The sequence below is a fragment of the Grampus griseus genome (genome assembly GCF_964374135.1).
Source record: "Grampus griseus genome assembly, chromosome: 3".
Lineage (NCBI taxonomy): Eukaryota > Metazoa > Chordata > Mammalia > Artiodactyla > Delphinidae > Grampus > Grampus griseus.
The window spans coordinates 162441155-162513073 of record NC_139019.1 but is presented as its reverse complement, the minus strand read 5'-3'; the positions used below and the strand labels follow the sequence as shown (position 1 = coordinate 162513073).

The 71919-nt window shown below is 43.7% G+C and overlaps 2 protein-coding genes across 2 annotated transcripts; one reads left to right on the top strand and one right to left on the bottom strand.

Annotated features, from left to right (window-relative positions):
* Positions 1–31277: 31277 nt before the first annotated feature.
* On the top strand, positions 31278–31879 carry MBD3L1 (methyl-CpG binding domain protein 3 like 1; the record flags this gene model as incomplete). The annotated part of the gene is given in 4 exon segments (XM_082650011.1): positions 31278–31331; positions 31333–31364; positions 31366–31737; positions 31739–31879. Coding segments are annotated over 4 exon segments (543 nt in total). The 3' UTR covers positions 31824–31879.
* Positions 31880–33507: 1628 nt separating this feature from the next.
* Positions 33508–68785, bottom strand: LOC309821290 (mucin-16-like). The gene is made up of 18 exons (XM_082652482.1): positions 68758–68785; positions 60626–60727; positions 57990–58688; positions 56761–56885; positions 56600–56667; positions 52937–53109; positions 50775–50810; positions 48031–48066; positions 47026–47091; positions 45659–45789; positions 45236–45303; positions 44262–44410; positions 42566–42726; positions 41587–41654; positions 37119–37285; positions 35332–35373; positions 35010–35128; positions 33508–33683 (listed from the first exon to the last, which is right to left on the bottom strand). Exons 2-18 carry the CDS (start codon positions 60684–60686, stop codon positions 33579–33581), a joined length of 2274 nt encoding a protein of 757 aa, XP_082508608.1. The 5' UTR covers positions 60687–60727; positions 68758–68785; the 3' UTR covers positions 33508–33578.
* Between the last annotated feature and the right edge of the window lie 3134 nt (positions 68786–71919).

The window sequence follows — 71919 nt, the reverse complement described above, 5'->3', positions numbered from 1 at the left end:
TTCATTTATTTCTGCTCTGATCTTTATGGTTTCTTTCCTTCTACTAACTTTGGATTTTCTTTGTTCTTCTTTTTCTAGTTGCTTTAGGTGAAAGGTTACATTGTTTATTTGAGATTTTTCTTGTTTCTTGAGGTGAGCTTGAATTGCTATAAACTCCCCTCGTAGAAATGCTTTTGCTGCGTCCCGTAGGATTTGGATTGTCATGTTTTCGTTATTTGTTTCTCGGTATTTTTTTCATTTCTTCTTTGATTTCTTCAGTGATCTCTTGGTTATTTAGCAGCACACTGTTTAGCCTCCATGTGTTTGTGTTTTTTACAGTTTTTTTCCTGTAATTGATTTCTAATCTCATAGCTTTGTTGTGAGAAAAGATACTTGATACGATTTCAATTTCTTTAAATTTTTCAAGGTTTGATTTGTGACCCAAGATGTGACCTATCCTGGAGAACGTTCTGTGTGCGCTTGAGAAGAAAGTGTATTCTTCTGCTGTCAGATGGAATATCTTATAAATATTAATTAAGTCTATCTGGTCTATTGTGTCTTTTAAAACTTGTGTTTCCTTATTTATTTTCTGTCTGGATGATCTGTCTATTGGTGTAAGTAAGGTGTTCAAGACTCCCACTATTATTGTGTTACTGTCGATTTACCCTTTTATGGCTGTTAGCATTTGCCTTATGTATTGAGGAGCTCCTATGTTGGGTGCATAAATATTTATAATTGTTATGTTTTCTTCTTGGATTGATCCCTTGATTGTTATGTAATGTCCTTCCCTATCTCTTGTAACAGTCTTTATTTTAAACTCTATTTTATCGGATATGAGTATTGCTACTCCAGCTTTCTTGTGATTTCCATTTTCATGGAATATCTTTTTCCATCCCCTCACTTTCAGTTTGTATGTGTCCCTAGGTCTGAACTGGGTCTCTTGTAGACAGCGTATTTTCAGGTCTTGGTTCTGTATCCATTCAGTCCATCTGTGTCTTTGGTTGGAGCATTTAATTCATTTACATTCAACGTGATGATTGATATGTTATGTTCCTATTACCATTTTCTTGTGGATTTGGGTTTGTTTCTGTGGGTCTTTTCCTTCTCTTGTGTTTCCTGCCTAGAGAAGTTCCTTTAGCATTTGTTGTAAAGCTGGTTTGGTGGTGCTGTATTCTCTTAGTTTTACTTGTCTGTAAAGCCCTTGATTTCTCCGTCAAATCTGAATGAGATCCTTTCTGGGTAGAGTAATCTTGGTTGTAGGTTTTTCCCTTTCATCACTTTAAATATATCCTGCCACTCCATTCTGGCCTGCAGAGTTTCTGCTGAAAATCAGCAGGTAAATTTATGGGGATTCCCTTGTATGTTATTTGTTGCTTTTCCCTTGCTGCTTTTAATATTTTTTCTTTGAATTTAATTTTTGTTACTTTGGTTAATATGTGTCTTGGTATGTTTCTCTTAGGGTTTATCCTGTATGGGACTCTGTGCTTTCTGGACTTGGGTGGCTATTTCCTTTCCCATATTAGGGAAGTTTTCGACTATAATATCTTCAAATATTTTCTCAGACCTTTTCTCTTTCTCTTCTTCCTCTGGGACCCCTATAATTCAAGTGTTGGTGCATTTAATGTTGTCCCAGAGGTCTCTGAGGCTGTCCTCAATTCTTTTCATTCTTTTTTCTTTATTCTCTCCTTGGAAGTTGTTTCCACCATTCTATGTTCCAGCTCAGTTATTCACTCTTCTGCCTCAGTTGTTCTGCTGAGTTGTTCTGCCTCAGTTGTTCTCCTTCTAGTGTATTTTTCATTTTAGTTATTGTGTTGTTCATCACTGTTTTGTTTGTTCTTTAGTTCTTCTAGGTCTTTGTTAAACATTTCTCGTATTTTCTTGACCCATGCCTCCATTCTCTTTCCGAGATTTTGGATCGTCTTTACTATCATTACTCTGAATTCTTTTTTTAGGTAGGTTGCTTATTTCCTTTTCATTTATTTGGTCTTGTAGGTTTTTACCTTGCTCCTTTGTCTGTAACATATTTTTTTGTCATCTCATTTTTTTGTGATGGGAGGGGCTGTATTCCTTTCTTCCTGGTTGTTTGGCCTGAGGTGTCCAGCACTGGAGTTTGCAGGCAGTTGGGTAGAGCGGGTCTTGGTGCCGAGATGAGGACCTCTGAGAGACCTCACTCTGATTAATATTCCTTGAGGTCTGAGGTTCTCTGTTAGTCCAGTGGTTTGGAGTTGGAACTCCCACCAAAGGAGCTCAGGCCCAACTCCCGGCCTGGGAACCAAGATCCTGGAAGCTGCATGTCGTGGCAAAGAAAAGAGAGAAAAAAAGGAGCAGTACAATAGCAAAGAATAAAAAATAAAATTAAATTTAAAAAATAAATAGTATATTAGGAAGAATAAAAATATAAGTGGAACAACTACAGCAAGGTAAAACAGAACCACAACAGAAGGAAGAAAAAAAAAGGAACAAGCCAAAAGGAGCAGAACAATAACAGAATATAAAGAATAAAATAAAGTTAGAAAAATAAAAAATTTATTAGAAAATATATATATAAATGAATCAACAACAACAAGGTAAAACAGAATCACAACCTTAAAAAAAAAAAAAGCTGGAAAAGACTTGGCTGTGGGGGGCGGAGCTTAGGCGGGGTGGGGCCTAGGCAGGCATGACATTTAAGCGTGGGCTGTGGCTTAGGCTCAGGACCTTTGCAGCTGGAAAAGGCCTTGTGGGTGGGGCCTAGGCTTAGGGCCTGTGCAGTGGGGAAAGGAAGGAGGCCTCAAGGGGCTTCCGAATGCCTTGAAGCTGGAGTTTGGAGGTAAGGCCCTGGGTGAGGGGGTGGGGGTGGGGCTTAGGCTCAGTGGCAGGAGGGAGCCTCTGAGTGTGGAGGGTTAGGCCCAGGATCTCAGCAGGCTCCCCAGGGCCCAAGTGGTCAGGGGAAACGGTGGCCGCACTCCCTTCCTTTCCTCTGCTTCCTGAGGGTCTCCCCTGTCCCTGTTGATCCCCTAACCGTGGGTGGGCCCAACTGGGTGTGGGAACCCCTTCCCTCTCCTAGCCACCCCTGGGGGGCGCTGATCCCATCACTCTGGGCTTTACTTTTCCTCCCCCCCTCCCTCCCACTCCCTCAGGACCCAGGTGGTTGGAGGGGGGCTCAGTAGACAGAGGATCAGGTCTAGCACCTCAACAGGCTCCCCAGGGCCCAAGTGGGCAGGGGAAACACTGGCCATGTTCCCTTCTGATCCTCCGCACTCCCAGCATTCTCCCCGTTCCCCGTCTGGGTGTAGGAACCCCTCCCCTCCCCCAACTGCCCCTCAGGGGTGCTGGTACCATCCCGCCTCCACTGCTTCTCCTCCCTCACATCCTACCCAGTTGCTTGGGGGTTCCTTCCGTCCCCTTAGGTGTCCATGGACCCCCTCCAGTGCTGGTAGGTGCCCTAGTTGTGTGGAAACGCCAACTCTGTGTCCTTCTAGTCTGCCATCTTGACTCTGTTAGAAACTAAATTTTATAGAATCCATACGTTTTATGGTTCCACATTAAAATTCACCAATAGCCTCACTTGCCTAGGATTTGGAAAGGAGAAGTAAACAAGGCATTAGTCAGAGTTTGGAGGCACCATACAGGAAGTGAGACCAATACATAGGAACTTCAAGGACATCATCTTCCAGCCCAGTTTTTGGATTCTTTGACCTTCCAATCAAGAGTACCTCAAAACCACCACCAATGTTTGATTTCCATTTTCCTGGAGTTGTAGGTTTCCACTTTTGTCTTCCCAAGATGCACCTCAAAGATCCATCAGAGTTTGGATTTTTCTTTAAGGCCTCTTGTATGCACCAGGAAGCTACTTTGGACTTCACTATTTGGGAGTATTGTCTGAGACCCCTCTTTTCTAGATTATATCCATTTAAAGTCTAAAATGTGTAACAAACACCTTATGCTGCTAATGGTGCTAGTGAGTATGTTCCTGATTCACCATGACGCCTGCAATGGTGCAGTGAAAATACAACAGGGGAGTTTGTTTCTCTACTGCATTGTACATGGGCTGCCTTCACCTGATCCTTCCATGTGAAAATAAACTCTTTCCTTGTGTTGGTGTGTCTTGTTCTTACAGTTGAATGTAATCTCTCAATATGTTTTAAATTATGTTCATATGTAAGTAGAAGTATGTCTATATTTTTGTCACAGGAATGCTTCTGTAGTTGTTTCATAGAAACATTTTATTAACTGTTCTCTAAGCCATCAAGTGCTAACAAATGTTGGGTTTTTTATTTCCTGAGAGGATATATGAAAATATGCCATTATAATTATCAATTTTAAGGTAAACTTTATAATTTTCTTCATTTATTCATTATACATTATGAGTGAAGATTATGTGCATATGAGTTCAGGTATTTTTTCCTCCAGGAAATTTTCTTTTTTCTTTCTTTTTTCTTTTTATTTTTTTGTATTTTTGTTTTAGTTGCAATTTTTGTCATGTAGCTAATTTCTTAATCATTCTTAATACCCAAAAGTTAGATCATGTTTTTTCAGTATCCTCTTTCCAGTGCCTCACAGGATTGCACCAGTAGTCAAAGAGAAGGTTGTAATGAATTCAAATAAGAATGACCACAAACTGTAAAGGACTGTGGAGTATAACTGTAATACGATGTTCAAAAGGAATTCTTATAGCATTTTAGCTTGTGTTGGAAGATTTGACTACCACTCAAGGAAACAAGATTTTTTTCTGTATTGAATGTTGTGAGGAGGGAAACTATCCGTGGTAATCATAATCATTTTCTAGAAGGCAAAAAACAAAGGTGATAAAGCTAAACTTAAGAAGCCTCAGTAAGAAGACAGGAATACTGGTCTTTTTAATGCTTTTGAACTTTATCTTTTACCATTTTTAGAGCTATGGTTACATAGCTTATAATCCCCTTATAAATGTCTTGATCCATCATGGTCACCAATTATCTTATTTGCTGAAGTTGTGTGGCATTTTTCTCTTCAACAGGAAAAGACTTACCCTTGCAATGAATGCAGGCCAGGTCCTGGTCCTCTGGAAGAGCTTTTGCCTTTCCTACTTGTTTTCTAAACACTGATGCATTTCTCTCAGTGTATTAGACACTGTTTTTGTAAAGTTAAAATATGTAAAGTTAAATATGTAAAGTTACTTCTTATTATACTATGTAATATTTTTAATATCCGTTTTATGACTCAACTGGGGCCTGTAAGTTTAGATAAATTGTGAGAGAATGCAAACCTACCAAGGGAGAAAGACAGGACCATTATTTCTTTTTATTTGGCTGTGCTGTGCAGCTTGTGAGATCTTGGTTGCCTGATCAGGGATTGAACCCAGGCCCATGGCAGTGAGAGCACTAAGTCCTAACCACTGGACTGCCAGGGAATTCCCATGGACCACTATTTTAGTCAAGCATTTCTTTCTCAGATACTATAGTCTTGTTGCTGATTTTTCAGTATTCCTCATTGCCATGCACTTTACCAAACTCAGCACACATAATTAAGGCGTTGTAGGATTTGGATAAAGTAACATTAGGAAAACAGGTTCAAGCAGTGCAGGTGCTTACATTTTTGTGAGAAAAGAAAGACAATTAACAAATGGTAAAACTTTTGGTGTATAAGATAGATGAATATTAAAAAATACCATGAGGGAATTCCCTGGAGGTCCAGTGGTTAGGGCTCTGCTTCTACTGCAGGGGCATGGGTTCGTTTCCTGGTTGGGGAAATCCCACATGCTGCGAGTCGAGGTCCCCCACCCCCCCAAAAAAAACATTAGATCATAGAGATGCTGCGGTGTTAATAAATCTTTTCTGTGAGGGTAAGAGCCTCAGTGAATGATGATGTCAGTGATCACTTGAATTTGTGCCAGGTGGTACATCTTGAACACTGGTTGAGGAAAAACTTGGATGTGGAAGTAAATAGAGTGCAACAATAAATTCCTGCATTCTGGATTCACAGTCAAGATTACCCAAAAGTATAGACATGGTTCATCTTCATTTTTGCAATTGTTATACATTTTGTATGTAGAATATATAGTCATGATCTTGGATATTGTTCTCTAGGGCTTGGGACTGCCTATTGATTTGGGCCATAGATGTTTGTGGTACCTATTTGTGTTTAATGTCATTTGAGAGGATTTTCATTTCCCTTTAAAATTTTTAAATGTTACAGTATTTGGCTTTTTCATTTTGCTGCATTAAACATGGAGTTTCTCCCATTTAGGGAAATGGTTACATTCATCTACACAGTTCCAGCTCATTCTGAGTTTATTCTGTGAATAGAGTGTTACCTATGCAAACCTACTGTGATTTCTCAGTGGAAACACCAAAAAGAGTTGATGCTTAGAGGCTATCATCTGAGGAATAATTGAAATGAGCTGTAGAGAGAGGCTATTACAGCTGACCGTTGAACGACATGAGTTTGAATTGTGCGGGTCCACTTATTACGAGGATTTTTTCATTAAATATGTACGTCAATACTATACAATTGGTTGAATCCAAAGATGCAGAACCGCAGATGTGCTTTTGTATGATAAGAGAGTGTTAAGCTCCTGAACCTTGAATTTTATGTGTTCAGCTCTGTTTCACCACTGTGGGATCCTTAGGAAGAATTGCAGGACTGGGGAAGAAGAACATGGGCCACAACGGGCCTTTCTTGGAGCCCAACCTGCACTGAGAAAACACCCTCTAGGGCTGCACCTGTCTACATCTCATCACATAAACTAAGAATGGAGTGAGAGTGCTTTTAGAATCTGAATTTAAACCAGGATCTTTGGACAGATCTTTGGAAATTCTGCAGTTCTGAAACATAAAGGTGTATCCCAAGTGGAATCTGCCTAGGGGTATCCTCATTCACGAGCATCAGCGTAATTTCTTTCCATTGGCATCTTTAGAGTATTTTTGGCAATTTGTTTTTAACTGAAGCCTACTTGTCTCTGCTTATCTTGAACATCTTTAAAAATCTATGTATGCCCCATTCTGGAAAGTTTCTCTGAGACAACACCATGGGACTATGAGCCGAGAGGGAAACAGAAGCAGTCATAACATATTCATGGGCACAAAGCCATGTGCTCTAACAGGGCCCTGTTTTTACTATGTTCCCCACACTGTACATTTCATACTCATTTATTTTGACACTGAAAGTTTGTACCTCCTAATCTCCCACACCTATTTCGTTCCTCCCTTCCCTCTCCTCCCCTCTGGCAACCACCTGTTTGTTTTCTGTATCTATAATTCTTTCTATTTTGTTATGTTTCTTCATTTGTGTTTTTAGATTCCACCTATAAGTGAAATCATACAGTATTTCTCGTTGACTGATTTCACGTAGCATAATACTCTCTAGGTTGATCCATGTTGTTGCAAATGGTAAGTTTTTTTATGGCTTAATAATATCCCGTTACACACACACACACACACACACATCACAATTTCTTTATCCATCATCCATCAAGGGACACTTAGGTTGTTTCCATATCTTGGCTATTGTAAATAATGGTGCAATGAGCATGGGCGTGCATATATCTTTTGAAGTTAGTTTTTTCATTTTCTTTGGATAAATTCTCAGAAGTCAAATGGCTGGGTCATGTGGTATTTCTACTTTTTAATTTTTGAGAAACCTCCATACAGATCTCCATAGTGCCTGCACCAATTTACAGTCCCGCCAACAGTGCACAGGGTTTCCCATTTTTCCTACATCCTTGCCAACATTTTTACTTTTGGTCTTTTTGATAATAGCCATTCTAACAGGTATGAAAAAGGTAATATCTCATCGTGGTATTGATTTGCTGTTCCCTGGTGATGAATGATGTAGAGCATCTTTTCATGTACCATTGGCCATATATATGTCTTCTTTGGGAAAATGTATCTTCTTCCCACTTTTTAATCGCTTTTTTTTGCTATTGAGTTGTGTGAGTTTTTATATATTTTGGATATTAGCCCCTTATCAGATATGTGATTTTCAAATATTTTCTCTCACTCAGTACATTGCTTTTCATGTTGTTTGATGGTTTCGTTTGCTGAGCAGGTTTTAATTTGATGTATCCCCACTTGTTTATTTTTCCTTTTTCTTTTGGTGTCAGATTAAAAAATTCAATGCCAAGACCTGTGTCAAGAAGTTTGCCATCTGTGTTTTCTTCTGGGAGTGTTCATGTCTTATGTTCAAGTCTTTGAACCATTTTGTTGATTTTTGTGTATGGTGTTAGTGTGGTCCAGTTTCATTCTTTTGCATATGGCTGTCCAAGTTTCCCAACACCATTAATTAGAGAGACTGTCCTTTCTCCATTGTATGTTTTTGTATCCTTTGTCATAAATTAATTGACCAGGTTTATGTGTGGGTTTATTTCTGGGCTCTCTGTTCTGTTCCATTGATCTATGTGTCTGTTTTTACCTGGATACCATATTGTAATTTTAATTAGTATAGCTTTAAAATTGGAATGAGATGCCACCTGCCGAGTTCTTCTTTCTCAGGATGGCTTTGGCTATTCTGGGTCTTTTATGGTTCCATGCAAGTTTCAGGATTGTTTGTTCTATTTTTGTGAAAAATGCCATTGGAATCTTGATAGGGATTGCACTGAATTTGTAGATTGCTTGGGTAGTGTAGACGTTTTAACAATGTTGATTCTTCCAGTCCATGAACACAGAATATCTTTCCATTTATTTGTGTCTTCAGTTTCTTTAATTAATTTCTTGTATTTTTGTCTTGTCTTTCATTTCTTGGTTAAATCTATTCCGAAGTATTTTATTATCTTTGATGCAATTGTAAATGGGATTGTTTTCTTAATTTCTCTGATAGTTCATTATTAGCATATAGAAACACAACAGATTTTGTGTTATTGATTTTGTATCCTGTAACTTTACTGAATTCATTTATTAGTTCTAACAATTTTTTTTTTGACCCCCACACTTCTCCTGTTCCTGTTTTTTTTTTTTTTTAACATCTTTATTGGAGTATAATTGCTTTACAATGGTATGTTAGTTTCAGCTTCACAACAAAATGATTCAGTTATATATATACATATATTCCCATATCTCTTCCCGCTTGCGTCTCCCTCCCTCCCACCCTCCCTATCCCACCCCTCCAGGCGGTCACAAAGCACCGAGCTGATCTCCCTGTGCTATGCGGCTGCTTCCCACTAGCTAACTACCTTACTTTTGGTAGTGTATATATGTCCATGCCTCTTTATCGCTTTGTCACCGTTTACCCTTCCCCCTCCCCATAGCCTCAAGTCCATTCTCTAGTACGTCTGTGTCTTTATTCCTGTTTCACCCCTAGGTTTTTCATGACATTTTTTTTTTAATTCCATATATATGTGTTAGCATACGGTATTTGTCTCTCTCTTTCTGACTTACTTCACTCTGTATGACAGACTCTAGGTCTATCCACCTCATTACAAATAGCTCAATTTCGTCTCTTTTTATGGCTGAGTAATATTCCATTGTATATATGTGCCACATCTTCTTTATCCATTCATCCGATGATGGACACTTAGGTTGTTTCCATCTCTGGGCTATTGTAAATAGAGCTGCAATGAACATTTTGGTACATGACTCTTTTTGAATTATGGTTTTCTCAGGGTATATGCCCAGTAGTGGGATTGCTGGGTCATATGGTAGTTCTATTTGTAGCTTTTTAAGGAACCTCCATACTGTTCTCCACAGTGGCTGTATCAATTTACATTCCCACCAACAGTGTAAGAGGGTTCCCTTTTCTCCACACCCTCTCCAGCATTTATTGTTTCTAGATTTTTTGATGATTGCCATTCTGACTGGTGTGAGATGATATCTCATTGTAGTTTTGAGTTGCATTTCTCTAATGATTAGTGATGTTGAGCATTCTTTCATGTGTTTGTTGGCACTCTGTATATCTTCCTTGGAGAAATGTCTATTTAGGTCTTCTGCCCATTTTTGGATTGGGTTGTTTGTTTTTTTGTTATTAAGCTGCATGAGCTGCTTATAAATTTTGGAGATTAATCCTTTGTCCGTTGTTTCATTTGCAAATATTTTCTCCCATTCTGAGGGTTGTCTTTTGGTCTTCTTTATGGTTTCCTTTGCTGCGCAAAAGCTTTTAAGTTTCATTAGGTCCCATTTGTTTATTTTTGTTTTTATTTCCATTTCTCTAGGAGGTGGGTCAAAAAGGATCTTGCTGTGATTTATGTCATAGAGTGTTCTGCCTATGTTTTCCTCTAAGAGTTTTATAGTGTCTGACCTCACATTTAGGTCTTTAATCCGTTTTGAGTTTATTTTTGTGTATGGTGTTAGGGAGTGTTCTAATTTCATTCTTTTACGTGTAGCTGGGAGATCAGCTCTTTTGTGACCACCTAGAGGTGTGGGATAGGGAGGGTGGGAGGGAGATGCAAGAGGGAGGGGATATGGGCATATATGTATACATATAGCTGATTCACTTTGTTATACAGCAGAAACTAACACACCATTGTAAAGCAATTATACTCCAAAAAAGATGTTAAAAAAAAAAAAAAACCAACCTCCTGTTTGCTCTCCAAATGGAAGTAACAAGAGAAACAGGGTAAATAGGCAGGCTTTGTCTCCTGTGGACGCCTTAAGATAACAGTCATGGCAGGAACAGAGAGGGGCTGAACCTTGTTTGAGGAAAAGGTCAAGAGGTCATACATTTCCCATCCTTGGGGCAAGGGAAACATTGCACATGTGCAGAAAGGCTCCTTGGGGGTCAAAAAGGAGGAGGCACCACCCATAATACGTGATGCTAAGGCTGTCCCATAGGCCTCTGGGCTGAAATCCATCGTGAAAAAAAGGTGCGCACACATGTTAGGGAGGGTCCTAGGGCTGGTCAGGTGTGGAAAAAGAAACCAGATAATCGGCCAAAGGTAAAGACCCGGAAGAACTGCCCTATATGAATGACTTAACCACCTCTTTACTGCACCCCTCCTCCTCCTTAGAGAGAACCCCACACCCTTTCTCTCTGGGTGTGCATCTGCCTTGCTTCTATCTTAACTAAACAAACTGTTTCTCTGTGTGCTCTCCCACTTGTTGTGCTGTGTCTCTAATAATAAACTTTGCACCTGTTTTTACAGTTTTTGCCTCTGTGAGAAATGCATTTTTCACTGGGTGCAAGAGCCAGGGGGTATGGTGGCTAGGATTCCTGGTTTTCATCCAGGCTACCCAGGTTCCATTCCTGGACAGGGAATTAAGATCTTGCTTCACGCCACCACTCACTGCTGCCTCTCTGAGATCAGACCGAGAAGATGGCAGACTAGTGTCTCAAAATAACCATCCTATTGGGGTCTGGATGTCAGTTTCTTTTATAGAATCAGAGAGGGAAGTAAAGTGAAAAGGCAGAATAGAGAGGGAGAGGTAGAGAGGAAGTAAAGTAAAAAGGGCAAATATCTGGGATGGCCAGACTTGGGGAGGGGGATGTGTTAATTTCTTCTTTCTTGAAGCCATTCACAGGTGGGTAGGGTTCCCTGAGGCAGGCCATCATGTGTGATTATAATAACAAAAGCAACGAAAAGCAAAGACTAAAGTCAAAGAAACAGATCCAACACATAGTCAAAATTGGCTGTTACGGTTTCAGTATCAGGGTAACACTGGCCTTGTAAAATGAGTTTTACAATGTTCCCTCCTCTTCTATTTTTTGGAAGAGTTGGAGAAGAATTGGCATTCATTCTTCTTTAAATGTTTGGTAGAATTCACCAGTGAAGCCGTCTGGTCCTGGACTTTTGTTCGTTGGGAGGTTTTGGTTACAGATTCAATCTTTTTACTAGTAATCAGTCTATTCAGATTTTCTGTTTCTTCATGATTCAGTCATATTAGGTTGTCTGTTTCTAGGAATTTATCCATTTCTTCTGGATTGTCCAATTAGTTTGTGTATAACTGTTTATAGTATGCTCTTTTTTTTTTTTTTTGCGGTACGCGGGCCTCTCACTGTTGTGGCCTCTCCCGCTGCGGAGCACAGGCTCCTGATGCGCAGGCTCAGCGGCCATGGCTCACGGGCCCAGCCGCTCCGCGGCATGTGGGATCCTCCCGGACCGGGGCACGAACCCGTGTCCCCTGCATCGGCAGGCGGACTCTCAACCACTGCGCCACCAGGGAAGCCCAGGATGTGTTTTTTGACTTGGAAGGATATTCACTCCCCGTCACGGGCAGGGTCTGAGGGAGTGGATGAGTCCAGCTCAGACTCAACCTCCTGTAGCGTTGCTGTCAGGCAGCTCTGAGCTTCATCTGCCCAGGGAACTGGGAGGGCGGCTTATTCGGAGGCTCCTTTCACTCATAACTAGGACGGGCCTAAGTCCCTGCTCCCAAGGGCGCTGTTAGGCTCCCATGAGAGGAGGTTTGCCACGTGCTGAGAGCTAAGGGCTCAGGGTAGGGCTGTCTCCTTCCCAGCCTCGCGATCCTGCCCAGCCCCCCACTCCAGGCTCACTTTCTCATGACCGTCCATTATGTAGTCCAGCAGCAGCAGGTGACTGAGGAAGGTGTTGAGGAAAGGGACGACACTCTGCCATCGGGATAGGAATGGTGATGAGCCCCCCCTCTCAGGGGCCATCTGAAGGTCCCCTGAAACCCCTCACTCTCAGCTTCCTATCCCACCCCCAGACCCCACACGGAGTAACCCAGGACTCTTAGCAGCCTCCTCCGAACCCCCTCCCTTCCCCTTCAGGAGCACCAAACTTCCTCCAGTCACCTCCTGGGGCTGGCATTTGGCAAATCCCAGGTTCTGTGGTCCCTGGCCCATCCCTCCCCAAATCCCTCCTCCTGGTCACTTCCACTGCAGTCAATTCAGGTCCTGTGGTACCGGGGGCAGGTCTGCAGATGGAAAGCGCCCCTCTCCCGGTGGATGCCTCCAGCTGGGAGGGAGGAGCACCCTCTGCTCGGACCCCTGGGCCCCTCCTCCGCAGGCAATCTCACCTGCTGCTGCTGTGTCTCCTGAGCTCCCTGGAGGTCCACCTCCACAGTGGCCAACAAGGAGGTTGCCTCCTGCAGGGTCGAGGACAGTGTCATTGTGGCCATACTACCCTCCCACATTTCCCCCCAGGGCTCCTGATCTCAACCCCTGGACATGTGGCCTGAGTGACCTGGTACCTCTGCTGCCCCAACCTCCAGTGAGCTCTGATTCTAGAACAATCCCAGCTCTAACACTCACTTGTGTGTGACCTTGGCTGTGTGACCTGGCCACCCTGAGCCTCTATCCTCATCTGGACCGTGTGAGAACTCTGCCGGCGTCCCTGGGTCTCCTGAGCGCTCAGTGTCCTGTGACTGTCATCACTGCCCTCACCCGTCCAGGTGGAGCCATCACAAAGCTCCACACATTCTCTTCCTCCCTTGATCCTACTCACTGAACCTCCTTGTGCAGCCTAAGTACAGAATCATCTCTCTCCAGATCTCCCCGGTTTAAGGGACTGAGGCCCTCAGAGGTGAGTGACTTACAGAGGGGTCCACAGAGGAGAGGCCACTACCCCTCCCAGCCATAGGCCCTGTCCTGGATGCCTTCACCCCACCCCCGGCTCCACCACTGACCACAGTCCTAACCTCTGGACTAATGAGTGTCCAGGCTCCCAGCAAGGAGCTGAGCCATGGAGGAAAATTAACAGGGTATATTGGGGGGCCTGGTTGAGAGGCTCCTGACTGTCCTAGCCTCCTGTCCTCTGACCCTAGGCTGACCCGAGGCCATGCTAAAGCCTCACTTCCCTAAGAACCCCTCATGACATTCCCTTGCACAGAAATCCTTTTTCAGGTACTCAGAAAGGGGACCCTTGAGGTGCTCTGACTGACAGGGCAGTGGGCGATCAGAGCACTAACTTCCACCTTTTTTTTTTTTTTTTAAACACTACACTTTCAAGATTAAGGATTCCATTTACTTACAAATAGGAACCCTGAAACACCTACGACTCCAGACCTCCCGGCCAGAAGCAGGAAAATGCTTTTTTATTTATTTATTTTTGGCTGCGTTGGGTCTTCATTGCTGCCCGCGGGCTTTCTCTAGTTGCAGCGAGCGGGGGCTGCTCTTCCTTGCAGTGTGCGGGCTTTTCATTGCGGTGGCCTCTCTTGTTGTGGAGCACGGGCTCTAGGTGCGCGGGCTTCAATAGTTGTGGCGCGTGGGCTCAGTAGTTTTGGCTTGTGGGCTCTAGAGCGCAGTCTCAGTAGTTGTGGCACACGGGCTTAGTTGCTCCGCGGCATGTGGGATCTTCCCAGACCAGGGCTCGAACCCGTGTCCCCTGTATTGGCAGGCGGATTCTTAACCACTGCACCACCAGGGAAGCCCATAACTTCCACCTTTTTTGTGGCAACTTCTGAAGTCCAGTCAGGAAGGATCCATTAGGAATCTATCAGTTCCTCAGATACTTCTCATCACCATCTGGGGCAACTATCATTGCTAAAAAGGCATCAGGCAAGAATCCCTCTGGGATCGATTAGCAGTGACTCTGTAGGACAGAGTGGGGAGTTTCAGAAAGCACACATAATCTGTCTTAGGCTGGGCAGCGCCCCCCGCCCCCGTCCCCCTGGTCCCTGGGATTCTCGCTGTGTCCATCCCTGTTGCAGCCAGGGTCCCCTTCTTCTGCGAGGTACAGTGAAGACAGAAGGAGCAGCAGCGGCCTGGCTTAGTGAGGACAGTCTGGGCTAGTTTAGGAAGAAAGGACCCCCACCTGCACCGTCCACCCAACAGCCTGTAGGAAGATGAGTGGCAGCTGATGGACCAGCAAGGAATCCAGAGAACTACTAATTCTACCAGCTTCTCACCCTCCTGAAACAGTCCAGCCAACACTGCTACATCCCATGACCAAGGCCTCCTGCCCCAGACTGCCCCCACCTGCCTGTAGAGCTCACACATCCCTCTTCCTGTCAACCTGGACAAGACAGACTGAATTTCTCGGAGAACTTTTTGTGATAAGCTACCCACACCACATCCTGCCTGGTCCCCCTTCCTTCCAGATCTACAGCCTCCACGTCACCTCAATGATCGTCCTGTTCAGCAGTTTGTTTTTCCGGCATAACTTTTCAAATTGTTGGGAGCTCTTCCTGAGGGGATGGGAAAGAAGGAAGAAAACAGGGGAATAATGTGCAGGGATTTGAGAGCAAATCCTTTATGAGTACCTGGAAAATTAACAGGCCTCATGAGGGTATCCCTTGCGTCGTCTGGGCCCAGAGGTCTCTGTGGGACTGGGGAGGAGGCTGTCTCCTGGGGCCTTTGTTCCGTTCACTCCTGAGCAGATCTGTTTTGACCGGTGTTGGTTTCAGTTGGATAGAGAGTTCTGTCGCTGTCACTTGAAAATCTCCCATTGGTTCAAATCTCCCATTTGGTTCAATGCAGGATCTGACATTTAAAGATCCTAATTTTTTAAGCAGAACCACAGGCCTCAGGTCCTAGAGAGACTCAAGAGTCCCAGCAACCAGGTGGCTTCCTGTCCCCAGGGTCCACTGTCTCCCAGGAGCTCCCAGCTGACGGAGGGGACACAGCCAGCAACATGGCGGGTAGTGTCTTGTCTACTCTGGTGCTCAGATGGAAAGCAGCCTACTCACCTGGAAACCTGTCCCCATGTCTTTCTGAGGTGCTTTAATGGAGGCCTCTGCAGAGCCAAAATGATGGCTTGTAGAGAGGAGTAATTCCTCAGGCCTCTGCACACTTGGGGAAGGAAGGGAATGGTCAGTGAGGAGAGAGCTGGAACCCCGCTCCTCTGGCTTCTGTCCCCGAGAAAGATGCCCAGTGGCCCTGGGGAGGGTGCACCTGGGACCCGAGGGTTTTAGCTCAACCCAAGGAGGAAGTGAGCAGCCCATCACTGGGAGCTGAATGTCAAGGTCAGTGTGCCCCTGGCAGGAGGGGCCTAGGGACTGTGTAGGAACTCAGACCCCAGACTTCAATCCTGAGAGCTGAGAAAGGAGAAGGGGCAGTGCCCATGGCTCCAGAGAGTGCTCCCTGGGCCCTCCTACAGCATACCTTGGCCACCTGGATCCAGAATTCCACCACCTCGGCCCTGTTCTGGGCTGTCATAATTGGGTTCCCGAGGTAGGTGGTGGTGATAAAGTTGACCACCTTTTGGAAGTGGGTGACGGTGTTGTGGACAGTGGGCACCAGGTGCTCATGGCCCCTTTTGGTCCCCTGGGACCAGATGGAGCCCAGGCAGTGATGGGGCACCACCTTCTTGAACAGCTCCTGGGGAGGATGAAGAGTGTCACTCAGCCTCCACACCACAGCTAGCATCTGCAGTTCCTCACGGTTCTACACCGGGGTCTCTGGTCAGAGCTGGAGCTCAGGAAGCTGAGGACGTGACCTGAAGCTTCTTGGAGTCCCTGGGTTTGTTTATGTCCAATGAAGATGCCCAGCACAGGATGACACAGAACACAGTACTGGGGAGGGGGGAGTGGCATTTGCATCCAGCCCAGCTTCACTTCTTCCAAGCACCAGAAACATGACTCACACCTGCCCATCTCAAGGGGCATCTTCCACTCATTCTGATCACCCCTTGGGTCTGACTCCCCATTCAGATGCACATTCTCCCATGGCTGCTACAACCAGGGTCTTTGTCTCCCATAAGACAAGTACACACCAGGTGCCTAATGAATGCTGAGGCTGTTGAGGCCTCCTGGGCAAATGGATGATTGATCCCAGGACCTGGAAGCACTTCGGTGAGCTCACCTCCCACCCTTAAAGGACCAGCCCCACCCAACGTACTATCCGTTCTTCCTCATTAATCTGCAAAGCCACCCTGTGCAGCAGGCTCTCTCAGTGTCCACCTCTACTGTCCACATTGGACAACGAAGATTTGGGGATTAAGAAAGTTGCTCAGGGGCTTCCCTAGTGGCGCAGTGGTTGAGAGTCCGCCTGCCAATGCAGGGGACATGGGTTCGTGCCCCGGTCCGGGAGGATCCCACGTGCCGTGGAGCGGCTGGGCCCGTGAGCCATGGCCGCTGGGCCTGCGCGTGCGGAGCCTGTGCTCCGCAACGGGAGAGGCCACAGCAGTGAGAGGCCCGCGTATCACAAAAAAAAAAAAAAAAAAAGAAAGTTGCTCAGGTCACGCAGTGGGAAGTGGGGGGAATAGGGCTTTGGACCAAGATCATCAGGTTCTTGATCAGGAAAGGGCAGGTGTGGGGCAGCTGATGAGAAAGCTGGGTCCACCCAGCCTTCCTTGAGAGCCAGCTGCTCACCGCACCCATCAAAGTCAACTGTTCAGCCACCAGCCGGGGAGGGAATATTCTAGAATATTAGGCCTCTAACATTGGGTACCTTGTGCTGTCTTATTAAGCCCTGAAAAGGGGATGTGAAAAGGAAGGAAATCAGAAAACATAAAAATTCTCATCTCCCACTTTGAAGGAAACAGTGAAGTGGGTGGAAAGAGACAAAATAATTATGGACAGTTGTGGGGAAGTCGGGGTGCAGGGGAAAGGACAGGACAGGTGATGCAGAGAGCCTTGGTTCATCCATCCACAGATCCCCTTGGCATCATTCATCATAATAATCAAGCAGAAAATGAATAAATAGAAAGGCACTTCCTGCTGGAAAATAACATCCCACTCTATGGGAGAAATATAAAAAAGGGGAAGAAAACACCAATAACCAGTCTCCTTCTTTGTATACACTGGGTTTATTCTCAGAAAGCTGCTGGGATCAGCCAAAGTGCAGACAAAGGAAAATGCAGGAACAGGAAGATGAAAATCAAAGGGAATATCTTAGAAGTATCTGCAAAGCCCTAAGTCTGTGAGGTGTGGATGGAGCAGAGGTGGAACCTGCAGCCTCAAGCAGGCATATATATATATACATATATCTGTACATATACATACATACACATTCATGTGCATGTAATTGTATGTGTATATATAAACACGCACACACATTTATATGTGTGTGTGTGTGTGTGTGTGTGTGTGTGTTATTCTATGGATGGGACAAGCAACTGTAATGTCTCCAGACTCCTTTCAGCAAAGTCTCTTCCTCTCCCCCCGAGTATCCGTACCTTTTTCTGCCCCCGCTACATAACCTTAGCACAAGCATCCAAATCAGAACATAGATATGTAAAACTTTGAGTTCACACCAATTTCTCCAGTCCAACCTCACAGAGTTCTTTTTAAGCTTCTCACTTTCCATATTTGTAACTCTGTCCTATGACAGAGAGAAACCTGCTCTCACCATCCTCCGTGTATTTCCTTATTTTCCCAATACCCCTGTGGATAACAGATCTCCCTGCCATGCTGGTTGTCCCCTCTTCCCCACCCCTGTGGCTGCCTGCTGCTTGGTCCAGCTGTGCCCATCCCAGTCCCCGTTAGCCTCCACGGTGCTGGCTGCTGCCTCTTCAGGCCTTGGCCCTGACCATGCCAGTTGCTGGGAAGGGAAAGTTAATTAATTTATTTTTGAACGGTGTGATGTAGAGATATAGCTTTTTTTTTTTTTTTTAATGGATAACCAATTGTCCCAACACCTATTCTCAATTACTTGAAATTCTATCCACAATTTTGTGTCAGTAGCTGATGGATCTTTTCTCTTCTGTTAATCTTTTTTTTCTGTTTTCCTTATCATCCTTTAATGACTGTGATTGTATATTTTGATACCTGGTAGTTAGAGGCCCCTCAGTATGCTTAAAAAATGTCTAGCTCTTCTTCTTTTTTTTTTTTTTTAGCTCTTCTTAAGTATGTATTCTTCCAAATGAGTTTTAGCATTAGCATATCAATTTTGTTAAAAATCCTATTGTAATTTTGATTGGAATTACATTGAATTTGTAAACTATTTGGGTAAAATGGCACCTTTACCAGATCAAGTCTTCCCATTAGGGAATGTGGTATGCCTTTTTGTTTACGCAGTTTTTAAAATTTCCTTCAGTGAATATTTATAGTTTTTTGTGTGTGTGTATTGCACATAGAGTTTGTTCTGAGGTTTAAAAAATTTTTTCTGTGGCTGTTATTAATGAGATCAAAAGATCTTCTTTCTACGTATTTTACACATTATTAAGATTATGCTGCGTATACAATTCTGTATCCTGTTTTTTTAACTTCATGTGTCATACACATTTCTTCACTAATAGTTTTTATGATTTCATAATTGCCCATCAAATTTTCATGTCATAATTTATTTAACCATTAACATACACTTGACTTCTTTGTATTTCTCAGTGTCATATAAAATCATCTTCAAAATTTCAAAAATTTATTGTGTGCCTTATAGAGCTATTTACATAAAGTTGAGTGCTGCATAATTCAGAGAATGTCTGTATAGTGAATATAATTTAATTTTCTTGATTGCTCAAGGTTAATATAGAATCAGATTTTAATATTTCTTCCACAAGGCCTATAGAGGTGTAAGACTCTTTCCCCCTAGTCTAAAGACACTAAATTGCAGTGCTTTTTGATCATTAAGTCAATTTTTATGCCTTTTTTTATCTCTGTCCTGCTTATAGACTTCCAGTCTTCTTACTGCTATCTGCATGCCCACATGGGATAGTTTCTCCTCCCACTTCTAGTTTACCGATTTTAATTTTTTATGAGTTTGGAAACCGGACTGCCAGGTCCTTTAAAATTGAATCCAAGTAAACATTAATAACCTATGAGAAAGGGCTTTGATGAATCTCTAGGAGTAATGGGCTTGATCTTTAGGGCATGGACTTTGGTGATCTCTGTTTTATTTCTGAAGAGGGCTTTTTCCATCTCTTTTATTTCCTTGGTTCTTTGCTGTACTTTAGATAGATGAGATTCTCAGATAGCCAAATTACACCTGAATGAAGTTTCATTACAATTATTAGGTTGGCAACGTAACATGAAAATGCCCCGCTCCCTTTCTTCTGCTGAATTCTGACTCTCGACTTCCTTTTTTGTTCCTTTCACACTGCGCATCAGGCTTGGTTCACTCAACCTAGAGAAACTGTGACAGGGGCTTCAGATGTGTGGGATAAAGTCCAATTGAAACCTTTATTTCCCCTCACTTTTCTTCCTCTCACCTCTTTTTTTTTTTATAATTGAAAACTCTTTATATTTCACATCAACAAAGCTATAATTCAATTATATTAAAAAAATTCATCTCTTGTCTGAAGCCATTTTGGATTCAAAGAAATTAGGGGTATTCCATTATATGAAAGAAAATAAAGACAGTTTACACAACTCTACTGTATTCTTCCCTTTACTCATTGCTACTTGATAAGGGCTATGGTACCAAACCATATGACTGTGTGGTCATTCTCTGTAAAGGCCAGTCATGCTCCCTTTGCTGCCAATGGCTCCTCCTAATATTTAACTCCCTTGTAAGTACTTAGGTGCTTTGAGTAAGGGGATCTGCAGGTTCAATAAAACCCATACAACACTGGAGAATCGACTCAAACTTCTTATTAGTGGTGGGTCAGTGGTGTCATGTTTGTATTTAGGTACAGTAAATACCCTTGATGATGACAGAATTGTAATTTCTTTAGTATACTGTCTTTGAAAAAAATGCGTCAACAATGAGTGCAAAATAGGTGCTCATCAATGTTTGTGGTTTCAACTTTAGATCAACTTAGAGTTTCTCTTACAGTGCCATTGCTTAGTCATCTTTTAATACATGGAATTGTGACATACTTGCATTGGCTGGTGAATGAACGTTTTAAGCTCTTACACAGTGGCACAGCCTACCAGTCAAGAGTTTATTTTTGGCAGCATCTTCATTTACGGGTATTTGTTTATATGATTGTTTGAACATTTCATTACATTTTTATTACCATTTATAAATATGAATAGAAAATGGAAATGCTGATACTAGTAATAAGAAACATAGTTTTCTTAAACTTAATACAACTGAGCAAAGATGGAGTCATTAACTATATACAAAGCAATGACTCTAATTAGGACAAAATCAGAAAATATAATACAAGCTGGAAGTACTTTTTCAAAGATCAGATCTTAAAGATGAGTTGCAATTAGGAATTGAATAGTGATTTTCAGCTCTCTCGGGGAAAAATGCTCTTGTAATATACTGTGCATTTAAATTTTTTCATAATCAACTTTTGTATATGTGTTCAGGAGTATATGAATAAACTAGAAGGGAATGGGTTGGAAATAAACTAGGGTTCCACCTGTAGAAAGTTCCAAATGGAACTTAATTCTCCTCCCTTTCTCAGTCGAAATGTCTTTTACAGAATTTACATTGTCAATACCAAGTACCTTCAAACTCTGTAGAGAACTGAGGAAGAGGTCTGTGCCTAAAAGTGTCTGTGCCAGACAAACAGATGTGCTTTTTGCCTGTTGCTTTTGCCCACTAAAGAGGTCTGCTGCTAAAACTGAACAATTACAGTGGTTTCTTAATTTTCAGGAAGAATGGATTTAAAGGTTTGCATTTTGTGAATTGTTCCTAAATGTTTGATACTTTCTATCTTGTGAAGCGTTGCCAACAAATTTTAAAGGAAAAAAGCAAAATCAACTATACTTCAATAAAATTTTAAAAAAAGGGAAAAGGCAGACATATTATTTCTTAAAATACATTTTTTAATATGTGGGAGATCTGCATAAACAAAATATAGCCAAATTTAGTGTTAGTAAATTTGTGTGAAGTCCATGTGGAAGAAATAAATCCATCAACATTTCATAGGGTTCCACAATGACTACCCTAATTTCTAAGTCCTGCCACCTGAGCTAGTTTGAAAACCAACACTTGACACTTCTGACTGCCTTTTGTTATTTTGGGGGAAAGGAATGTTATTAGTTCAGTGGTACAAAGTAATATTTAAAATAAATTAAAAAGACCAGAGGAGTAGAGTAAATGTGAGTGTAAGAAAGATAATGTAACAATGGCTACTGTTTCCCAAGCACTTATTATTTAGCAGGGTTAGTGCTAAGTATTTTGCAAACATAATTTGATTTGATCCTTACAACCACCCTGTGAGGTAACATCACCCATATTAGCTAGATGAAAAAAAGAAGGCTCAGAGACTTGCTCAAGTTCACATAGCTGGTAATTGGCGAGTGACACTGAGATTCAAACCCAAGTTTCCAGATTCCAATCATGATCATGTTGTAATGCCTCTTTGTGTGTATAAAATTAAAAAAAAAGTTTTAGAATTGATATGCAGTAAAGCACACAAATCTTTTTGCACATATGTTAACCTTTGTAATCATTAACCAAATCAAGATACTGACCATTTCCAGTAACCCAGAAGGCTCCCTCCTGTCCCCTCTCAAGTCAGTTCCCCCAAAGTAATCACTACTCTGCCTCCATCACCATAGACAGATCCGCTTTAGAGTAATCTAAGTTTTTGGAGTTATCATCAGAAAGTTCCATCTACCAATCCTTCACCCTGCCAGTTTAGCCATAGTATTCAAAGCTGCTCTAGTTCTAACTTTTCAAGCACTCACTGTAGAGACTAGCTTTTGGAAATGGTTTCATATTCAATCTCCTGTATTATTCTGAAATTCATACCAACTTTGGGGGGGGGGAAATAAAAGAAAGTCCTGAAGTAGATTCAAAGGACTTACCAAACCAACCTCTCCTAGAAACACCAGGGAACAGGTTGCTTGACTGAAGTAATTTGGGTTATCTATTTCCAGTCGCTTCTCATTAGGCTTCTCATTAGGGACAGGATGAACACAAAAGGTCGTCTCAGTTGATGGAAGGAAAGACAAACCAGGAAGAGTATGTGACAGTGATTGCTTTGCGTCATCTTACAGCCCATGAGGAAAACGTATGTCCAGATATCTTTCACAGTTGGCTTCCTCTTGTGTGATGCGAGGGAAAGCAGAGTCAAAGGGAAGAGGATCTATGTGGAGGCAAATGGGGGAAATAGGACCTTCAAGGAGGCTTTAATATGGGGGTTTTCTGTACCTTGCTGACTAGCTCTCAAAACCGCATTCCTGGGCTTCCCTGGTGGCGCAGTGGTTGAGAGTCCGCCTGCCGATGCAGGGGACACGGGTTCGTGCCCCAGTCCGGGAAGATCCCACATGCCGCGGAGAGGCTGGGCCCGTGAGCCATGGCCGCTGGGCCTGCGCGTCCGGAGCGAGAGGCCCGCGTACAGGAAAACAAAACAAAACAAAAAAACCCCGCATTACTTCTTGTCCGGCCTGGCAGTGACAGAAGGAGTGTCACAGCTTCACCACAGGCTCTCGGGCTGGCGTTGGTGAATTTCAGCGGTGATTCTAGACAACACAGTCGGCCTTCTCTCTCTTCCCTCCCCACCCCACCCCCCAGGGCTGCTTTTTGCACCTCATCCCCGATTCCCACCTCAGACAATTGTGGCGTTTCAAACAGTCTACAGATTACAGCTCAGCATCAAGGAAAGAATAACTGACATTTATAAGGACCAATGACTCACCTGTGCGTGTGAGGGGACTGAGGTGGGGGAGGGGGGCATCTAAAGGAACGTTCCGGCCCTCAAAGCAGGAGGACTGGCTCAGAAATGGGCGCACGTGACAACAGCATCACCCAGCGCGACCTCACCCCTGGGGGCAGAGCTGAACTATCTAGGGCCTGGAGATCTATTGAATTCCCCTTCCTCTTCCTCACAAAATACCAAGGACCCCACCAGTCAGAGGCCCCTGAGGAAAAGAGGAATGCCCAAACCTCACAGGGCGGCAGAGCCAGGGTTCACCTTCTCCGCGCAGAGAACGGTTTGGTCTCCGTTCTCTCTCGAAGCTTCTCATCACCCATAAACTGTGGAGAGGGCAGGGTTGCCCGTTCTTTGGAGGGTGCAACAGCCCCGTCGCGAAGGCGGCGCCACCGGGAGGCCGGGAACTGCGGGTTCCCGGGTGCCGCTCAATTGGGCTCTGGCAACGCGGGCCAGTGATACCCAACCCCCCCGCTGGGGAAGCTGGGAGCTCTCTGAGCGCAGGGCAGGGGTCACCCTTACGGCCTCCGGCATCGCCCTCCGCGCATGCTCCGCGAGGCCCCGCCCCCGGCCGCGTTCGCATCCCAGCTGAGCGCTCACTTCAGAGCGGAGAGCTGACGCTGAGCTGAGGCGGAGAGCCGTCGTCTGTGAGGCGGCCGCTGACAGGAGAGGGCCGCTGACAGGAGAGGGCCGCTGACAGGAGAGGGCCGCAGCGCTTTGCCGGGCGCAGTTTCACCTCAGGCAGCGAAGCACGGCGAGGTGCTCGGGGAATCGCGGGCGGCGCCAGCCTCACGGGAGACCCCGGGACCTGGGGCTTGATCCCCTCGTGCCAAGAGCAACTCGGAGCGGCAGGTAAGAGACTGGCGAGCCGGGCGGGAAAGGTGGCTTCGGGAAGGGCGGGCGTTCGTCTCCAGCGCCTGAGCTCCAGGGAGAGGGACGGGGCGAGCGGGAGACGGCGAAGTGGGCAGCCAACGGAGCCCATGGCGATTCGGCTACTGATTTGTGTCCTGAAATTTTCTTTTATGAAGGATTTGATAAGAGCTGAGAGAAAGAGTACTTGAATAACCGTAAACTTAGTCAAAAACTTTTAGGACAAAAATTCTGTTGGGCAGACTCCTAGTACGCATTTCTTTCTGTACTATTCTCCTTTAACCACCACAGAGCTGACAAAAATTAAATTTTTATCTCCTCGGTGAAATAGCAAACCACAGCTTTTCTAGAGAGAATGAGACCTTTGACAATTTTTAAAAATTCGATTATGTAAATATTTTCAAGTTTTACACACATTTCTTACTTTTGTGAGTAACTGCAACTTTCTGAGTGTGAGAACTTTATCGCTCCCCCCCCACCCGGCCCCATGCTCCATGTTGATAGCTTTTTGTAAGTTTTCATTTTAAATTGTTTCGTATGTGGTGATTGGTCAAGGTGGTTGGTTTTCCTTTGTGATTTAGTAAAAAGGACTTGTCTATTTACGGTGTAAAATATAAAATAACACACTAGGAAAAAATTTGCCCCTCTTTCTTTAGTGAAGATGACAAGCTGACTATTCAGAATGTCATTTTTTCCCCCAAGCTTCAATGATTTCTGTAATATTTTGCCTTTTTCAGCTAATCTGTGTATGTATGATGGGTACAATTATTCCTTAAATATTTTCCTTTAAATGGACTTGACTCATTTTCTCTTTGTTTTATCCTTGGTTGTCCTCATATCCATGAACTGATAATTTTGTGCTAGTTGTAAATGAAAAACTAGTTCTTCCTGAAGATGTCTTGCTTAATACACTTGGGAAAGACCACGTCTATGTAACTTTGGTTCCAGATTGATTGCTTTGTATTTTAAGGTAAATGAACTTCATAATGATTCTTCTTCTTGCTTTTGATAATTTTATTCTATTTTCGTTTTTGGATGTATTAATTGTAGCTATTTATTGGTTCTCAACAGATGTTAATTGACATCACTTTTAATAGATAACTGGTGTTTCTTCCCCCACCACCATCCTACCTTTGTTAAAAGAAAAAATTACAAAAGGAATACTCTGCTTGCAATCACTAAACAAACTAGGAGTGAATAAAGAAAAAGTTAATATATTCCTCCCCTCTCAGGTCTCTCCCTTCTCCACTGTACTCCTTGGGGTAGCCAACATTAACCAACACGTTGAGTATTTTTCGACATCTTTCTCTTTGCTCAAAAATATATAAGCATATATACACACATATATAGACTTTTTGTAACTTGGTGTATTCATTTAAGAGTATATCATGGCTATCTCTTTGGGTTAGTCAATGGACCTCTCAAAATTAAGAAAAAGCTGAGTAACATTCCATAGTATACTACACCATAATTTATTCTGTTGTTCTCCATCTGGTGGATGTTGTTTGTTTTCTTTTTTTTTGCTATTGTAAACATTAACCCACTCTAACACATGATTAGAGAAGTAAGCATTCAGAATAAAATATTAGCAAAATAAATTCAGCTGTGTATTTAAAAGACATATATCATGATCCAGTAGAGTTTATTCCATAACGGCAAGGACAGTTAAATATTAACATGATTTATTGTATTAACATATTTCAGGGTAAAAACTATATGATTATCTCTCTTTTATGGTAAGTGGGGGGTGGGGGATGGAATTTATATTGTATTTCTATAAATTGCATAGGGAGATACCTGCCCAGGCGGGCAGTAGTCCAAGTTTTGTACCATTTTTGATCCTCAAAGTTGATAGACAAAAGCTTTTTTCCTGGAGTCTTTGGGGGAACTTTTTGGGACCTTGGCCTTTGCTTTGACCTTGGCCTCACTCATGGTCTGTGATTGCCAAAGTGTAGTACTCTTGACTATATGGGAAAAGAAAAACAACATACTTCCAGAGACTGGGTTGGATGATATGGGTGAGACTGTCTAATTTAGGGCTGGCACTTTTTAACATCTTGTATTTGACTACTTTGGGCTTAATGAGCACCTTGTTGGCCTCTGTACAGATTAATTTTCATTGTCTTGGAAACATTGGCCTGAATCTTTTGAGGCCTTTCTTGTTGTGCTTGTTGACCAAATATGCATTCCCACCTCAGTCCTCCATGCATCTGGGAGTCAGGACTGAGGATTGAGGCAGACCCGTGAGCACATTCTCCCACGTCTCCTGTCCTGGGCCTGATGGTGGGTGTCAGGAGTGGTGGATGTGGAGGGGGCCAGGTAGATCAAGATGGGACTGTGGTGGGGATGGTTATTTCAGGGGATGCTCAACCCATCCTCCCCTTTGATTCTCAAGGGACCTGGGACCCCATATACAGTTCTCTTTCCTCCTGTTCTGAAGCAGAAGCTTCCAGACCTCAGCCCTCCCAGGGAAATCAAAAGATTGTGTGAGATCCAAGGTTCTGCCAGTCACTTACACACAGCCCCTATACTCTCTCCATCTGTTTTGTGGGGACAGGAGGCCCTTCTTCTGGGCCCAGACACCACTCAGGTTTTTAGTTGATCCTGTGGTTCATCATCCCAGTTAGAATATGGGAGGGTGCTTGCAGATCTAGATGAGGGCATCACATGTGATGTACAGTGGGCAGGACCTGCAAATGATGTCTAGTATGACTGTGACTCTTCTGCTATATTGAGGCCTAGGTATTGTGTTTGCTTCATTCACTGAGTTTGTTAAGTGTCTCAGAAAGTGCCTGCATGTAGTAGATGCTTAATATATACTGTGGAATGAATGAACTTCAACCAGAACCATGCCAGGTATCTGAGTAGGCCTGGGGCCTCTCATCCTGCCCACAGAGATCCCTACTCTGGCCTCACCAAGGACAAGGACCAGCAAGATGGAATCTCAAACCTTTGCATTGGAATAGCAGGTTGCTTTCCATGTGCTTTTCTAAACTCAGGAAGGCCACAGACCAGTGGGGTGTGGCAGATGGCCTTTCATGGGGGAGGGGAGGATAATAACGAGGAACAACCCCGGCATGTCAAGCAGCCCTTTCTGCACCAGACAGGCACCTGCCATAGGTGATCCAGTAGTCCCTACAAGGAGGACTCTATGAGGTTTATCCTCTACCACCCCACTTTGAGGAGCAAACTGAGGCTCAGAGAGATTTGGTCACATTCTCAAACACACAGCTAGCAGTGGGCAAGTCACCACTGTGCTGAGGAGGGGGCCACACGCACCTAGTGAACCACTGGTCCAGTACCTGTTGGGCGGTGTTGGAAGTGGGGTAGGTGGACAGCAATGTGGCCACGTAGGAGACATTTCTCCCTGGTAGGTACCATGGATTTCACAGGCTTCTACACTGTATCTTCCTGGAGGGTACCCATCCTGCAGGCCTCATTTAGTTTAAGAGTTGATTCATCTTTGCCTGCAACAACAGGGGACAGTCAGTGGCATCACCATGAACTACCAGGAGGATGGAGGTCTGTAGCTCACCCAAGAACTCCCAGCCCTCTCAGGCACATGTGCAAGAGGCGGGACAGGAGCGCCGGCAGTGAAAAACGCTTTGGCCTTTGAAAGTACATTTTGAGCCTGGTTGAGGGGGAAAGTTATACAATTGTTACCTTCTAGGCAGTTTGTTAGCTGAGGAACAACAGACCTCCCTGTATTAATAGTCTGTATTCCTTCCCCTGGGGAAGCCGGGAGCAGGATCTACGTACAACCCCAGCTCTCCTGATCTGGTGCTTGTTGCTCACAGGGCTGAGCAGGAGCTGCCAATGGTAGGCAGCAAGGCTGCTTCCTTCTCCTTCTGGAGCCCCACCTCCCCGAGAGCCGGTTGGGGGGAGCAGCAGCCCCAGCAGGAGGGAGGGGACGGTGTGAACAGGCAGTGCCCTCCTACCTTCAAGTCTTGAGGCGCGATGTAGCTGTAAGGGCAAGACGTGTGTCCCTTGCCTCTGCCCAGCCTCGCTGCCACCGCGCCAGGAGAGGAACTGCGGAGCCCACACTTGCAAACACCCCTAGAAGTCTCAGGGTGCAGCGCCCCCCTCCCCAAAATTCCCCACGGCCTCCACCTCTCGCGGGTGGTCTCAGTCCCTGTCCGGAGACCTGTGCCAATGACCCTAGTGGCGGTTCCGCTTTCTCCCTCGGCGGTGTGATCTTGCGTCTGCAGTGTGATGGGAAAGCATGCGGAGAAAATGACCCGCCTAAGTTATTAGGAAGTTCCCACAGCCGACCCGACGGGCCCCACATCGGAATCTCCTACATCTTCTCCAGTGATGATGAGGCCGTGGAGCCGCAGCCGCTGCCCGCGCCGTGGACCTCTGACCCGCAGCTGCGCGAGGTGGGGCGCTCTAAGTTCTACCGCCACGACTGCATCTACCAGAAAAGCTTTGCGCGGGCTCCGTGGCGCTGAGCACCTACACGCCCAAGAACCTGCTCAAAAATGCCGACCTGGCAACCTGGGGGAGTTCGTGTGGCAGGCGCAGTACCCGCAACTGGACTGTATACGTGGGCTATTTCCAGGTGCATTTGCATCGGCTGGAGGTGAGCAACAGCCTCCCACCCGACGCGAGCCGTGTGGTGAACCGTCTACAGCTACGAGCCGCGGAGCCCCAGCGCCACGGTGCGCAGCGCGAGCTGAGCAGATGCCACTCCGAGAGCTTCACCCGATTGATGCCGCCTAGGCCAGCGCGGGTTCAAGATCGGCGACGAGCCGCGCTTCGGCCAACAGCCCTATGGGGTGCAGATCCAGCTCTTTGCCCAGCGCAGCCACGAGCTCGAGTTCCAGAGCCTGGAGGACCTGATTATGGAGAAGCGGCACAACGACCACTTCGGACGTGCAGCGGCGCTGCGGGAGATCGCCAAGCACCTGCACCCCGCGGAGCTGGAGGAGGGCGAACGCAACGCCACGCAGACTGCGCCAGGCCGGGAGGAGGAGGACCGAAAGGCGGTGGTGCGCTGATGCGCGAGCTGAGTGCGGAGCTGTGAGGCGAAGCTGTTTGCAGCACCTGCTGCCCCCTCCCTTCCTTCACTCCCTCCTCCACCACCTTGTGGTCCCTGTCTGGGCTCCTGGGCCACTTAGAAAACGGAGAGTTGGCGAAATGCGCAGGCTTTGGCTTGAGCTTGTTATCTTGGACGGAGGAGGAAGAGGGAGCAGGTAGGAGCCCTTTGGCAGGGGGAGATTCCTGTCCGCCCGCTCAATCTTTCGTCCTTTCTGAAGTGGGGTAAACTGTTGACTTGCCTGACAATTAATCCCTGCTACACCTGGATCCAAAAATCGACGCTTCTAATGAGCGCGGGGGTGGAGAAAAGTCGGAGTACCGTCGCCTGCCATTGCCTCCTACCCGCTTCGCCTCCCACCCTGGGCTTGGAGGATGCCCTGTACTAAGGACAGAGCCGGCTTGTGGTGGCGTTAACCCCGCGGAGCTGTCTGTGGGATCCGGGAGTAGGGGGTGATTTATTTTATGGGATTCCTAGCGTGCAAATCTGGTGAAATCAGGACCAGGTCTGGGAGCAGCAGGCTAAAACCTAGCAGGCTTCTATGATGTGTAACAAATAGTTGAGTAAATTTGGGCTACAAAACAGAGATTTTGCTACCTCCCTCCTCCCCATCCCCAAGCAATTCATCTTCTGGAGCTGGCTTCTAGCTGAGTCTCCTGCTCCAGCTGTCACTTCCCAGGTTACAGGTAAATAACAGGCCAGCTAGGAGAAGGACCAATTATGGTTCTGTTTTGCTGCCTTTGTTTCTCGACTGCTATTGTAGGCGCTTACAGCTGCTTCATTTGTTATCGAAGGAGGGAATAGCCCTTTGTGTCTCTGATCTAATTAAACCTGTTTGGCTGCTCATCCACCAGGTCACACGTTGGCTGGTGTCACCCCATAAAGTATCCACTACAGAAGCAGCCAAACAGGGTCAAATATATATATTTCACTGTCATCATTGACTGTTAATGATGTACCACACTCAGCCCTGGTCTGGGACTTTGAAGAAATATCAGTCTCCTTTTGGAAATGTAGATCTAGTTCCTGTGTTTAATAATCTTGAAAGTTTAGTAATAAGCTCTGTGTTTATATTCTCCTGGTTGTGGAGAAATGGAGCAAGATAAATGTGGGTAAAGACATGTAACAGAGAGCCTGCAATACCTAACAGATTTGGATTTTCTTTTATGCTTAACACAGTAGTGAAAGTTGAAAGAAATGACCAATGTGCAGGCAGCAGTAGGGAAGAACAGAGCAGCACTGTCTAGCAGCTCTGGGGGCTGGGGAAGCCAGCTCTCTTTTTCACTCCCTCATCTCTGTCTCCCTCCCTTGCCCTCAAATGGAAAGTGAACGTCAGATCACACTGAGGCATAGCAGTGACCAGCTGTTGTTACAAACGTCTTTGTGAGAAATCTGAATTTGAGGGAAGAACGCCTGTAAAATCCATACCAAGAGTAGCATTCTCCATCTAGAGAAGAGATTTTTGATAATAGGGCTTGAAAACGAACTAGAAGAGGAAATAGATCTGCTCCAGATGCTGCTTTCCAGTGCAATGCAAACGTTTTTACAGGGTACCAGAAGTGTGAAATATGTTATGCTTCAGAATGGTGATTCCGTTGGAAGTTTTCTTAGGGTTATCATGCTTAAAGTAAAGCAACAACCCACCAGTGAAGCTTCCAAAAAAGGGAATCACATCAACTGTTGGATCTTTCCTGAAAATGGCAGTGTTGTGGATAAGAGTTTTTAATGCCCGGGCAATGGCTACATTGGCACTTAAAAATATATATATAAGGACACGGGGAGGGAGAAGGGTAAGCTGGGACGAAGTGAGAGACTAGCATTGACTTATACATACTACCAAATGTAAAATAGATAGCCAGTGGGAAGCAGCCGAATAGCACAGGGAGATCAGCTCAGTGCTTTGTGACCAACTAGAGGGGTGGGATAGGGAGGGTGGGAGGGAGACCCAAGAGGGAGGAGATGTGGGGATATATGTATATGTATAGCTGATTCACTTTGTTATAAAGTATAAACTAACACACCATTGTAAAGCAATTACACTCCAATAAAGATGTTAAAAATATATATATATATTTAATAATATTTGTTTCTCCTTAGGAATAAGACGTTAGAACTATTTTGTCCTGTACAATTTCATGATTAATTTTATAGGATAAGAAGAAAAGAAGCATGATGGTCAAGACTTCACAGAGGAAGCAACGTGATTGTAGAAACCAATCCAAAGCGTGGCTTAAGCACCTCCATCCCTCTGAGAATGTCCGTACATATTCAAGAGGCTGGTTGCTAGAATCACATCCTATCCTGGCAATGAGATCAGATGCCATCAATGGGAGGAAACTTTGGATAAGCCCCAGCAAGTGCTCTGGCCGAAGAGACTACATGGATTCCAGGTCTTCAGTGGAACCAGAGAACCCTTAAGTACTTTGGATCTTGCCAAAGCCTTGCAAAAACTTGCAACTAGTTGCACAGGTGAATCTCTGCCAGGAGTTCTCACAGGTGGTCTGAACTCCAGCCCCAGGCCCACCCCTGCCCAGTCTTCAGATTTGGCAGAGATGATTCCAGGAGCTGGTCTGGGTATCTCACAGCTCCTCTGCAAACAATTTCCGGTGACTGAGGAAGATATCAGGAAACAGCAAAGTGAAGATGGCAAGAGAGAGCCTGAGGATAGCATTGATTGCAGACAGGCTAGCTATCAAGGCAGAAAAAGTGAGGGGCTAAGAAGGATGTCCTGACAAACACTGTTGAAAAAAAAAGAGAAAATGGTGCAGATGAAATGGTACACCACAGCACTTTATTAATGACTCTCTGGAGTGTCTGTAAGTTTTTCTTGCTTTGAGCTTTTGAAACTTTAAAATAAACCAATACTTTTCTCTCATTAAATTCTTTTGCGTGGCATAGAAAATATAGACAGTGATCTATTTATATTTGTTTGTTTGTTTTTTGCTGGCCCCTCAGCTTGCGGGATCTTAGTTCCCTAACGAGGGATCAAACCCGGGCCCACGGCAGTGAAAGCGCCGAGTCCTAACCACTGGACTGCCAAGGAATTCCCTAGACAGTGATCTTTTTGAGGGGAGTGATTTGGTTTCTGGTGAGAAGAGGAGATCTTTCCTCTTCATGTTGTTATCTCATTTTCCTCTCTATGTATGTTATTTATTTGTATTTTAAAGTCAATAGAGAGTTATCAAAGTTATGGGATTATTTAGTTTTTTTGCCCTTACAATCACAGAATAAAACCTACCTTTTCACAATAGATTATCCTGTTTTGTATAATACCCAGTAGATTCCAAAATAATATTTCATTAAAGAGCTGTTATAATTATGTTCTCAAATAAGATATCTACTACTAGGTCTCTATTTTTGTGTTGTTGCATGCTAATTCAGAGTTGCATATAATGAGATACCAAACTTTTCCTTACTTTTAAAGATGTTTATGTGTTGAAAATTTGATTCATGAAAATTGACATGCCATTTGGGGTATCATGATATCAAAAGAGACTGTTTTCAGCATCATTAATCTAACAATAAGTCACTGCTTGTTGGGATTTATTTGCCTGTTTGCCTCATCAAGCATGTTGTATTATTCAAATCCTCTTTATCATGACTTACTTTTGTCTGAGGGATTTATAGTTTCTGAGAGCGAGGTGTTAAACAATAATAGAGCATCTGTAGTAAAACAATAATAGAGCATCTGTAGTATTTGTTTCATGCCTGGGATGCTTCACACTGCCTGTTAGAGAGTTTCTGCTTTAACTGTTTGGTTAGATTCAGTGCAAAAAAAAAATGAAAAAAAGACTATCTTTTTTTCTCTCAGACCTTTCCCCTGAGTTTTATAAATCTTTAAATCCAAAGCAGACCCTATCTCTCTAGAGTTTGGTATTACTCAGGGATTCAGTCTTCCCAGATACCTAGTCATTTCAGCTCCCAAGTCCCAGGGCTGATTGCAGAGTCATGTCAGACCCACTCATTCCTTCTTGGTCTGTTTCCCACCTTGTAGGACCTGTGATGAGGGAAAGGAGTCACCAAGGCAGATTTTCTGGATGTCCTGGTGAATCTGAACATCAGAGAACGAAGTAGTTCAAGGGGAACTTGAGACTGTCAGGGCTTCAGGGAAGGGGGTGCAGAATATGGAGGAATAGAGATGGGGTGATGGCTGTGCAGGAGTCAAGGAGAGACGTGTGTAGTGGGTGACTAGGTAGGCAAACCTCACACTTAAGTGGGATGTTGATTTTGTTCATTGACAACGTCTGTGCCTGTTTCACCAATCCTTGTGTCCCTGAGGGTTGATATGGTGTGAAACCATAAGACAGAAGTTGCAGTTGTCTTTAGGACATAATGAAGGGGAAGAATTTTATCTCAGTACAGTGTGAACCAGGTAGGGGCCAAGTCAAGAAAGACCCAGAGGTTGTGTCTGACCAATGTGATTTATTTCTGTTCCGGCCAAGCTCCTTTGGAACCTGACTGGGAAAAGGGGACTCAAGCAGATGTCACTGCAGCTTCCTCAGGTCCCAGGTAATAATAGCCCAGGTGTTGTTGCTGAGCCTCACAGTCTTCCTCCTCCTTCTGCCTGGAGACAGTGACCTGTGAGGGTGAGTAGAGGGCATCAGAATGGACCAGTCATTGCCAAGTATTGGGGGTTACAGGGGAGGGACATGGCCACAGCCACAGAGACCTGATGTTCCTGTGTGTCTCTCTTCCTTTTTTCTCTTTTTCTCTTAATTTTCTCTCCCAGCCCTTTTCGTCTCTTTTCTCCCTCTTTCACCTCTTTCTCTTCTTCTCTTTTCCTTTTAACTCTCTTTTTTTTCTACCATTTTCTCTCTGATATCCCCTTCATATCTTCTGTTTTCCTCCCCCCACCCCAGCTTAACTGATGTATAACTGACATACAGTAAACTGCATACATTTAAAGTGAATGATTTGATAAGTTTGGATTATAAACTTATTGAACCATCCCCACAATCGAAATAAGGAATGCTCATTATCCCCCCAATCGTCCTCATGTTCTTTTGCAATTCCTCCTCCCCTGCTATTTACAAACACATTCTTATTCCCAGACAACCACTGATCTGATTTCTGGCCTCAGAGATTAGCTAGTATTTTCAAGAGTTTGTTTATAAATGGAATCATACAGTAAGTACTCTTTTTCATCTGACTTCTTTCATTCAGCATAATTATTTTGAGATTAATCATTGCATGTGTTAATAATCCAGTACTATTGCTAAATAGTATTGAATTGTGTGGATATACCACAGTTTGTTTATCCCTTCACCTGTTGATGGACTTCTGGGTTGTTTTTAGTCTTTGGCTAGTACAGATATTATTATGAACATCTGTGTACGAGTCTTTGTGTAGACATATGTTTTCATTTCTCTTGGATAAATTCCTAGGACTGGGTGGTTGCATAGATGTATGTAACTTCTTTTAAAATTTATTTTTTAATTGAACTATAGTTGGTTTACAATGTTGTGTTAATTTCTGCTGTACCGCAAAGTGACTCAGTTATACACATATATACATTCTTTTATATTCTTTTCTATTATGGTTTAATCTCAGGATATTGGATATAGTTCCCTGTGCTATACAGTAGGACCTTGTTTAGCCATTCTATATGTAACAGTTTGCATCTACTAACCCCAATGTAACTTTTAAAGATGTGTCCATGTTATTTTTTACCAGCACTATATGTGAGTTCCAGTTGCTTCATATCTTCACCAACACTTGTTATCTTTTTAATTTTAGCCATTCTCATGTGTAGTGGTATCTCATTATGACTTTCATTTACATTTCCCTAATGACTAATGCTGTTAAGAAAAGGAAAAGGCAAACTACACTCAGACTAGGAGAAAATATTTGCAAAACATATCCCCAGCAGAAGACAGGTATTTGTAATATATAAAGGGCTCTTACAACCTGATAGTAAGAAGACAACAGCATTTTCTTGCTAACTAGGAAACAGCACATCAGGCACGTGATGAGAACCAGGAGTCCTGCCAGGCAGATGAGGATGATGGCCCAGAAGGGGAGGTCTGGGGAGACAAGTGCTTGTGTGAGCCACCTCCTATCATTCCCCTAGGGCTCCTGATCCCCCCCTACTGTGCCTCAAAGTCCTTAGCATGGGTTGGCCAACATTCATCATCATCCAATACCCTGGGTACATGGTTCCCTTTAGTGAGGCAGAGAATCAAAATATTCCCTCCCCATCCTGGGCTGGAGCGTCTTTGAGGCTTACCCGAATTCTCAGTCAAGACAGCATTTCTATTGGGAGAATACCCTGAAAGTGAATGAAATGGAGAATGCATGTGAGTGTGTTTTACTTTTTTAAATAAAACTTTTCAAATACACAGAAAAATAGAACCACATTATAAACGTCCATCACCTAGAAATAACAATATATAATTTATCCAGTTAAAACAGTATCATACCCAATGTATAAATTAGTAACACTTGCTACCCTTGCATCATCCCATAATTCCATTGAAATATTAAAGTCATGTAGCCATAATGATGATTCACTCCATTTTAGTTTGCATCACTGGAAAATGAGGATATTTTGCTACATAATAACAAAGCCATTATCACACTACAAGAGTGATATTTCAAATCATACCTCTGGGAATGGATGACTGATGATGGGCTGGACCCTCTTATGCTAGTGGAGGGGAGAATGGATCATCACAGTTGACAAGACCATGGGATCTCTTTAAATTTATAAATTGCCACTCAAAACTCTCTTCTCTGGCTATGAGTACATTCTCTCCCTTCTCCTTTACTGAGTTTTTAATGCTTATTTTCCAGGATTCACCTATACTGTAACTTCCTCCAGGAAGCCTTCTGATTACCACTCCCAAGTATGGATTGGTTCACATCAAATAATTTATAATTTTAAATTGCCTATTGTTATTTCCAACTGCAACACAAACTCTATGAGGGTAGGGACACATAGCACCCATTGGGCAATGGGAGAGGGTTTCAGGTCCCCCTGCTCGTACAACCCCAGGCAAATTCTTAAGATGTGCTGCCTGATACGAGCAGGAACAAGTGCTTTTTAATTTTTTTTTTAATTTTATTTTTTATTTTTTTTCTACATCTACTTGGAGGTTTATTCTTACTTCCATTCAGACCAGGTTTATAAAATATATGCTGTGATTAATTAATTAATTTTTTACTTTTTAAAAATTTTTTAAAAATTAAAAAAAAAATTTTAACATCTTTATTGGAGTACAATTGCTTTACAGTGTTGTGTTAGTTTCTGCTGCATAACAAAGTGAATTAGCTATATATCCCCATATCCCCTCCCTCTTGGGTCTCCCTCCCACCCTTCCTATCCCACCCCTCTAGGTGGTCACAAAGCATCGAGCTGATCTCCCTGTGCTATGCAGCTGCTTCCCACCAGCTATCTGTTTCACATTTGGTAGTGTATATATGTCAATGCTACTCTCTCACTTTGTCCCAGCTTCCCCTTCCCCTTCCCCGTGTCCTTAAGTCCATTCTCTACGTCTGCGTCTTTATTCCTGTCCTACCCCTGGGTTCATTAGAACCATTATTCTTTTAGATTCCATATATATGTGTTAGCATAGGGTATTTTTCTCTTTCTGACTTACTTCAACAAGTGCCTTTTTAAATTAAAATTAATTTTAATTAAGTGAAATTTTAAAAATCTGGTAGTCAGTACTATTAAAAATCATTAACCATAAAAGCCAGTCACAATAGCCGTGTTTAATATGCTCAAGAGCCTCATGTGGCTTATGCACTGGATAGCACAGATATAGAACATTTCCTTCACTAAGAGAGTTCTATTGCATGGTGCAGTCTAGGAGAAGGCGAGCGTCTCCTATATCCCACTGAATGTCCTTTCCTCTCCCTCAGTAGTGGGTAAAATCTGTGGGAGTATGCACCTCCTGCCAGCCTGGGGAAGTTCAGTGCTGACTCATCCCAAAGTCTCCAGATTCCCAGGAAAGTCCCCAGGTGAGGAAATTGGAAGCCCCCACTTCTGCCTCAATGATCAGGGAGCCTTACCATCCACAAGGACACTATTCCTGTCCAGGATAAAATTCTGCAGCTGGGTACCGTTCTTGGTCAGCCGCAGGAATTCCTCATAGATGGCAACTCTGTCCAGTCTCTGAGCCAATGGTGAGAAGTTACACTGAGCATCTACCCCAGTGTGGTTGCTGCGGGGCTCAGACCTGGAAGGACACAAGGGATGAACAAGGATATCTGGAATTCTACCCCGATTCCTGGTTCCCTGCTTCTGGTCCTGTCTAGGAGAACTTTCTGCAGTGATGTAAACATTTGTGTCTGTACTATCCAATACAGTCATTATTTGCCCCATGTTGTTATCGAACACTTAAAATGTGGCTAGTGTGAGTGAGAAGCTGAATGTCTCATTTTATTTAATTGAATTAATTTATAAATAACTAGCTGCAGGGAGAACATTTTGAAATGTTGGAGTAAGGACTTCTGAAAATCTGTAAAAACAATGAGAACACTGGCAAACATGGTCAAAATCAACTTTTTCAGAAGTCTAGAAATTAACCGAAGGCTTGTAACAATTCAAACAGCATTTAGTTAAGAAAAAATGTTTGAATCTTGGCAAATGGAGTAAACGTTATGGTGTTATAACTTGCACAGTTCTCATCCTGCTCTCACAAGGGGCTCAGTAACTTTGAAAACCATAATGGGTTTAGAGCTCCCCAAAAGACCCATCACCATTGAATTGTCATTATTTGACCTATCTGGCAGCTCCTTGAAAAAGCCTTATTTTCGGAGCTTGTCTTTATTTGACTCAGAGTTTTATTGGAGTATAATTGCTTTACAATGTTGTGTTAGTTTCTGCTGTATAACAGAGTGAATCAGCTATATGTATACATATATCCCCATATCCCCTCCCTCTTGCATCTCCTTCCCACCCTCCCTATCCCACCCCTCTAGGTGGTCACAGAGCACCGAGCTGATCCTCCCATGCGATGCAGCTGCTTCCCACTAGCTAACTATTTTACATTTGGTAGTGTATATATGTCAATGCAACTCTCTAACTTTGTCCCAGCTTCCCCTTCCCCCTCCCTGTGTCCTCAAGTCCATTCTCTACGTCTGTGTCTTTATTCCTGTTCTGCCCCTAGGTTCTTTAGAACCATTTTTATTTTTTTAGATTCCATATATATGTGTTAGCATACAGTATTTGGTTTTCTCTTTCTGACTTACTTCACTCTGTATGACAGACTCTAGGTCCATCCACCTCACTACAAATAACTCAGTTTCATTTCTTTTTATGGCTGAATAATATTCCATTGTATATATATGCCACATCTTCTTTATCCATTCATCTGTCAGTGGGCACTCAGGTTGCTTCCATGTTCTGGCTGTTGTAAATAGTGCTGCAATGAACATTGTGGTACATGTCTCTTTTTGAATTATGGTTTTCTCAGGGTATATGCCCAGTAGTGGAATTGCTGGGTCATATGGTAGTTCAGAGCTTGTTTAGAGAGGAAAGCCTAACCCCATGGCACTTGCCACAGTCAGTGGTAATTGTTTTACACTATATCTGCCCAAGGGAGCAATACCAGTTGAGGCAAGCAAGAGGTGAGCTAATAACTTAAAAGAAAAAATTGGGGAATGAGATGTCTACAGGGGCCTTTGAAAAGCTCCAATGTATTCCTGGGTATCCAGAAGACCACAAGAGTGCTGTGCAAGACTTGAGAAGGTCTTAAACTCTTACCTCTACCTGAAAGGTTGGCTTAATATCTAAAAAAATTGATCAATGTAACATACCATATTAATAGAATAAAGGACAAATACCACATGTTTTCTTTTTTTTCCACATGTTTTCAATAGACACAAAAAAACTGACAAAATATAATTTCATGATTAAAAAAAACAACAAACTAGGAATAGAAAGAAACTTTACAAACCTGATAAAGAGCATTCATGCAAAGACTACCCCTAACATCATACTTAATGGTGGAAGAGTGAAAACTTTTCCCTTAAGACCAAGGACAAGACAAGTATGTCTGCCCTCCTCTTATATGTTATTCACATCATACTGAAGGTTCTTATGGGGCCAATTAGGAAAGAAAAAGAAATAAAAGGCATTTAGGTTGGAAAAGAAGATGTTAAACTCTCTATTTGCAGATGACATGATACTGTATATAGAAAAATCCCAAGAAACACACACACACACACACACACACACACACACACTACTAAATCCTATTAGTTCAGCATGATTGTAGGATATAAGAGCAATATGCAAAAATCTATATTGTATTTCTATACACTAGTTATTAACATTCTGAAAATAAAGTTAAGAAAGCAGTTCCATTTACAATAGCATCAAACAATGTACAAAACACTTTGGAATAAATTTAACAAAAGAAATGTAAGATTTGTATATTCAAAACTATAAAACTTTGTTCAAAGACTTTTAAAAAGACCTAAATAAATGAAAAGGCATCCTATGTTCATGAATTGGGGATTTAGTATTATTAAGATGATAACACTCCCCAAATTGACCTAAAGATTAAATTCAATCCCTATCAAAATCCCGGCTGGCTCTTTTGCAGAAATTGATAGCTGATACTAAAATTAATATGGAATTTCAAGGGACTCGAATAACCAAACCAATATGGAAAAAGAACAACGCTGGACAGCGCCACTTCCCAATTGCAAAACTTACTACTAAACTACAGTACTCAAAACACTGCCACTGGCAAAAAGATAGACATACAGATCAATGGAATAAAATTTACTGTCTGTAAGCAAAGTCATGCAATTATGGACAACTGATTTTCAGCAAAGTTTCCAAAACAACAGGGAAAAGATAGGCTACTTAACAAATAGAGCTGGGACAACTAGATATTCACATGCAAAAGAAGGAAGTTGGACCCCTATCTCAGCATATACAAAAATTAACTGAAAATAAATTAAAGATCTAAATGTAAGAGATAAAATTATATAGCCTTTGGAAGAAAACATAAGAGTAAATCTTCATAACCTTGGATTAGTCATTGCTTACTTAGATATGGTACTAAAAGCACAAGAATCCAAAGGAAAAAGTAGATAAATTGGATTTCACCAAAATGAAAAACTGTTGTGCTTTAAAAGATACTATCATGAACATGAAAATCCAACCTTTCAAATGGGAGAAAATTTGCAAATCATGTATCTTGTAAGAGTCTAGTATCCAGACTATATTAAGAACTATTATACCCCAACATTAAAAAGACAAAATTTTAAAAATGGGTAAAGAGCTTGAATAAACAATTCTCCAAAGAAGATATAAAAATGGCCAATAAATATGTGAAAAAATGCTCAACATCACTAATCATTAGGGAAATGCAAATCAAAACTACAATGAGCTACCACTTCACACCCACTAGGATGGCTATAGTGGGGAAAAAAAGGGCAATAATAATCGTTCGTGAGGATGTGAAGAATTTGGAACCTTCATACATTGCTGAAGGGAATATAAAATGGTGGAACCTCTGTAGAAAATAATTCAGTAGTTCCTCAAAAATTAAACATAGTTACCCTATGACCCTACAATACCCATTCCTATTTATGTGCCCAAAAGCATTGAAAACATAAGTTCACGTTAAAACTTGGATATTAATGATCATAACAGCATTATTCATAATAGCCAAAAAGTGGAGACAATCCAATGTCCATCAGTGGATGTACAGATAAACAAAAGTGGTACAGCCATCCAATAGAATATTATTCAGTCCTAAAAAGGAATGAAGGACTGATATATGTTACAGCATGGATGATCCTGAGAACATTATGCTAAGGGAAAGAAATCAGTCACAAAAGACCACATAATGTATGATTCCATTTATATACATTTCATATAAATGGAATGCCTATTGTTCAGAATAGGCAAATCTACGGAGGGAGAAAGTAAATTGTTTGATAGGGGGTGGGGGTGAGGGAAAAATGAGTGACTGCTAATGGGTGGGTACAAGATTTCTTTTTGGTGTGATGAAAATGTTCCTCCCTCCATTAGGTAGTGGGATAGTTGTAGCACTATATAAATATACCACTAAATTACATACATCAAAAAGGTAAATTTTATGGTATGTGAAACACATCCCAAGAGGTGTATAAAAGTTTTTAATTGCCTCTTATGGCTAGTAGCTACAGTATTGGACAGCACAGTTAGACTGCTGGATTCCAAGTCATCTGGTTCTAACCCCTAGCTCCCATGGATTCTGCCTTCAGTGGCCGATTTCTTAAGACATGAATGCTACACTCTATATTCCATGGCCCCCAGCACCAGCCACCTTCATGCCTACCTAGGTTGACACAAGCTCTTCTGAGTTTCTAGCCAGTTGTACTCGCTGGTTCAGGAACAAGCTGATGTTTGGGTAACAGCTCTATATTCCTAGGGCTCTCCTCTATGACAGCTAGGAACTGAGAGACTATGGCAGTGGGACACTTTCAAAGGACAGAACAAACCTCCAAAATGATTGGGTCCTGAGTTGGAACTCACCTGAATGCTGAAACTTGACAGTCAGAAAAATAACACTTGATGCTGCTGTTTCGGAAGAGCTGGTTGAGCTGAAAGACAGGGCAACATTTCCTTGGTCAGAATCCATGGCACAGTGGCATCGGAGAATGCCAATTAACCAAAGAATACACTTCCCCATCTTTTTTTTTTTTTTTTTTTTGTCGGTCCAGTGGTTAAGAATCTGTGCTTCCACTGTAGGGGGCATGGGTTTGATCCCTGGTCAGGGAACTAAGATCCCACATGCTGAGTGGTACGGCCAAAAAAACCCAAATAAACACGAAAACGAAAAAGAAAACACTAGCCCAGGGCCTGTTCCAGGGTATGACTTGGGCTAGCAAGTGAACCCCTCTGTGGCTGTCTCTTAGTTTGTAAAATGGGAATAAGAACCTGTCTTCATGAAATGTTAAAAAAAAGTCACCCTCCAGGTAACCAACAAGGATCTACTGTATAGCACAGGGAACTATACTCAATATTTTGTATTAACTTTAAGGGAGAGAATCTGAAGAAGGATATATATATCTGAATTGCTGTGCTGTACACCCAAAATTAACATGATATTGTAAATCAACTATACTTCAGTTTTTAAAAATGTCCAGCATATATACACTACCAAATGTAAAATAGATAGCTAGTGGGAAGCAGCTGCATAGCACAGGGAGATCAGCTCGATGCTTTGTGACCACCTAGAGGGGTGGGATAGGGAGGGTGGGAGGGAGACGCAAGAGGGAGGAGATATGGGGATATATGTATGTGTATAGCTGATTCACTTTGTTATAAAGCAGAAACTAACACACCATTGTAAAGCAATTATACTCCAATAAAGATGTTTAAAAAAAAGGCCAGATTGCCAAACTGAAAAAAAATAAATGTGCACACCAAAAAAAAGTCACCCTCTGACTACCCAGTGTCCATAGGTCAGTCTCTACATGGGAACAGGGTGGACAAACAACCCCATTCTCACCGCATCCTTAATATTTCTCTTGTTCCGCTGGTGTTTGGGGGTGCCTGGGGCTATGTCCTGGGAATAGATTAAGTTGGTGACAGTGAAATTCAGCTGGAAGTTCTGGAAGCTGGGACTGATTGTTGGTTGGTCTGTTGGTATATGAATTGATGGCTCCACTTCTAGAATAAAAAGAAAGTATGAAGTTTTTAACAAAGAAGTCATTACAGCCAGTCTACTTATTCCTGGCAATGTGGACTGAGGTGGGATTTTAGAAGTGGGCTACACTCAAAAAGAATGAAACAATGCCATTTGCAGCAACATGGATGGACCTAGATATTATCACACTAAGCGAAGCAAGTCAGAAAGAGAAAGACAAATACTGTATGATATCACTTATATGTGGAATCTAAAATTCGATACAAATCAGCATATCTATGAAGCAAAACCAGACTCACAGACATAGAGAACAGATTTGTGGTTGCCAAGGGGGAGGGGGATGTGGGAGGGAGGGAATGGGAGTTTGGGATTAGCAAAGGCAAGCTATTATATATAGGATGGATAATCAACAAGGTCCTTCTCTATAGCACAGGGAACTATATTCAATGTCCTGTGACAAGCCATAATGGAAAAGAATATGAAAAAGAATATATATATGTATAACTGAGTCATTCTTCTATACAGAAGAGGTTAACACAACATTGTAAAGCAACTGTACTTCAATAAAATTAAAAAAAAAATTGGCCTACAGAAGACTGTTCATCTACCTGTCCACCTTGAATCCATTCATCAGTCTGCCTGTCCAACTCTCCACCAAGCATTATGAGAGTTCACTAGGATGTGGTGAAGAGGAGCTTGGGCTTCTCTGGGGCAGAGTTGGCAGGTGCAGGTGCTGACCATCTCAGTGGGCATCTGTCACACAGCTTTGTTGACCTAGGTTCCTAATGTGTCTTCTTGCCTCTGTTCTTCCTCCCCGTCCCCAATCATTGTCCTTGTAACACGGAGAGGATGCGCTTTCTGAAGTAGAATTCTGGGTGTGTTCTGTTCCTCCACAAACCATTCCAGTGCCCAGGAAAGTCCCTGCCCACATCTTCAGCTACAGCTTTCCCATGTCTCATGTCAAGGTGTATGCTCCAGCCACACCAAACTTCTTAAAGCCTCCTCCAATGACATGTTCTTTCTATATTCTAGGTTATAGACACATGTAGCACAGCTGCCCATCTCTTTCCCCCAACTAGGTCCTGTTCTCCTTCAGATCTCAGTTTCTTCATCACTTCCTCTAGAAAACTTTCCAAGAGAGAATTGTGTATCCCTTTTGGGGGTTCCCACAGAGTTTTGAAATTCCCCTGTTATAGTGGTTTTCACGGTGTATCATCAGTGCCTATTTATTTTCATGGCGTATACATTGAATGAATGAATGAATCAACCAATGCATGACTCATAACTGCAGCCTAAGAAGGAAACACAGGATCCTTTACATTCTGGGTTAGAAAAACTGACATGTAAAATAACCATTTCCTTGGTTGCAATCGCTGCATTTTCTCTTCCTGCATCCTGTTGGATGACACATTGCCATGAATCATCAACATGGGCTTCCAGAAAGCCCCCCTTTTTCCTCTGCAGCCTCTATCCATTTCACTGCTACCCAGAAGCCCTATCCTTCTTCATAAAACCATCTTTTCCAGCCATGAACCTATTCCCCCACCTTATCTCATACCTGTCACATGCACATCTGTCAACTGGTAGGTGGCACCCAGCCAGTGGGATGAGGCATTAAGGGTCTTGTCTAGAAACACTTGCTTCATCACGCTGGAGTCCAGTTTGGAGGAGAACAGTACCTTGATGCTGACCGACATGGGATCCAGCCTAGGAACAGAGGCCATGGGAACTCAGCCAGCACCCAACACCAGCAGTGTCTCCTGAGTTACTGTTTTATAGAGCCAAAGACCTAGGGACAAGCACTGTGGGTATCTGACTGCCTCTTCCCCCAGGCAAGAGAAGAGACCCTGACCAAAAAGGGAAAGACTTCTAGGGCTTGGGAATAGAAGCAATAACAGTAACAATAATGAATGTCTACTGTGCATCTCTAAGAAGTGAATTCCACATTCCCTCCCCATCGCTCTGGTGGAAGCTATTATTATAGTTTTCCCCATTTTAAAGACAAAGGAACTGAAGTTTGGTAACATTCAAAGTCAGCATTGTGTCCCATGATCCTCCCTCTCTCTAGTATAGATGTCCTAGTTCCTCTACCCATCCCTCAGAGACCTGGGTTCAAACCCAACTTTGACAGCTTTTGCGCTGTTCACTTCTCTGAGCCTCAGTTTTCCCATGTGAACACTGCGGATGAACATTGCATTCACTTCTTGGGGGATGTTATGAGAATTAAATGAGGTGATCTTGCATGAAAGTACTCAGCAGGGAGCCTGGCCACGGTGAATGTTATTATTGGACTATTATTAGCTGAAAGTTGTATTTCCCAAGAAGGAGGTGGGTGCAAGGGGTTGGTGGCTCCATGAGGTTAATCCTTTTCCTGCACCCCGAAGACGTACGGAAGGAGATGGTAAGATTAGCTGTCAGGGACATGGGGAAGAATGGGCACCATGTCAATGAACCTTCCAGTTCAAGGGTGTGCCAACAGGGGGTCAGAGCCTCAAGCCGCCAGCTCAGCCAATGCCTCCAATCTCAACTTACATCAGGTTGGTGACCAGGCAGGAGTGGAATATGTCTTGTAGCTGGCTGCCTCTGTACAGTTTTGTGACCTGGAATAAAGGGTAGGGAGAGTGAGTGCGATGGAGGTCTCTTGGGGCTGGAGGGGGCCACTGGAGCCAGTGGAAGAACAAACATAGGTCTTGAAGCAAGGGAGACCTGAGTTCCAATCCTGGCTCTGTCCTTAACTCACTGTGTGACCTTAGGCACAGTGCTCCCCTTTCTGAGCCTCAGTTTGCCCATATGAGAAGTGGGGAGGCAGCTAGGGTATGACCCCTGGAATCAGCAAGAACCCAGAACATGTAGGTAAAGTGAGGAGTTAAGCAATCACTTAACAGATGTAAGTCAGACTGAGGAATGAGAGGGGCACCCAGGGCAAGGAGAGATGGGAGGGGAGAGAGACCCTACCTTGTCCTGGATGTCCTTCAGCAGGGCAGTGTACTCTAAGGACATGGGGTCTGGGTTGCTGAGGTTCCAGTTGATGATGTGGAAATTTAGCTGGTACTCGCTCTGGATAGATGAACTCTGGGGTACATAGCCTGGAGCCACCAAGAGGAAGAAAAGACAGATGGAGACTCTCAGGTTTTAGGACAGAGGCATGGTGGCTTGGGGGCCCCTACCTACTGTCATAATCAACCAAAACCAGGTCCACATGTTGGGGACTATAGGGCTCCTAAATGGAAAGTCACCCTGTAGAGGGAGAAAACTGGAATTTTATAAGGAATCTCCTAAGCTGAGCTTTTCTGCTTGTGCTTATGCAGTTCCCGCTTCCTGGAATGCTCTTCCACCCTTTTCTTTTCCAGGAAAACTCCTATTCTTGCTTCAGGAGCCCATTGAGGTGGAGCTCCATGAGAGCAGACATTCATCTATCTTGTTCTTGTCATGTCCAGTGTCTAGTACAGTTTCAGGAGGCAATCCTTGACTTGCCCCATCTCTGCACTCCCATGGCACCCTGTTAATAATAGTGTCTCTGCCTTTTTTGTGTCCTTAAGTAATATATATATTTTTTGGCCACGCCATGCCGCATGTGGGATCTTAGTTCCCCAACGGGGGATCAAACCCATGCCCCCTGCAGTGGAAGCGCAGAGTCTTAAACACTGGACCACCAGGGAAGTCCCCGTAAGTAATATTAAAAAAATTTTTTTATTTTATTGAAGTATAGTTAATTTACAATGTGTTAATTTCTACTGTATAGCAAAGTGATTCAGTTATACATATATATATATATTCTTTTTCATATTCTTTTCCATTATGGTTTATCACAGGGTACTGAATACAGTACCCTGTGCTATACAGTAGGACCTTGTTTATCCATTCTATATTTGATAGTTTGCATCTGCTAACCCCAAATTCCCAACTCACCCCTCCCGCATGGCAACCACAAGTCTGTTCTCTGAGTCTGTTTGTTTCATAGATAGTTTCATTTGTGTCATATTTTAGATTCCACATATAAGTGATATCATATGGTGTTTGTCTTTCTCCTTCTGACTTACTTCACTTGTGTCCCTAAGTAATCTTTTTTTTTTTTCCTAAGTAATCTTTAGTTCACTTGATTATGACTTTTTCAGAGACAGAACCTGTATATTCTATCTCCATGGCCAGAACATGGCTTGGGACAGAATGGTCACAGAATTATTGGTATAATCTTTGTGATCAGCATGATTGCCCTAAAATCAGAATTGCACCCCCTGGCCTCCCAGCTCCTGTGTTACATTGGCCGGTGGATGTGTGGGGCTGGAGAGCTTCTCTTGGGAAGGAAGAGGGGCCCCCAATACCTGTGGTGGATTCTGGTTGTACAGATGATGATGAAGTAGGCAGGAATGTGGTAGCTGGTTCAGGAGCTATGGAAAGGGCAGTCATTAGGGAGGAACAGAGCCCCCCACAGAGTGGGAGAAGCCTCCAGGTTCACCTGGGCTCCAGAAGCCCCCAGGCTCACCTGGGCTCTAGAAACCATTCATAGGTTTACCATTAATGAGAGTGAGCGAAGGAGTGATTGTATGAGTAGAGGGATGAGCAAGCCTGTGAATGAAATGAACTCAAGAGAGTGTGAGTGGGTAAACAAGAGAGAGACTGAACAAAGAGGACAGACAGATGGAGGGGCAGAAATACAGGCAGACAGAGGAAGAATGGACACAAGGAGGGTCAAAGAGAAGGAAAGAAGAATAAACACAAGGAAGAAAAGTTGAGAGATGAATGGAAGTGCAGAAGGAAAGAAAGACAAACAGGTGAATAGGCAGAAGGATGGTTGGTTGGATGGATGGATGGATAGATGGATGGAAGGGAGGGAGGGAAGGAGGGAGGGAGGAAGGAAGAGGTCTGAGAGAAGGAATAACTAGGAGAATGGAAGAATGGATGGGTGAAAAGATAGGTGAAGTGATCATTGGATGAGTGAATGGACAAATTTGGCCAAAGCACTGAGTAGCCACCAGAGTTTGCAACTTGACACTGAGGCCCATTCTGCAGGCCCTATTTAAAGGTTTTGTTATCAGGAGGCATGGACTACAAGGTCATTATCTGACCTGAACCCTTATTTCTGTAGCGAACGCTCGTTCAAATTTCTTCCTCCAGCCCAGAAGGGTGTGGAAAATTCGGAAAGCCAATACCATGGCTGCAGGTCTAAAAAGAGACAAAGGACTCGGCATCCTTCCTCCCACTGATACCCTGCCCCCACTCAGGAGACCTGGCCTGAGTTTGGGGCAAGCTCCCTTTGTCAGTGAGAAGAAAAGTTTGGCTCAAGATCATTGGAGACTGAAATGGACAGTGGATGAAAAGATGCATACTTGTAAGAGGCTCATCTGGACCATGTTCATTATAACCTGGAAACAAAAAAGTCACACATTAAGGGGAGGCTGAGGAACAAGCCCAGATATACATGGGCTTTGTCCATGTGGGGCTTCTTTCGGGATGTCATTCCCTCTGTACCAGGTGAGCATCTATGCATCTTCTAGGATCAGACTCAAATGTCATCTCCACTATAAAGGCTTTCCTGACCTTTGGATTAGAAATGACCCTTCCTTACCCACCTCACCAGCAAGTCCCCAACAAGAGACTCTCATAATATTTATGTTCACACATTTTTGCCCCCAAATATCCATCCACCCTGCCATCTGCCCTTCCAGCCTCCCTCCAATCTATCCCTACATCCAGTGAATATTTATGGAAAGCTTACAATGTGTCAGGTTCCATTTACATTTGGGGAATATACTGCCGAATCAAACAGTCTTTGCCCCACTGGAACTTACATTAGGATAGGTCGTACATGTAGCCTGTCTGTCTCTGGTGTCGGGCACAAGGCCTGGCTTATAGTAGATGCTTGGTAAATGCTGAATGAGTGAACACAATGAAGCATATAAGTTGTGCAGCTTACAAGGGGTTGGGGAGAGTCTTAAACTGGCCCCTGCAGTGGCCAAGGTGAAAGGGAAAAATGTGAACTCAGAAGAACCTCAGGACCTAGACTGGTGAAAAACCTACTGTGGGTGTGGACAGTTCCCTTCCCTTCTCTGTAATTCTGTTTTCCTCTTTGCTAAAATGGGAGTCATAAAGGACCAGGATGTCTCCTGCCCGCCTGATGGGGCAACGGTGATAAGAAAGTGTGAGTTGCCAAACTCTATTCCTAGGTTGGGGACAGAGAGAGGGGAAGCGGAGTAATTCCAGTCAACCTCACCACAGCTGTGCATTGACCCTCAGAGCCCCCGTTAAGGGTCACCCTTCCAAATGCTCTTTCTTCCTGGATTCTAGGCTGATGCCCAGTGTGTCCAAAGCTTGGATCCCCTAGGCAGAGTGCCTGCCTGCTTTCCTGGCATAGGGGCCCCAACCAAGAGAGAAACCCATCCTGGTCAAAAGTGAGAAGTGGGGCTGTAGAGCACAGGAAACTCTACTCAATACTCTGTAATGGCCTATATGGGAAAAGAATCTAAAAAAGACTAGCTATATGTATACGTATAACTGATTCACTTTGCTGTACACCTGAAACTGACACAACACTGTAAATCAACTATACCCCAATAGAATTTTTTTAAATGTGCATCTCATGTATTTTATTAACAAGCTTACATTTATTAAAAATATTCTTAAATTTTTTATACAATTTTATTTATTTTATTTTTTTGGCTGCGCTGCACAGCATGTGGGATCTTATTCCCCGACCAGGGATCAAACCCGTGCCCCCTGCACTGGGAGCTCGGAGTCTTAACCACTGGATCACCAGGGAAGTCCCTTTTATACAATTTTAAAGGTTACTTTCCATTTACAATTATTACAAAATATTGGCTATTTTCCCCGTGTTGTACAGTACATCCCTGAGCCTATCTTACACCCAGTAGCTTATGCCTCCCACTCCACAACCCCTGTGTTGCCCCTCCCCCCACCCCCACTGGTAACCACTACTTTGTTCTTTACACCTGTGAGTCTACTTCTTTTTTGTTATATTCACTAGTTTGTTGTATTTTTTAGATGCCACATATAAGTGAGATCATACAGTATTTGTCTTTCTCTGTCTGACTTATTTCACTTAACATCATACCCTCCAAGTCCATCTATGTCTCTGCAAATGGCAAAATTTTGTCCTTTTTATGACTGAGTAGTATTCCATTGTACACACACACACACACACACACACACACACACACGCATCTTTTTTTATCCATTCATCTGTTGATGGACACTTAGGTTGCTTCCATATCTTGGCAATTGTAAACAATGCTGCTATGAACGCTGGGGCACAGGAATATTTTCAAATTAGTGTTTGTTTTTTTCAAGAGTGGAATTGCTGGGTCATATAGTGTTCTATTTCTAGTTTTCTGAGAAACCTCCATACTGTTTTCTGCAATGACTATACCAATTTACATTCCTACCAACAGTGTACAAGGGTTCCCTTTTATCCACATCCTTGCCCACAGAATAGCAGTAATTTCCAGGAAGGAAATGTTCATATCAATAGGAATAGAATAGAGATTAGTTATGGGGAAAAGCTGTTTTCTAGGAGATGGTCTGAGCAAGAACGTGCTGAGATGAGATTTGGAGGACAAGGAGGAACCAAGCACAGCTGAGTTCCGAAAACAGTAAGTGCATGAGAATGGAAGGATGTCTGGGCGCTGCAGGAACAGAAGTGAGGCTGGATTAGGGAGCAAGGTAGACAGTGGGACAGGCTGAGGCTGTGTGGGCATCAGGGTCCAGACCATGCAAGAATCCATCAGCCACTAGATGGGATTTGAAATTTCATGACCCAGAGATTAGACCTGTGGAGCTGGGGGTGGAGGTCAGAGATGTTGGAGGTCCTGGAGAGAATGTAGAGGTCACCGGAGCTGAAAGAATAAAATTGTTGGATCCTATCATGAAGCAACGAGAGGCTAGAGTTATTAATGGAAACTTGCATCTCTACCTTAGCTTAACCTGAGACTTTTGCTGGTCTGAGGCTATTGTGGGGCTGAGTATCTGGGGGATGGGGCATACTTTCCTCCCAGGGAGCAGGCTGAGGGAGGAAGGGTCCCAGGGTCATGGGAATATCTGAGCCCTCATTACTCACTGCTGGTGGTGGGGATCCAGTACTGATGGTTATAACCTGCAGAGAGAGGCAGAAAGAAAGAGTAAGATGATGGGAGAAGGTTAAGAAAGGAGTGAAGGGGGACTTCCCTGGCAGTCCAGTGGTTAAGACTTCACCTTCCAATGCAGGGGGTGCGGGTTCATTCCCTGTTCAGGGAGCTAAGATCCCACATGCCTCACGGCCAAAAAAACCAAAACTTAAAGCAGAAGCAATACTGTAACAAATTCAGTAAAGACTTAAAAACAAAAAAAAGGAATGAAGTGTAGAACTGGAAACACAAGCTCGCAGACCTTACTGAGTGCTTTCTTTGAGATTCATCAGTAAATAAAGATGGTTATTCTTTATGAGTTAACTGCCTCATACTCTGATGCTCCTGATAATTTCATCCTCATAACCATTAACCTTAAAGAAAATAATGATCAAATCACCCTCAATATTGTGGAGATTTACTAGGTGCCTGGAATAATATCAACCTCATCAAATAAATAATAAGGACAGCAATTTTATGTGTGTTTCCAGCCTTATTTATGTTCTCTTCATCCATGACATATAATTTTGTCCTTGCTCGATGAGTTTCTCCCAATACCCAGCTCTCCAAAGACAAAGTTTGACCTTTGACAGCATAGTTCTTGGACTTCTGTAATGTTGGACTGAGAATAGTGAGGGAGATGGAGAGAGAGACAGACTTGGGGGGTCAGCCAGAGAATATAAAGTTGGAGAATATGAGAAAATGGAGGAAAGAGGATTTGAATAAGTATGGTTCTGGATAATGGATTGGATCCTCTTTGATGCTCTGTAAGAAATGCAAGTAAAACTTTGACTTATTTTATATTTAATAGTCTCATTGGGTTTCTTGAAATGAAACTCTTCTCTGAGACTTGACCAAGTGGAGCCTGTGGTTTACTTGGGTTATTCAGGTTTCATCTCATTTGACTCACACTTAGGTGACTTTTTTTTTTTTAAATAATGAATTGGCTTATGTAATTATGGAGGCTGAAAAGTCCCAAGATCTGCCCTCTGTAAGCTGGCGACCCAGGAGAGTCAATGGTGTAGTTCCAGTCCAAGTTCGTAGGTGACTTTTTAAAAAATTCCATTCTAAAAATGGACAAAGTGTGGAGAGGTCATGACTTGCCCAGGGCCACAGAGTAAGCAATAGGCAGGACCAGGGCTAAATTAAAGCAAGACCTATAATTCACCAAAACCCATAGTGGTTAACTACTACTTTTAGGTAATTCCCAAGGACTGCTGAAATACAAAACAGATTTTAATCCAGGTAGAAAGAAATTGTCCAAGGTGATATAGTAGGGACATAATTGCTTAGTTTAAATTGTTGTATTAGGGGCCGCTTAATATACTTTTCCATCCTGAGATTTGAGGTTTGTTATAGCTGGGTTAGTCTGAGCTGTAGCCTAGTAATTAGGTGGGCTTAGATTTTCGAGTCAATTTAGGTTTGAGTCTCGATTCTACCACATGTATTAGCTGTCTGATCTTGGGAAAATGGATTCCCGTCCCTGAGCTTTGTTTGATCCTCTGTAAAATATACATAATACCCCATAGAGTGCTGGGCAGGATTACTAAGACGTAATACATATAATGCTTTAGAACATAGGAATTCCTCAATAAATATTAGCCTTTAGTACAGGTGGTATTGCGGGTGCTGCTGCTAAGAGCATTGTGGCAAAGGAATTTGTTGCCAAAAGCATTACTAACAGCTTTGTTGTGTGTTGCTTAGGTGGGGTGTAGTTCCAGCTGGCCCTTGGAGAGTGAGTAAAGGGCCACAAGCTGCCATAAGGAAGAGAAAGAAGTGCAGTCACTGCATTGGGAACCCATTGCCCCTTGGGGAAGAGTTAACCCCAATGGCCACCATGGGCTTGCTTTATTTACCCTTTTTCTTCTTTGATGTCTGCATGTTCTATTTGGGCTTCTGTGAAAGGTCATTGAAATGAAGTAAACTTTGGAGGAAACCTTTATTTCCAGACCTGGGAAGTTCCTTTTTAGGTGTTCTCAGGGGAGAGAACTGAGCCTCCATGGAAATTCTAGGTTGGTCCAGAACTATGAAGGTGCATACAGAGAAATTACACTGCAAGGAGACCCCATCTAGGGAGCAAGAGGAGACCCCAGCTACAGCCAGCAGAACTGCTCACCATTGACGTAGAGACTGTTCCTGTCCAGGGTGTAGCGGCCCAACAGAGTGATACCATGGGTCTGTTGGCTTAGTTCCCAATACAGCCGTCCTCTGTCCAGCCTGAAGCCTGTGGGATCTGGGCGGTAGGTGCAGACCGCATCCATTCTGGTGCTTGTTCCATCCTTGTCAGCCCTGGGGAAGGAGGGACATGGGAGTAGGAACATGAAAGACACTTGAGGGTTAGATACTCTTGACAACACCTTCCTTCAATTGTACTCCTTGGGTTTTATTTTTTTTAATTAAAAATTTTTTTTATTGGAGTATAGTTGATTTACAATGTTGTGTTAGTTTCAGGTGTACAGCAAAATGAATCAGTTATACGTATGCATATATCCACTCCTTTTTATATTCTTTTCTCATGTAGGCCATTATGGAGTATTGAGCAGAGTTCCCTGTGCTATGCAGTAGGTCCCTATTAGTTATCTATTTTATACATAATAGTGTGTATATGCCAATCCTAATCTCCCAATTTATCTCGCCCCCTCTCTTACTCCCTGGTTTGAGAGGTATTTGTTTTCTACATTTGCAACTCTAGTTCTGTTTTGTAGATAAGTTCATTTGTACCCTTTTTTTTCTTTAGATCGGCACTCTTCTCTAGGTTTTATCTGCTTTCTTGAACATGTCTTTTTCTGTCTCATGTGGGGATCCAGATCCCCTCACCTCCTTAAGTGGAGTACTCTCTAGGGCTACTCCTTAGCTCAGTTTCTTCTTTTTCTCCCTGTTCTTTTTACTAATTGCTTCAAGCTCATTGTTTCACTACCAGCCCCTAGTACCTTCCCTGTCCACTCACGAAGGTAAATAAAGATAGTGTCCACTCTAGTTAAAAGTTGAGTCCTGCTTGGGCCCTGGGGTTGGGGATGTAAAGCTCCCAGGGAGGAAACTCCTGAGAATCCTGGGGCCAGGTAGTATGTGGAAGGGAAAAGCAAGAGGACCAGAGACCTTGGAGAATGTGAGTGAATCACCCCCATGGCTGGTTGTGATGTTGTGTGACAACTATTGTGGAGCCTGAAAGGAGGGACTTTATTTCAAGTTGGAAAGTCCAAAGGCTGAGGTCAACTCTTTGGGAACACATGTTGGGTAGGCAACCAGGTTTGGAGAGAAACAGAGAAAATTAGTTAAGAAGTAATAAAGGGAAAGATGGTTCAAAAATATCTTTGTCCTGAATTTAAGCTGACCCTACAGTGATTCACCCAGCTTTGCAGGTAGGAAGAAAGTTCCCATCCCTCCCCTGTCTGGGAATTCTACTTGCTATTATCCATGCTATCCATAGCATTCCCATGATATGTCTATACAGCATAGTGCAGTGGTTCTCAAAGCGTGGCCCAAAGACCTCTGAAGTTCCCAAAACTCACAGGGCATCCACCAAGTGAAAAATATTTCTTAGTAGTACTAAGACATTATTTTCACTCTCACTTTTTCAGGAGTATACAGTGAGATTTTTTCCAGAGGCCACAGGTGAAATATTGTAAAATATGGAATGCAGAAGCAGATATCCTTCTGTGTCTTCTACTAAGCCAGACATTTAAAAAATTTGGAAAAATATAAGCAATAACCCTCTTCTCATTACACTTTCTTTGGGGGGGGCGGTAGGAGAAATATGGCTATTATTCATAAAAATATGTTATTTATGCTAACCTGTAATGGGATTATCATTTTTAGTGAATTAATGAATAAATCTTTATAAAATTTATCCATTTTTTGGTAAGCACATAAAGTTCTTTAATATGGTTTCAGATTCCAGATTGCAACCAACTTTTAATAATTACCATTTACTGAGTTTGATGCAGTTTGGTGTAGTATCAAATAAGAATATATACAATTTTCAGAAAAGACAAAATCTTTGCTTACAACTTACTGAGTTTTCTCTCTCTCTCTCTTTTGGTTGAAGTAAATGAAAATTTCTCCATTTAAATTTCTAATACAGTAAATATGGACAGATATAACCCTTAAGGCTCTTTGGAGTTCTGGGTACTTTTTTTTTTTTTTTTAGCTGCGTTGGGTCTTTGTTGCTGTGCGCGGGCTTTCTCTAGTTGCGGTGAGCAGGGACTACACTTCGTTGTGGTGCACTGGCTTCTCGTTGCGGTGGCTTCTCTTGTTGAGCATGGGCTCTAGGCGCGCCGGCTTCAGTAGTTGTGGCTTGCAGGCTCTAGGCGCGCCGGCTTCAGTAGTTGTGGCACACGGGCTTAGTTGCTCCGTGGCATGTGGGATCTTCCTGGACCAGGGCTCGAACCCATGTCCCCTGCATTGGCAGGCGGATTCTTAACCACTCTGCCACCGGGGAAGTCCCTGGGTACTTTTTAAGAATGTAAAATGCTATTGAGCCCAGCCCAACCTTGGGCACTGCTGGTATTGTGGTTAAAAGGAGCGACTCAAGAACCAGAACACCTGGGTTCAAACCCTGACTCCTCTCAAGCAAGTGACTTGACTACTCTGAGCCTTAGTGTCCCGTCTGCAAGGTAGAATAATAATCGTGTTCTTGTGAGGATGAAATGAATGAAAACATGCAAACCACTTGGATTATTGTGTGGTATGTAGTATGGGCAATATTATTATTATTATTAATTCTCCCATCTTATGGAGAGATGGGGGCAGAGAACCCACCTCTTCAGCAGGATGACTGAATTGGCTGAATGAAGGACCTCATGGAAAGGCCATAGCATCATGAAGTGTAAGAAATGGGTCCTGAGCACACTGACCTCAGGGGACAGAGAGGAGAAGAGAGGCCATTTCTGCAGAGTTTAGGCCCATTTGAGAGTTTTAAAATTGCAGTATATCCTACTGGTAATCTATATTTGTTTTGTGTCCCCATTTGGTTCAGTACCTCTTTTCAGGGAATAAACTGAAGAGCTGCAGTGTCTAGAGTTTGTCCCCAGCAGGATAGAGATGAGCTGGGGGCAGTGAGAGTGTCAGGGATTCTGGCAACGCAGTTGGCAAAGATGTTACACTAGCTGGCACTACGAGATCCCATTAATAGAATGCTCACAGTGGGTCAGGTATTGTGATGAACAATTAACAACCCCAAGAGTAAGGTACTGTTATTATCACCATTTTATAGATAATGTGATTGAAGAACAGGGAGGTTCTGTGACTTGCCCAAGATCACATAGCTAGCAGGTGGGAGAGGAGGGCTTTAAACCCAGGCACTTTTTTTTTTAAAAAAAAACTGCTTTTTCTTCCTAGTCAGAGAAGGAAACTTTCCACTCTCTATATTTTTTTCCTTTCCACTGTGTTTTTATTTATTTTTATTATTATTTATTTTTTGCGGTACACAGGCCTCTCACTGCTGTGGCCTCTCCCATTGTGGAGCACAGGCTCTGGACGCGCAGGCTCTGGACGCGCAGGCTCAGCGGCCATGGCTCACAGGCCCAGCCGCTCCGCGGCATGTGGGATCCTCCTGGACCGGGGCACGAACCCACGTCCCCTGCACCGGCAGGCGGACTCCCAACGACTGTGCCACCAGGGAAGCCCCTAAACCCAGGCACTTTTTTTTTTTTTTTTTTTTTTTTTAACCCAGGCACTTTTGATCCTCTATGATACACAAGTAGCTGTGGTTGACCAGGGTGTGGGGGACCAAGAAAGGAGAGAATTGGCGTTTCTGGAGGTGATCTGGAGGAAGTCTCACCTGAGCAAGGTCAGTCTACAGCTGGTATACAGGGAACCAACGCTGCTCTTTTTGAACAGAGGACTGAGCTGGAAAGAATGAGAGGGGGATTAGCAGGAGGGACCAAGATAGCAGGGTGTGGTAGTGTTGGGGCAAGATGGGCATTGGTGGGGGTCTCTTACCAGGTGCTGCAGGTCTCTCTCAGTGGCATTGAATATCTCAGAGTCCGAGTTTCCCATGTCCTCCGTGTAGTGCAGGTTGGTGATGGTGAAGTTGACAGTAAAAGGCATCAAGAAAGGAATTGCAGCTGCAGTGGTGGGGAGAGTAAAATGAGGCCAGTCCTGAGTCAAGCCTGGTCTGGGGGCAGGAGGTAAGGCTCTGAGGACATACCTTAACTCTGTTGCCCAGTTGGGGGTCTGGCCTAGGCTGTCCTACCTGAGACACCTCATGTAGCAATCCCTGTCCAGGGCCCTCTCACATAAGGTGACCAGCCATCCCAGTTTGCTGGGACTATGTGGATTCCTGGGATGCAGAATTGGTCACCCTACTCCCACTTCCCCTTGGCTCTTACCATTTCAGCACACACCAGCACCTGCATCTCTTTGTCTTAGGGGACTTAGGCCCAGGGATCATCCACCTAGCAATGACTGATGGAAGTTGGTGGATAAATACCCCAGCTGCCTCACCACCAAGATAGGATAACTCCAAAGTACATGTTCTGTGCATTCTCTCAGGGTCCCTCTCCAGCCTCCAGAACTGTGAGATGATAGATTTCTGTTGTTTAAGCCACCCAGTATGTTGTACTTTGTTAAGGCAGCCCTAACAAACTAATACACCAAATGACCTAACAATTTCTATTCTAGGTGTATACCCAAAAGGAATGGAAACAGGAACTCAGACAGGTGTACACCCATGTTCATAGCAGCATTATTCACCATAGCCAAAAGGTGGAGACAGCCTGAGTGTCCATCAAGAGATGAATGGACAGATAAAATGAGCTACATCCATACAATGGAATATTATTCCTCCTAAACAGGAGTGAAGTTCTGATATTCACTACAACACGGATGAACCTTGAAGACATTATGCTAAGCAAAATAACCCAGGCACAAAAGGAAAAATACTTTGGATGATTCTACTTATATGAATTATCTATAATAGGCAAACTCATAGAGACAGTAAGTAGATTAGAGGTCACCCGGGGCTAGAAGGAGTGGGGAAGGGGGAATTCTTGCTTAATGGGTTCACATACCCTGTTCAGGGTGATTGAGAACAGTAGAGATGGTTACACAATACTGTCAGTGTCATTAATGCTGCTGAATTGTACATTTTAAATGGTTACAATAGCAAATATTTCATATATATATATATATAAATAAATTATATTTGACCACAATAAAGTTATTCTTACTTGTTCCTGAAGTCACACTCACAGAGGCCAAGGTAGAGGTTCCAGGTGTGGTCACAGGGGCAAAAGGACTTCCAGACAGTGTATTGAAGGTGATTGTGGTCTCGGCCACAGTGGGACCTGAACCTGTGGCAGCTAAATGAGTGGTCTCAGCAGTGGTGGTTTTCAGGACAGTGGTTGTACTTAATCCTTCTCCATGACTGGTTTTAGGTGGTGTTGGGGTCTCTGATGCTATCAAGGTCACGGTGTCACCTGTCACGGTCTTGGGAAATTCTGGGAGTCCAACTGAGGTTGTAGGTGGTGAGGTTTCTGTGCTCCAGGAAGGTACAGGATAAAACCCAACATTTGTTGCAGGGGTCCTGGAAGGCCCAAGAACGCCAGGGGAAACAGTCAGAGCTAGGGTACTTGTATTGGCCTCTGTTGCAGGCCTGGTGGCCAGTAAGCCTGTGGTCTCTGGTAAACCACGGGAAAGAGCTAAAGTTGAGGTAGTTGCGCTGATGTCTGTCCCAGGATGGGTGGAGAGTGAGGCTGTTTCTGCAGGAACACCAAATGAAGCTGTTGGAGTTAGATTAACTCTGGCTGTCTTGGTTACAGTTGTGGTGAAGAGAGAGGATGTTTCTGGTGGACTGAGAGAAACAGTCTGATTTGGAAGAGCTGTACTAGTCTCTAACCCAGGTGGGATGGATGGTGCGGCTGTGATCTCTGGTAAATGAGGAAAAATAGTTTAGTTAAAGCAGGAAACTTTGTGCTTATCTCTGCACTGGAATGGGTGACCAATAAGACTGTGGTTGCTGGTTCACCAGGAGAAAGAGTCAGAGGTACAATAGCCATAGTGGTGTCTGTCTCAGAGCTAGTGACCTGTGAAGTCCTGATATCTGGTACACTGGCTGAGACAGTAGGAGTTGGAACAACTGAACTGACTTCTGCCCCAAGACTGGTGGCCACTGAGAATGTGGTGTCTGATTCACTATGGGAAACATTGGGGGCTGTCCTGGGAACAGTCAGTCTAGTCTCTACAGGATGGGTGACCAGTGAAACTGTTGTATTTGGCTTCCCAGGGTAAGCAGTCATAGTTGGAATAGCTGAACTTGTTTCTGTATGGGTGACCCATGAGACTGTTGTCTCTGGTTTGTGCATGGAATCAGTCAGAGTTGGAAAAGTTGTACTGGTCTCTGCCCCAGAACTGGTAACCAGTGAGGTCACCATCCCTGGCATACCAGGTGTGACAATCGTAGCTGGGACAGCTGAACTGGCTTTTGCCCTAGGACTGGTGGCCATTGAGAATGTGGTGTCTGATTAATGATGTGAAACATTGGGGATTGTCCTGGGAATACTTTGGCTGGTCTCTTCAGGATGGGTAACCAGTAAGACTGTTGTATCTGGCTTCCCATGGGAAACAGTCATAGTTTGAATAGCTGAACTTGTTTCTGTTCCAGAGTGGGTGATGTGAGAGGCTGTTGTCTCTGGTTTGTGTGGGGAATCAGTTGGAATTGGAAAAGTTGTACTGGTCTCTGCCCCAGAACTTGTGACCAGTGAGGTTACCAGCCCTGGCACAGTAGAGGAGACAGTTGGAGTTGGAGCAGCTGGACTGGTCTGCACCCCAGGTTGAGTGACCAGTGAGGCTGTGGTCACTGGCTCAACAGGAGGAAGTGTCAGACTTGGAATAGCCGTACTAGCATCTATCTCAAAACTAGTGGCCTGTGAGGTCACCATATCTGGTACACCAGAGAAGATACATGTAGTTGGAACAGCTGAACTGACTTCTGTCCCAAGGCTGGTGGCCATTGAGGGTGTGCTATGGGAAACATCGGGGGTTGTTCTGGGAAGAGTTGGGCTGGATTCTGCAGGTTGGGTGACCAAGGAGACTGTTGACTCTGATTCATGCAGGGACTCAGTCAGAGTTGAAAAGATTATATTGGTGTCTGTCCCAGAACTAATGATCAGTGAGGTCACCATCGCTGGTATGCTAGGTGAGCCAGTCATCACTGGAGTGGCTGAAATGGCTTCTGCCGCAGGAATGGTGGCTGCTGAAGATGTGGTGTCTAATTCACTAGGGGAAAAATTCAGAGTTGTTTTGGAAACAGGTGTGCTGGTCTCTGTGGAATGGAGCCATGAGGTTGTTGCATTTGGCTGACCAGGGGAAACAGTCAGAGTTTGATCAACTGAGCTGGTCTCTGTCCCAGAACTAGTAACCAGTGAGGTCACCACCCCCAGTACATCAGGGGAGACAGTCGGAGTTGGAACAGCTGAACTGACTTCTTCCCCAGAACTTGTAGCTGTTGGGGGTGTGCTGTCTGATTCACTATGAGAAACATTCAGGATTGCCCTGGAAACAGTTGGGCTAGTCTCTGCAGGATGGGTGACCCATGAGGTTGTGGTCTCTGGCTCACCAAAGGAAACAGTCAGAGTTGGAACAGCTGCACTGGTCTCTGCCCCAGAACTAGGGACCAGTGAGGGTGTAGTCTGTGGTCCTCTATTGAAAATAGATGGGGTTGTCATGGGAACTACTGTGCTGGTCTTGTCTCCAGGTCTGGTGACAAATGAGGCTGTCATCTTTGGAACATCTGGGGTTGTGATGATCATTCCTGTTGTGCTTATGCTGGCTGTTTTATCTGATGTCCTAAGGAGAGACAGCATACCTGAAGTGGGAGTAGAGACTCTGGTAGTCAAAGTCACTGTGGAAGTGGTCTTCAGAACCATGGCAGTTGTCTCTGCCCTCTCTTTCCCTCCTGTTGATAGTCCTGTGAATTGTAGGAGGGACACATGATTACTACTTACTGGGTTGGCAATCGCTTATTTTTTCTCCACATCAGGAAAGGGAGAGAAATGTCTGCCTGGGGTGTTCCAGTGATGCTTCTGGAATGGGAAAAGGAATTGTGATTGGCATTCCCTCACCCTACCTGACTCATCTTGGGCTGCAACTCCTCCATGAATTCTTTTTCTGTTTAAAAGTATTTATTTAGAACAGGAATAGAATTTTAAAACATCAGTTTATAGGACTTCCCTGGTGGTTCTGTGGTTAAGACTCCATACTTCCAATGCAAGGGGCACTGGTTCGATCCCTGGTTGGGGAGCTAAGATCCCACATGCTGTGCGGCGGCCAAGAAAATATATTAAAAAATCAGTTTATGAGTTTATTATAAACATTAAGAGCATGAAAATAAAAAGAGAACAGTGAAAATACTGAAAATGGAAACCGACATAAGGTTTATTATTTTTTTCTCAGGTAGAAATCAGAATAATAACAACAGAAACAAAACTCAAAAACATAATGGAGTAAAACTTTCCTTAAAAAAGATCCATGCATGGGACTACCCTGGTGCTCCAGTGGTAAAGAATCCACCTTCCAATGCAGGGGATGTGGGTTCGATCCCTGGTCAGGGAACTAAGATCCCACATGCCGTGAGGCAACTAAGCCTGCGTGCTGCAACTACTGAGCTTGCGGGCCTCAACAAGAGAGCCTGCATGCCGCAAACTACAGAGCCCATGCGTTCTGGACCCCACGCACCACAACTACAGAAACCACACTCCCTGGAGCCTGCGCACCACAACTAGAGAGAGAAAATCTGCATGCCACAGCTAGAGAGAAGCCCGTGTGCTGCAAAGAAAGATCCTGCATGCCTCAGAGAAGATCCTGCATGCCACAACTAAGACTCAACGCAGGCAAAAATAAATTAAATAAATAAATAAATCTTAAAAAAAATAAGATCCATGCACATAAAATGAAAGAGCTCTCTGAAATCCGAATAAATCTAATTGCTCTTTTTATTAACTATAAACACAGGTGGCAGCTATATTGCCCAAGTTCAAGAGAGTATAAATACCTCAGGACCATATTGGAATAATCATTAATCTAAAATGAGTGAAAGTAGGAGAAGGAAGAGAGAAAAAGATTGATCCAGAAAATTAGACCACTGCTCATTTTTTAACCAGAGCTGTGATGATATTTATTTGTTTAGCTTTGAAAAAAATATCTATCTATTCTGAACACACCCTCACAGAGATCCTGAGTCTGTCAGTCAGGCTATCATCTGGGCAAGTGTTCTATCACCACAGGCAGTTTCTTCATAAGCATCTCTGGTTGGGAACTGACAGTTGAGAATATGATACTGAAATGGAGCAGGACCCTATTGTCTCTGACCCCCACGTCCTCAGCCTGCCTTTTGTCTGTGGAAACACTTTAGCCAAAGAATAAGTTTAATCAGAGAAGTGAGAAAATGCAGAAGCAAAGAAAAGCAGTCAAACAAGACTAAATGATAGTTTAGTCATTAAGCAAAGTCAAGGACCTTTAGGTCCTTCTCAAGGGCTATAGATAATATTCTGAGCCGTATCCTGTGAGCTGTCTTGTAGAAACTGAAACCCCTACCAGGTGGAAGAAATTAACTACATGATGACCAGAACATGTAGCTATGACATAAGCTGACACAATTCCAAGAATTTGCCTCAAAGAAGTGGAAACAAACTGGCCCTAAAACTGTACTTAAAACAATCAAGATGATGCTGGTCAGACCACTGATGACCAATTTCAAGATGACTGTGAGAGCTGACTCTGCTGTTTCTGCATGTAGCCCCATCCCTCCGTCTATAAAAGCTCTTGCCCACCGGTTGTGGGGGTGGGAGTTGGCCTTTGGACTGGAGTCTGCCCTCCCCTCTCCCTGCAGTTGCTGGCATCCAAAATAAAGCAAACTTTCCACCAACCTTGCCTCTTTATTGGCTTTTGAGCGGTAAGCAGTTGGGCCCCACTTTCGGTTACAAATAATAATATCATAACTGGAGACCTCTCATTTGTTAAGTATCCTATTTTAATTGTCATTTTAAACCTTTAAAATTATGATTACATAGTAATCACTTTTATTCTATGGATGAAAGAGCCGATCCTCAGGGAGGTTAAAATTTTTAGATAGTACATCCGAAGACTTGACTTTATTTAATGCACCCAATACCTATTTTGATGTAGATATTTCTCCCCACACTTTACAGATAGGAGCTTAAGCAATATATCCAAGATCATCAAGTAAGTAGCTACTGGAACCAGTACGCAGAGATTTTTTTTTTTTTTTTTTTTTTTGCGGTATGCGGGCCTCTCACTGCTGTGGCCTCTCCCATTGCGGAGCACAGGCTCCGGACGCGCAGGCTCAGCAGGCCCAGCCGCTCCGCGGCATGTGGGATCTTCCTGGACCGGGGCACGAACCCATGTCCCCTGCATCGGCAGGCGGACTCTCAACCACTGTGCCACCAGGGAAGCCCCGTAGGGCTTTTTTTTTTTAATTAATTAATTTTTTTTTTGGCTGTGTTAGGTCTTCGTTTCTGTGCGAGGGCTTTCTCCAGTTGCGGCGAGCGGGGGCCACTCTTCATCGCGGTGCGCGGGCCTCTCACTGTCACGGCCTCTCCCGTCGCGCAGGCTCAGTAGTTGTGACTCACGGGCTTAGTTGCTTCGCGGCATGTGGGATCTTCCCAGACCAGGGCTCGAACCCGTGTCCCCTGCATTGGCAGGCAGATTCTTAACCACTGCGCCACCAGGGAAGCCCCCGCAGAGATTTTTGATATTTAATTACATCTAGAGTGTCAAGACCAGGATTTAAACTGTAGTTCATGTAAGTCTAAGAACTTTACCTTTTTCGATAAACTATTCAGGAAGTGAGAAGGAGATCCTGGGAAGTTTGGCCAAGCACGGATAACCCACAAGACTGTGGTTAACGTTGCCATTCGCTAGGGAATGAGGTTACAAATGGATTAAAAAAATTTTTTTTGGCTGCGTTAGGTCTTTGTTGCTGCGCTCAGACTTTCTCTAGTTGCGGTGAGTGGGGGCTACTCTTCGTTGCGGTGCGCGGGCTTCTCATTGTGGTGGCATGTTGTTGCAGAGCATGGGCCCTAGGGTGCGCAGGCTTCAGTAGTTGCGGCATGTGGGCTCAGTAGTTGTGGCGCGTGAGCTTAGTTGCCCCGCGGCATGTGGGATCTTCCTGAACCAGGGCTTGAACCCGTGTCCCCTGCATTAGCAGGTGGATTCTTAACCACTATGCCACCAGGGAAGTCCCACACAAATGGATTTTTTTTTTTTTTTTGCAGTACGCGGGCCTCTCACTGTTGCAGCCTCTCCCGTTGCGGAGCACAGGCTCCAGACGCGCAGGCTCAATGGCCATGGCTCACGGGCCCGGCCGCTCCACGGCATGTGGGATCCTCTCAGACTGGGGCATGAACCCGTGTCCCCTGCATCGGCAGGCGGACTCTCAACCACTGCGCCACCAGGGAAGCCCACAAATGGATTTTTGAAAATGGGTTTCAGGTTGGTTTTTTTTGTATTTATAAAACAAAATCCTCAAAGTTCTAGTCACTTTCTATAAATTTCTCTGATATATTTATTGTCTCCTCAATGCATATCAGTCAGAGAAGTAGATGTGGGAACTCCTCCATGAATTCTTGACCACCCCGTTTCCAGATGTTCTCTGTACTCTCCCTCTGAGCCTTTTGTTCAAGCTGTTTTCTCTACCTGCCATGCCCATCTCTCACAGGTTTTATGTTCTGCCCTTCTTCAAACCCTAGCTCAAATCTACCTTTACAAATCCATGTAGGAATCCATCTGTCCCTTCTCAATGTTTCCTCATCATACTGTCTGAACCTGCACTGTACCACCCCTCCCAGTCTGCCTGGTAATATCTACTAATGTCTGACTGCTTGGCATATTGTAGGGGCTCAACAAATATTTGTTGAATGAATGAACAAATACATGGATGAATATGCACATTAGCAGGTCTCCTCTGACTTGAGAGAGATCATGTATCTTTGTGCTTAAGAGCTTGGGCTCTTACGCCACATTAGTGTTCTGGCTCCTCCACTAAACAGATGTGTGGCTCTTTACGTTGTCAGATCTTGCTAGACCTCCATTTTCTTATCTATAAAGTAGGAATAAGTACAGTGGTCATCTCAGAGTCTTGATAAAAATGCACCAAGCACAATGCCTCCTGTTTTGTAATAAGATGTTACCACTACTACCACTACTATTTATCTACTATTACCACTGTTATTACTACTCTTGCTACTACCTACTACTACTACTCTTAGTACTCTCACTGCCTCTACCTACTATTTCTGCTGTTATTACTACTGTTACTACTACCACTGCCACTACCTAACATTACTGCTGTTACTACTACTGTTACCACCTATTACTACTGTTATTGCTGTTACTACTACTATTACCACCTATTACTACTGTTACTACCACCACTACTACTACTGTCTACTATTATCTACTACTGCTAGAGTTATTACTACTGTTACTACTATCACTGCCTCTACCTACCATTTCTGCTGTTATTAATACTGTTAATGCTACCACTGCTGCTACCAACCATTACTGCTGCTACTACTACTATTACCACCTATTACTACTGTTATCGCTACTACTGCTGCTGCTGCCTGCTATTACCTACTATTGCTAGAGTTATTGCTACTGTTAGTAGCTACAACCACACATTATTACTACTCCTGCTCTTTGGACTTCTAATATACAATAAATGTTTACTGAATTGAATTTGCCAGGAACCATGCTAGCTGGCCAAGGTGACTGGAATTCAGTCTCTGAGGAAGAGTAGAGTGATATTGGCTGAGACAGCAGCTACTCACCAGGCCTTCAGAAAAAGGTCCCCAGGAAGGAGGAAGAACTACAGGGAGGCTTCTCTATAAAGACCACAAAGCCTACTGGAGGTTGCTGCAGGGAGAGGGACAAAAGGAGGAGGATTTGGACTCTGATGGTGGAACAATGTCCTTGTGTTGCTGGGTATGCCCTAAAAAACATCTCCAAGAGTACACATCCTAATGTGTTTAATATATATTTGATGATGAAGATGATGATGAGCAAATTGCCTAACATGCCTTGTATTTTTGAGCCTCACAAGAACACTGAGTGTATATCCTATTATTCTTGTCATTTTACAGACCAGGGAAAAGACAGAAACTCAGAGATCATCATTTGCCAAGATCACACAGCTACTGACTGATAGTGTGGAAATTTGAACATAGTTCTCTCTGAATCCTAGACTTATGCTCTCAACCACTGCAGGTTATTAATTCCCTAACGGAGTTTCAGGATCTTGTGGGGGCCAGGATGGAAAGGAAGGATGTAAGGAGAAAATGACCATGGGGGTGGGGTCCTCAAGGATTCTCTAATTTAGTGGTCTCAGCCTGGGGCAGTTTTGCTCCCAGGAGACACTTGGCAATGTCAGGAGGCATTTTTGGTTGTCACAGCTGTGTGTATATGGAGGGTGCTACTGGCATCCTGTGAGCAGAGGCCAGGGATGCTGTTGAACATCCTACAGCCCCCTACAACAAGTAGTTATCTGCCCAAAATATCGATAGTACTGAGGTTGAGAAATCCCGCTCTATACTGAAAGAAGCCAATGAATATGGTTAGCTATACCTCATAAACTTTGCCATCTAAATATTGGTTATCACCTGAAGCTCAGTGATCCATTTCCAAGTGATCTGGTGTAGCCAACTGGCAATGCCTCACTCATATCCCACAAGCACTCACTGCTGTAGTACGTAATCACAACGGGATCCTAATGCAGCCCCTGTAGCTCTGCACCTAAGGGCTTTCACTTAGCCTGTGTGTCCGGCAGGCTGGAAGTGCTGAGGGTTACCTCCAGGACCAAGCAGCCCATGGCCAGCAATGGAAGGAAGTTGGATGATAAACACTCCAGCCACTTGGCTAGGTGAGGTGTTCTATGCTGTCTCCTAGAGGTCCCGAGTGGAACTGACACTCTTTTGCCCACAGCTGTGACCTGCTCAGGAAAGCACCTTGCATTGACTTCCTTTCCTTCTCTTCTCCAGCGCTTCCTGGGACCAACCCCCACCTAAAATAAACTACTTGCCCACATCCTTAACTCATGTCTGCTTCTGCGGGGAGCCAACCAAAGATACCTGGGTCACAGGATAAGACTAATAACCTGACTGGTAGTGACTCTGTCCAAAGCCTGGATCTGGCAAAAAGCTTCCAAAATGTACTGGTAAAATAGTCTGGTCTCTAAAAATGTTGGAAAATGGGACATCCCTGGTGGCGCAGTGGTTAAGGATCCGTCTGCCAATGCAGGGGACACGGGTTCGACCCCTGGTCCGTGAAGATCCCACATGCCGTGGAGCAACTAAGCCTGTGCACCACAACTACTGAGCCTGCACTCTAGAGCCCCCGAGCCACAACTACTGAGACCACGTGCCACAACTACTGAAACCTGCATGCCTAGAGCCCATGCTCTGCAACAAGAGAAGCCACTGTAATGAGAAGCCCACACATCGTAATGAAGAGTAGCCCCTGCTGGACGCAACTAGAGAAAGCCTGCGTGCAGCAACGAAGACCCAACGCAGCCAAAAATAAATAAATAAATAAACAGATAAATAAATAAATAAAATTTTAAAAAATGTTGGAAGAAACTTAATGGGTATGGGGAACTTTACCTTTTAGCCATGTGGTGAGGAGAACCCCTCTCCTCACCATGCACCTCTTAAACACTCATGCAGACCAATAATACTGTAACATGTTAGTAGGTGCTTTTCAGCAAAAAAAATTATACAGTCAAATAATTATGTAAAACCCTGTGTTGAATAAGGCTAAACAAGTTTCTTTACAGCAGGATATCTCAGAGCCTTTAACATGCTTATGCATGTTATTACCCTCTAGGAAGGAGCAATGTTTTTTTGTTTGTTTGTTTGTTTGGCACACCACGCGGCTTGTGGAATCTTAGTTCCTTGACCAGGGATTGAACCCGTGCCCCCTGCAATGGAAGCACAGAGTCCTAACCATTGGGCCGCCAGGGAATTTCCAGGAGCAACACGTTTGTCAGACTTTTTTGGCCACAAACTTTTTGTCCTTTTGTTAAAGGGCATCCAAGCATTACAAGGGCTTAAAAAGTTTTCTGAATGTTGTTTTCTGCCCGTCTACAGTCTCATCTCTCACCATCTCATCTGTATATTTCATAGTTTAGCAAAGGTGAATTATTTGTACCTCCCAAATATGTCCAGATTTTACCCTTCCCTGTGCCTTTGCATGCAACTCTCCCTTCTGTCCAGAATGTCTTCATCAGTTCTCCTTGTCTTCCTGCTAAATTCCTCTTCATCGTTTCAAACCCAGCTCAAATGTTACCTCCTCCATGAAGCCTTCCTTCTACCATTCAAGTACTTTAAAGTTGCATCATATAACTAATAAGGACCTACTTTATAGCACAGGGAACTCTACTCAATACTCTGTAAAGGCCTGTATGGGAAAAGAATCTAAAAAAGAGTGGATATATGTATATGTGTGTAACTGATTCACTTTTCTGTACACCTGAAACTAACACAACATTGTAAGTCAACTATACTCCAATAAAAATTTTTTTTAAACTTGCATCATAATTATTTTTTTCCTTTGTTGTCTCCTGTACTGGACTGAGAGCTCCATGGATGCAATGCCGATCTATTTTCATCTGTGCATCCTTAGTTTATGTCATAGTTTCTAACACACAGTAAATTATTAATAAGCACTTTCAGAGTTAAGTTAAACTGGGTCGGATTTGTGAAGCTGACATATCCAACCTTGAACTAAACTCACTCAGCATGTTATGAGGGAATGAAAAGTAACATCTACCTGGTAACAACTTGACAAAGATTCAGTTGAGACAGGGAAACCCATGGCAACTCCACATAGTTCTTTCTCTAAAGAAACAAACATTTCATCCCTCTGGAACAGGAAATAAAGGCATAAGTCGGATTACTGGGAAGTAAGCAAAGTTGAACCTACCTCTAAGACTAGCAGACGTGGATGCCAGGGGGACATGGACGGTGGTGTCTCCATGTGCTGCTTCATTGGGTATCTTTGTGATATGCTCCACAATGCCGTCAGTCCCTGCAGGAGAGGGTAGGGAAGAGACCTAGAGTAACTCATCTCATCCAGAAGGATAACATGGTCTAAATAGATCCACTTAATTTGACTACACAATGCATTTCTTCTCAACCATCTGTATGGATTGGAACCAGGGCTGTGTTCATCCATTCACACAGAGATTCATCCATCTTTCTGTCCATCTACCCTTATATCTACCCATTCCATCCATCCTTCCTTTTATCCTTTCTTCCTACCATGCATCTTTCCTTTCATATTTCCTCTCTCCTTTCTTTGCAACTTTTCATCCCTACAGTATTTCCTTCAATCTTTGTTTCCTTCAATCCTTTCTTCCATCCATCTTCCTTATTTTCACCCTTCCCTCTATACATTCATCCTTTCTTCTATACATCCATCTTTTCTTCTTTCATTTATCTATCACTCCATTCTTCCTTTCTTCCTTCCTCCCATCCAACCACAGTCCTACCTTCTTTCCATTCCACTCATCACTTGCTTACTGAACACCCATCACTGAACTATCAAGCCACGTTTTAAGACATGGGTCAATAGCCATCAATGTGTCTAACCTGATTGTGAATTGTTAAAACTGGTTTGGGAAATAATCAAATCACCCTTCTGTACATATTGTCTAGTGAACAGGTGCTGGAGTAGTTGGAGGGCCTTGTTGGATTTGTGTCCAGAACAAAATCTGGCGTCAAATTCAACTTATCCAAGGAATGGAATCCTCCCAAGAAGTTCCCTACCTCATCTACTGTTCTTTTGGAGGTGGTGTTTCTCCTCCTAGGTCCTAAGTACTTCCCACATCCATAGGTACTTTGTTCCCTCGATTTTCATTCACTCACCTTTTTCTTTCCCTTCTCCTTGCTGACTCTCTTCTCAATATAGAAACATGCTCAGTTTAAAGGAGGAATCTCTCCTTTTATCTATGTATTATTTTATCTGTTGTTTCAGTCCTCTAAAACTCATTGATGCTCCCTTCATTAGAATCCCTGAGGACCCACATGTTGTCAGAGAACTTCTCACCTCATTTCAATTTGGCTATTCTGTAGCATTTGATGGAACTGACCATCCCTCCTTCCTAAAACTCTCTCTTCCTCTGGCTTCTGTGAGGCCAGAATCTCTTGCTTTTCCTCCTATCTCTTGGACCACTCCTGCCTAGCCTAATGGCTAAGAACATAGGTTCCTAGTCCCATATAATCTGAGTTCTTATCACTTACCAGCTTTAATGATCTTAATCAAATTACTCAACCTCTCTCTGTATCAGTTGACTCATTTGTAGAATGGGCTTATAATAGTCCCTTCTCAAACTGTGTTCCAATGAGGAATTTAATAGAACAGCATTTGACACAGAATAAGTGTTCCATAAACGTTTGTTGTTATCATTATTGTCATCATCAACATTAGCTGTAATGTTACAACATCCATCATGGTACTATAATTATTCAACTACTTGCTTATTTAGCTTTGTTCCCCCAGTGCTTATTTCAATGCCTGAACATGAGAATAGATCAACATATATGTTTGCTAAAGGAATTTCTGGTGCAGTAATAAACTCCTAATTAACTCCTTTTTACCTGTCGGAAAAGAAGCCATTTTCTATGAGCCCCAAATAATGAGAGTGTAGGAGCAGTGGGTCCTTACTTGTCAACTGGGTTGAGTGTGGAAGAACTTGAGAAGAACTTGTCACTGTTCCCAAACCAACACTCTCTGTCATTCTGGTATCCGTAATGGGTGGTAAAGATGTCCTGACTGGCTGCGTCCAAGTCTGCAAAGTACTGGCTGTAACCAAGGGTAATGCAGCAGTGCTTTGGCTCTCTGCCTCAAGGTTGGTGTCTACTATTCTTGGGGTAGCTGGTGAGGAAGTAATCCAATGGGGGAGTGGGCTGGTTGAAGAATCAGTGGTACGGAAGGTCAAAGAGGGGAATGGTATTGAAGCTGAAGAAGGTAGACTGTCTGCAGTGGTGGGCATAGTAGCATCCCCAGGGCCTGATTCTGTCCTAGAAAATGGACTAACTGAAATGGCACCTGGAACTCCAGATGTAGCAAAGGAAGCCATGGCCTCTGACAAATAAGGTGTTAGTGTGTTATTAGCAAAAATGGTCTCAGCTGAAGACAGCATATCTGTGCTTAGGTAACGTGTATTTTCTGATACAGGCATAGAAAGATTGGATTCTGGGACAGTTATGCCAGCAGACCTTGTAATGGAGAGAGAAGTGTAAAAGCGTGTGACTGTTTCCACTGGAATGTCAGTATACTGTGTAGACAGAGGCTGATCTGGTGCTGATACTTTCACAGAAGACGCAGCATCAGTCCTGGGACCCTTCAAACCATGAGTGGACAGAGGCGATGAAGGTGTGTTTGTGAGTGTGCTTGAGCTGGAATCCAAGGCTATTCTTGTCTCCTTCAGTCTAGGAGTCAGATGGGAAAGTGTCTTCGTCTCAAAGGAGGAACGCATTGATGAGGAAGGAGTGGTCTCATACACGGAGGAAGCAGTACCCATAGGATATGTGGTGCTGGAGGACTCAGGAAAAATTGGGACAGAGGAACTTAGTTCGTGTCCAGAACTGCTGGAACCCACAGTACTCATTATTGTGTATAGGGGAGGAAGAATTTTCGCTGTATCTATGGAGAATTCAGAGGTGGAAATTATCTCAACTGTGGGACTACTCAAAGTTGGAGGTAACGTGGTCACTGCTACCAAGGTTGTACCCAATCTGTCTTCGGTCTTCCCCAGAGCACGGGTGAGAACTGAGGTCACAGGTGTAGGAGAGGAGGGGCTCCTCCCTGATAATGTGGATGGCTCAGGAGAGTGTGTTCTCATGGTAGGTACAATCACTGTGGAAGATGGAGAGCCAGTTTCTATCACAGAGGCAGGGCTTGGCCAAGACACATCCTCGGGACCTCTGCTGCTGAGAGTGGTCATCTCTGGGTGTGTAAAACTCTGAGTCACAGTCGAGTGAATCTCTGCCCCTGAGGTGTTGGTTGTAGTGCCCAAGGTGAGTGGGTCCTCTGATGTAGCTTCAGTGGGACCAGTATGGGTTGTCATGGTGACTTCTGCAG

Excerpts from the sequence above, each read along its gene's own strand:
- LOC309821290 (XM_082652482.1), bottom strand. The coding sequence starts at position 60,686 with ATGGTTCTGAAGACCACTTCCACAGTGACTTTGACTACCAGAGTCTCT. Across the intron at positions 45,304-45,658 it reads TGAAGGACATCCAGGACAAG|GTCACAAAACTGTACAGAGG; the intron begins GTAGGGTCTCTC and ends CCTTTATTCCAG. Across the intron at positions 35,129-35,331 it reads TGTCTTGACTGAGAATTCGG|ACCTCCCCTTCTGGGCCATC; the intron begins GTAAGCCTCAAA and ends TTGTCTCCCCAG.